The sequence below is a fragment of the Fukomys damarensis genome, unplaced genomic scaffold (genome assembly GCF_012274545.1).
Source record: "Fukomys damarensis isolate Sample0158 unplaced genomic scaffold, DMR_v1.0_HiC HiC_scaffold_39, whole genome shotgun sequence".
Lineage (NCBI taxonomy): Eukaryota > Metazoa > Chordata > Mammalia > Rodentia > Bathyergidae > Fukomys > Fukomys damarensis.
This window is the reverse complement of record NW_022900951.1, coordinates 123,937,283-124,006,368: the sequence shown is the minus strand read 5'-3', so window position 1 is coordinate 124,006,368 and position 69,086 is coordinate 123,937,283. Positions and strand designations below refer to the sequence as shown.

The 69,086-nt window shown below is 42.7% G+C and overlaps 2 protein-coding genes across 2 annotated transcripts; both read right to left on the bottom strand.

Annotated features, from left to right (window-relative positions):
• Positions 1 to 13,435: 13,435 nt before the first annotated feature.
• Positions 13,436 to 14,352, bottom strand: LOC104848081 (melanoma-associated antigen 8). Its single transcript, XM_010603814.2, has one exon. The coding sequence runs from the start codon at positions 14,339 to 14,341 to the stop codon at positions 13,595 to 13,597; it is 747 nt and encodes a 248-aa protein (XP_010602116.1). The 5' UTR covers positions 14,342 to 14,352; the 3' UTR covers positions 13,436 to 13,594.
• A 122-nt stretch (positions 14,353 to 14,474) lies between these two features.
• On the bottom strand, positions 14,475 to 25,489 carry LOC104848160. Its single transcript, XM_019204517.1, has 7 exons — positions 25,327 to 25,489; positions 23,950 to 24,021; positions 23,235 to 23,267; positions 21,659 to 21,819; positions 17,493 to 17,591; positions 14,911 to 14,984; positions 14,475 to 14,624 (listed from the first exon to the last, which is right to left on the bottom strand). Exons 1-7 carry the CDS (start codon positions 25,487 to 25,489, stop codon positions 14,486 to 14,488), a joined length of 741 nt encoding a protein of 246 aa, XP_019060062.1. The 3' UTR covers positions 14,475 to 14,485.
• Positions 25,490 to 69,086: the final 43,597 nt, after the last annotated feature.

Sequence of the window (69,086 nt, the reverse complement as noted above, 5' to 3'; positions counted from 1 at the left end):
AGTAATACTAAACAATGTGATGTAGGTGGGCAAACTGTCTGACACATAGATGATTAGAAAAAAAAAGGAAAGACCTAGAAATAGACTTAAGCAAATATGACCAACTGATTTTTGACTCAATTTCAATGGCAGTTAAAGGAGAAATAATAGCCTTTCCAAGAAATGATACATAACATTTTGACAATCACATACAAACTTATTTAAAAAAAACAGAAACCAAGAAATAAAAAAGAAAAACTCTTGTTTATGTTTATATCTTTTATTTTTCTTTTATGGTGCTAAAGATTGAACCTAGGGCATTATAAATGTTGAACATAGTCTCTACCACTGAGCTACACTTTCACCTCCAGGAGATCTCAAATTGTATATGTAAATGAGCTTAAAGTAGATCAAAGATCTAATAGAAAATCATAAAACAATGAAATTCTGGATAATAATTCTGGAAAATAATCTGTGTCACTTCAGGTAGGTGATTTTTTTTAGATATATACCAAAATCATGGTTTGTAACACAAAATTATAATTAATTGGGTGTTGCATAATTTTAAAACATTCCCTATAAAAGGCACTGTTTTCTTTTCTTTTTCTTTTTTTTTTAACCAGGGATCAAACTGCTTGCAAGGCAGGTGCAGTGCTACTGAGCTAAAGCTCTGGCCCAAAAGACACTGTTCTAATAATGAAAATGCAAGCCACAGACTTGCAGAAAGGATTTATAAATTATATATCTCTCTTCTATCCAGAGTATATCAAGAACTCTCAAACTGAAGTATAGGTTAAAACAATCTGTTCAGAATAATGGAAAGTTTGAACAGACACTTCACTAAAGATACATGAGGGCCAAAAATGATATAGAAGATGTACCGATCTGACCCAATTCAGTTAATGGGACCACAAATCTAGCATCCATGCCTGGGGTTGGAACCCTGGGCAGAGTTTCTCAAGGGGACTCATTTAGAGATGTGGGATGGGCTCTATTATTCTCCCTCTTTATCCCAATCTTTCTCATGGCAGAAGCAAGCTTACCTGTGTGCTCCTGTCACACTAATGCCCTGACATCCAGGTTGTCTTGAGCCCAGGTTGGTAGGTCTCCTTCCTGAACACCTGTCGCTTGTTGACCTGAGTCTGTTCCCCTCAGACCAAGGCTCTGACTCCAAAGTTCCCCTAAGTAAAAAGAGGTCTCACTTGTAAACTCTTCCTGAGGGTTCAGGGAGGCAGGGAGATTTGGATATTTGGGGAAACTCTCCTTGGGTTGGGGCTTCTTTACAACACCCACAGCCCATCATCTTGACCCCGTGATGAGCTCGGGTCTCTCTGTTACCCTTACCTGAAGAAAGGAATGAGAACAAGGTCCTCAGGTACATCTGAAAGCACAGGTCATGGAGTTAGTGGGTGTCACATCCAGCCACGTGCTCAGGGTCTGACTGCAGGAGCAGAATGGGATTCCTCAGTTCCCCTCAGTCCTGCCTGGAGTTTGGCACCTTGATTCCCAGCAGAGCCTGGACTCCAAACTTGCACACCTAATTCAGCTTCCCTCAATCTCCAGGAGTCCACTGTGGTGGTAGTCATGGGAAGGTAAGGGAATGACAGGCTGCCTAGGGTCTCCAGGGTTGACTTCAGGGGCCAGGCTGGGGGCCCAAGTTTATGGCTACCTTGTCAAGACAACTGCACCACACTATGGGTTCTCTTCACCAGCCAGAGGCACGTTTTTCTTCTAAAGGACTGTTTTTTACTAGGAAGAGGGTAAACATCAGTGTAGGATTAGGGTAAACCTTGTTTCTATGGGAAGATCTAACTTTTCAGAGTCCAGAGCATGATTTTCATATTTCAGCATCATTTAGAGCCCAAAAACTTTTTATTTCTCCATCAAATGTCTGTGTGGACTTTAAATAGAAAACAAAAGTGTAGAGGGTCCATGTAGTCTATACTATTGTACAGTATAAGTGCATGTGTATAATATATATGTGTGTGTGTGTGTGTGTTTGCATATATGTTAATTATTTTATGTACATATTTGTGCAAGTGCATTTGCACCTGTATGTGGGTATACTGTATGTGCACATTTGATTAAAGCATACCTATGGTTACTCTGTGTGATTCAATTTTCACTTGCTATTCTATTTCTGGTCCATGGCTTACAGTCTATTAAATAGTGACAGTTGTGAAGGCAAGTCCTGGCCCACTAGGGTGGGTTCAGGTAGTTATTAGCTCAGTCTCCGCAGCCGTGCTGTCTCCTTTCTCCTGCTGTCTGAGGTTACCCGGAGCTCACTGGCATCTCTGGTATGAGGCACTGCCTCAGCCCATGAAGAGATAGAGGCAGGAGTTTCAAAACTTTTCTGACTGATGCTGTCATGTGCTACCTATGCAGGTCTCAGCTTCCCTGCCCCTACCCACACCCAGGAATCAGTTCTACAATCTTCAGTGTCCTTCAGGGCTTCCTCATAGTTTGCTGTTTACATTGAGTTGCTTTTGTGTGTTTGCTATATCTTCTGTCTCTTTTCTGTTACTTCCTAGGGTTGATTCCAGAAGCACAAGACAGGAACCCACACTTGCTTGTCACATTGCCTCTACACAACCACAACTGCAGGGTGCAATGGGCTAATGAGCCCCCGCTTTCAGTTTGCAATAGCCTGGCTCCAAGGCAGGAACAGCATGGGAGAAGGTCTTGGAGACACAGAGCAGCTCAGTTCGTGGTGATTAGGAGGCAGAACTGGGGAACAGTACCAGAGTGGAAGGGGCCAGAGACCACAGAGATTACTGAAGGCCACGGTTCCATGACCTCTCCACACACACATCCAGGAGCATCCTATCCTAAACTGCTAGGTTAACCTGCTTCTTAATGCTGTCCAGATTAAAGATCACAATTCACCCTCTGAATTTCACATCCAACCACTTCTCTTTAAAACATATTAAATCTCCAAATGAAGACAATAATACCTAGTTCCTAATTCAACCCAACATAATGCAACTATCTCCCATATGACCAGAAACAATATAATCCCTTACTCAAAGTCTGAAAAATTCCAGAAGTTATCAGAAACCAAACTCGATATCTTTTCTGAGCCTCAAGGCAAGCTCTGAGCTTTGAACAATTCATTTGAATTTGTATCCAGTTTCACCTGTATGTCAAATGCCTACCACAAAGGAACTAGGTAGTCAGAAGCTCTTTTTATTATGTGTTCAATGTACCCTTTCCCTGATGGCTTTAGTATTCCTGAATATGAATATGTCTTGTGATTCAAGTGTGCATTCATTGATGTGGTTTTCCTTTATCCCATAAAACTCTCTTATCTTGCATAGTTTATATCATATCTTGGAGCCTTGCAACCGTGGTATAGCTTGTTCTTTCCCTGGGTGTGGTAATAGTCAAATAGTACAAGGATCCCTCCATTGAGATGGGGAGGTGGGTCCTGGAGGAGACCAACAATACATGTTCCAGGGCAGCCTCACTGCAAACAATCTCTCTCCCAAACACTGTAAAGGCCAGTCCTTGTGAAGGACCCACTCAAGTCCCAAGAATCATTTTGCAGTGTGCCTGCCCCCAGCCTCCCTGGTTCATGTTTGGTGGCAGTGAATATTATCTTAGCCACACCTTGGAATCGCATGGCAACCCTAAACACAGTGATTTTAATACCACTGTTATTGACACATTCATTTTCATAGGTGTAAATAACCTACACTAACCTTGCTGTCAATTTCAGTGGGGTTTGACAAATGTGTAATTGTGATGGAATCACAAAATCAAAATAGATTTTCTGCTCTAAAAATTCCTCTACCTTAACCTAGTCAACCTTTCTTTCCTTCTTCCTCCATGTACCACTGTCAGTCATGTATCTTTTCTCATCACGCTTATTTTGCCTTATCCAGAATGCCACACAACCATCCACTATAGAGCTCTTTAGGATGATTTTGGTAAATTTGGGCTCCTATTATCACGCTTAGTCTAACTAGAGTTCTGTCAATTTTATTAATCTTTTCAAAATTCAAACTGTCTTCCCATCAATTTCTCCACTTCATTTCATCATCTATTTCATTCTTTCTACATTAGCTTTCATTTTCCCTCCTTTCCTTATACTTCTGTTGGGTGGATTTCCTCATTTTCTCTGTTTGTGTTGCAGACCAGGCTATTGTTTGAATTCATTTCTTTTTTTAAAAGAGGCGGTATAGCTCACACTTCTGAGTTCTGCCTTCTCTGCATTTAGAACTTTTATGGTAATCTTCAGCTTTTTTTTCCCTCATTCATTGCTTTTTTGCAGTGTTTCAGATCAATCCCAGTTCCTCACATGTGCTAGGCAAGAGCTCCACTAACTGAGCTACAAGCAAGCCCCTGTGATATACATTTTGCTTCTGGTAATTCCAAGGTAACTTCTAGTATTTCCTGTGATATGTCCTGTGCTCCACTGAATGTTGCTATGGACTGAATTTTGTTCTCTTGCACCACATTCGTGTGTTGGTCCCCTTGTAGTATCTCAGACTGCAATTGCCTTTCACCACAGGTTCTTTAAAGATTCAACCATGTAAAACAAGGTTGTCAGGCTGAGCTCAAATTCCATCCAACTGGTGGAGAAAGATAAATAAAATCTCTATGTTCACGTGCTTTTAGTTACTTCCTTCGTGTTGACTGAAAGAGCACTAACTTTGGAGTTTGTGTTGCTGAGCAAACTGATTACCACTCTGCTGCTCATGTGCCTGTAAATGTTACCTTTGTCAGCTGGGTCATGATGGGAAAGTTCCCCAGATTACTTCTCTGGGACTGCGAGGCTGCTCTTGTGGACAGCATCCATGCTTTACTTGAGGTCAGGCCGGTGTCCGATGGTCCACAATTTCCACAGTCAGCTCATAATAATGTTTCTATTTTCACAACATACAACCACCAAAGAGCTATGCAGATTGTGTGCATGCAGACCACCAATTCCTTTGTGTCCAGTTACCTTTTCCAAGGCCTTAATTATCCTTCCTCTCTGTCCCATCAGCATCCCTGTGGTGGCAAATTTCACACTTGGTCTCTGTCTCCATGCTTGATCACCTTGCAGAAATAAAAAAAGATTTTCCTGTGTTACCAATTTGCTGTTACAATAATCAGCACATTTTCTGGTAGGCAGGGAAACCCTGGTTCTCTCATATCCTTAGAACAGAGGAGATTGGGACACATACACGGGAAGTATCAGGGCTGTGCATGTGCAGAGGATGGTTATGAGAAGATACAGCACGTCCGTGTCCACCTGCAAACCAGTAGATGGGCTCAGGAGAATGCATCCCTGTGAGCAACTCCATCCCAGCCTTCCAGCCTCGGGACTATGAGAAAATAAATGTCTGTGATTTCAGTCACTCAGCCAGTTACTGTGATTTTATGGAAGCCTAGAAATCACACGGACCTATATGAATGCATTGCTTCCTTCCCTTTGTTTTGCGTACTTCCCCAATGTCCTTGCGATTGACTTCTAATTTCATGGTCTTCGTTCAGGGAACATACTCCGTATGAGTTCGCGCCCTCTTTAACCTCTTCAGGTTGTCAAGCTTGTTTCGTGGTCTGCCGTGAGGTCTGTCCTGGAGGAAGTTCTGTGTGCTCATCAGACACACATTGGTCCTGCTGTTGTTGAGCACTGCTTATCTCATACCACACCTCTAGTCTTCTGTTCCCACAGTGCTCTTCTGTCCAGTTGTTCTGCCTGTTACTTAAAGTGTTGTGAATTTATCTGTTGCTGCCCGCATAACTAATGACAACAGACTGAGTGGCATGAAAAACAAATACATGTACTCACATTGCTGGCACTTACCTCCACCAGATAAAGTTCCCATAAAAAAACATTGGTTTCTGGCCAGGACTCTATTTCTGGTTTCCTGATGATCAATTTATTCCCTACCCCTCTGTAACACTGTGCATTGTCCTGAAGGTTCCCTGCATGCTAGGCCAGCATTCTACAACAGAGGTACATCTCTAAGCTTTTTAAAAAATTGCAGATAAGGTATCACTAAATTGCCAAGGTTGCCTTGTAAGGTGTGGTACTCCTACTTCAGTATCCTCTCTGAGATAAGAGAGGTGAGACTGTGTGCCTGGCTGATGGCCACCTTTGTGCCCAGTCTGAACATGTCCTCTTGTCTGTGTGCATAGACGGGGGGAGGGAGGGAGGAGGGATGGGCAAGAGAGAGAAAAAAGATTGACATCTGTCATCTCCACCACCTATTCGGTCACAAGAATTGGGGGTGCATGGGAATTGGGATCCACACATATGACCCTGTTTCACCTTATGAATCTTCCTAAGACCCACAAATCCAAAGGCAGTCACATTGGAGGTTGGATATTTGCTTCTTAATTTTTAAAATTTTTTAAGTACATGGTAGTCAAACATAATGGTGACATTCACCATGGGGAATTGGTAATGTGTAAAACATACCTTAATTTTTAATGGCCTTTCCCATCATATCCATCAACTCTAGGTCTCTTTTCCATTTGCAAAATATCTGTCTCCCTGTATTTTATTATTAGCATTTTCTTTCAGACTTTCAATTATTTATTCTTTGGGCTTCTGTATAATAGAGACCAAGAGAAAATTAAAGCATTTGGGTCTGATTTACTTCACTTAACTTCTCAAGGTGCATACATTTTCCTAGAAATGACTCAAATATATCATTCTATGTCTCAGAGTAGTACTCCATTGAGTGTAAATACCACATTTTCTTTATCCTCCCATGCACTGATGGACATATAGGCCCTAGGCTTCCTCCAAGATTTCACTGTTATGAGCTCTGATACCATAAAAATGGGTATGAATGTATCGTTGCAATATGATGTCTCTTAACTCTTCATGGAAGATATGTACAAGAGGAATAGCTGGGCCCAATGGAAATTTTATTTTTCATTTTTTTCAAGTTCTATTGACTTTATTATTTGTAAAGACTGTCCATTTTGTGCATTTTAAGAGATACCAACTAACCCCTTTCATCTGCTCTTCTGCAACTTTCTCTTAATATTTTTCATTTTTGAGAGATCTCCATGCTGATTTCCATACTGATTTTACTAGTTTACATTCCCAACAACCATGTAGAAAATTTCCTTTTTTCCCATATCATTGCCAGCATTTCTTACTATTTGTTGATTTTAGCTATTCTTTCTGGAACAAGAGCGAATCTCAAGGTTTTTTAAATTTACATTTTTCCAATAGCTAGAGATGTTGATCTTTTTCTTCATTATATTTCTAAATTGTATTTCTTTATTACATTATATGTATATTTATTTCTACATTAGTTCTAAATTTTATTTCCATGTAATTGTTATAAACTTTGGAAATTAAATTTATTTAAATAGCATTTCCATAACTTCACTCAAAAAAATACACACACATAAAAATACACAAAAACAGAAAACCTGAGAGGTTTGCTATGTTTCCCCTCTTCAGTAATATTATTTTTCATGAGAATAAACAAATGATTTTTGAAAATTCCTTTGATCACCTGCTTATCTCCACCATACGCAACATCACTACCAGAAAACTGGAAAAAGAAGGGCATAGACAGCTCTAAATTGTCCAGAATCAGAAAGCATGTTTGAAGACAATAGTGGGGAGACGATTTAAACAGTAACTGGTGATTGTTAGAGACTCACTGTGGGAAGCTTGAGAGTTAAAAACTTTTTTTATCTGCATTTGCTCATTTGTTTATTTTAGATTTGGTTAGCTGTGCTTTTGAGGCTTGGTCCAAGAAAACCTTGGTTGATTCCAATGCCCCAAAGGATTTCCTATCTATTTTCTTGTACTAGTTCCATAATGTCTTGTATGATTTCAGGGTTTAATCTATTTTGAGTTGATATTTATTCTACCAAGAAAGAGTCTAGGTTCCTTTACCTGAAGGTGGATATCCAGTTTCTCCAGCACCATATAATAAAAATCCTGTCCTATTTTCCCTGTTTACGCTTACTGTAACAAAATGATCCTATCAAATGATGAACACATACTAAAGAAGGATTCAGCTTGGTTGAGCGTTTCCGAGGATACAGTCCACGGTCTGTGGGCACAGCTCTGGCGCCTGTGCTGAGGCAGCACATTAGGGTGGGACACGTGCTGGATGGAGCTCTTCACCTCATGGCAGCTGGGAAGCAGGGAGAGGGAGGCGGAGACCAGCATTCCACAATCCCCCTCTAGGGCGCTCCTCCAAGACCTAAGACTTCCCAGTAGGTCCCATCCCTGAAGTTTCCTCACCTCTCAGTGACCCGACAGCCTGGGCCCCAGGCCTTGAACCCATGAGCCCTTGGGGGACGCTTATGCAAACCACAGCGGATGAGTTGGCTGCAGTCAGGGGGCAGCCGAATACAGATTCTCCTAATGACACCACCTCAGTCAAGTGAGGATAAGAAAGACTTTAGTGGGCAGAAACTCTCCCTGGAGGAAGAGCTAGGGACTGAGCAAAAGTGTTATCTTTTCCGTGTAAGAAGAAAGGGGCTCAAAGACTAATACATGTGAAATTATAGATGGTGCAAACGTGGGAAGTTGTTCGGGGATCCAGTGAAAAATAATGGAATATTGAGAGAAGCAGAATTGGGGGAACAGGTACAGCGACGATCCTACAGGAAAAGACAGAGAATGTGAAGAAATCGGCACTGCATTTCAATGCTCAGGAGAGCACCTGTGACCAAGAGGCACTGAAGAATGGAGGCAGAATGAGCAGCCCGGGTGACGTCTGCCAGCCTCTGTCACCCACAGCATCAGTGCTGCACGGCGGAGTAGCCCTGGTGGGAGGAATGCGCGCTCTGTCCCAGTTCCCTAGAGTGGGATCCCAGTCACCAAGGCTTCTCCAGCTGTTGCCGCGGCCTCCTGTTTAACCTGCCAGGGACCAGGACCTGTGCTGAGTCCCCAACAGGACACCCTCCCTCAGGGAGGCACCCCAGCCCTGTGAGGACGGTTACATCCCGGAGGGGCGGAGATTCTCCTTTACAGGAAGTTGTGCATCTGTCAAGTGTGGGTTTGACTACCTTGCCTGTAGTGCTGTGTGTGGCACCACTAGCAGAATCCTTCAAGGGAGCTGGATCGATGAACTCAGGGCATTTCCTACAATCACCCGAGCCCCAGTACCACACAGAGCAAAGCCGATCCGCAGTGGGCACATGACAGGGGATCCGAAGTTGCTGTCTCACACCGGAGCACCATGGAGCTGCTGGTCCTCTGGAGCAGTGGAAGAACTGCTTCAAAGTGCAAATGGGTTGCAAATTAAAATGTGATGAGGTTAAAGATGGCTCTCACTATCCTCAGTAAAATACCTTGTATAGGGCTGGGGATTTAGCTCAGTGGTTCAGCTCCTGCCTGGCAAACACAAGGATTGGAGCTCTATCCCTGATACCAAAAACAAACAAACAAACAAAAAAAAACAATACATTGTATATCTGTTCTCCTCATCTGCCAGGAATAAGTAGAACACAGGGTCCATTAACCAAGAAGTGGAGTGACCCCACTTCCTATCACTCCCTGTGTCTTCCATGGGAATTTGTACTTCCTGCCCCATGAGTTTAGATTCTGAATTTCTCCCCCTGTGCTCTGCAATAAATTTTACCATTTGAAGTTTGAACTGCTTACAACTTAAAATTGTAGCTCCCAATAAAACTAGTCACATATGAGTATTTAATGACCACGTGTGGTGGCTGGACTCAATATTGGATAGGGCTGGCAAAATATTTATTTTTCAAGCCACAATACTTCCACCAAGAGAAACCATGAGAATCCTATTGACCTTTTATGCTTTAGCTCCCACCTGGGTACTTATTTTTCAGGCACAGCAACAGGAGGAGGTTGCCACCAGTTAGCACGGGGATTTGGGTGATTTGGGCCAACACCTGCCATCACACTGGGGAGGACATTCCAGCTAGCATGGGACTGACAGGTGTGCCTAGGAGCCTGAAGGGTGTGGGCAGCATGATGGAAATGCTGCAGTTGGCATCTGTGGTGGGCTCCTGCCCAGGGCCTTCAAGGTACAGAATCAGCTTGCTGCTGTCACAGAGAATGAACACACATGGCTGAAACTCCCTAGGTGTGTAAACAGAGAGGGCTGGGTGCTGTGTAGCTATGGTGTAAGTATCATCCCAGGGCTCATGCAACACCTCCTAAAGATATATGTGTAACAAATAATGTATCGGCTAGCATTTCAGAGGCATAGGATAATCTAGTGACCATTCTTAAAGACAATTGGACAGTAATGCTCCCATACCTTATAAGAGGAAAGACAAGTTGTGTGTTGGTGAGGATTTGTAGTGTCACCATAAGTGGTTAACTGTAGATGCTCAATCAAAAGCAATAGATGCGACTTGCTAAGTCATACTTCTCTTCCTTTCTGGGAGGAGTTTTTGAGAGGGTTAGATGAGACTGGAAGTTCTCCAACCTTTTCAAGTGCCATCTACCACATGAGGGATGCTTCAGATACAGAATTAAGCTCATTTTCATATCTTTCTAAAAACATTAGCAGGAAGGGTTCTTGTTCTTCCATCACTAGCACCTGTCTGTTTTTTCACCTCATGGTATTCTCCAGTCTTAGCAGGCTGAAATTTTCCTTCTGTATTTGGATTCCTGGTCAGTCTGTTAACCTGGGAGCTGTTCCTACAGCACACATGACTGTCCTTGTCTCAAAATCAGGACGAGTGCCATTCCGCATACTGAAAATCAGGACTTACCTGTGGGGAGGGACACACAGGATAGATTGCAGAAGGAAGGTGTTTTTACTTTTATTTTGAGATCAACAAAGAAGCACTTATCTCCCACTCAGAGGACATCAGTGTTTGGAGGAACTCAGCTGCAGCAGATGTTTTCCTTTCCTCTACTGTGGTGAGCTTGGCCCTGACTCAGCTACAGCTTCTCAGAGAGCTTTGGGTTTGGCCACCTACATAAGTTACACACCTATATAAATGTTACATGAGCCTTTCCTGACAACTCATTTTATTAAAATCTTACAGAATTGTCCAGATGGTCTCAAAAAACTATCCTAAATTACTCTGCAAGACAAGGAGATTATGCTCCATGGCAACCTTCTTATCATCCATTTGAGAAAATTTTATAGTGTGTTATTTTGCTTCATAACCACCACCCCAGGGTCTAAGCATCATAGTCCAAAGACAACTTTTATGTGAAAAAGGCTGTTGCTATTGGCGGGTTTCCATGGTGAGCAAAATGACAGGCAGGGCCTTCCACATGCCATGGACGAGGGCAGGTGATTCTGGGAGGTTCCCTGGTAGCAGGGTACACCCATTGCCTGCTCATTTTACATTCTTAAGTCAGGCCAGGTCAGTGCCTTAGATACAGGATCATTCTCCATGCTCAGAGGTATTCTTTATATCTCTGAGTATAGAAATACATTGAGCTAGGGCTGGCTTCTGGCTGTGAGGAATGGGGACATGGTGGACACTAGGTGCCCTCACACTAAGAATCTAGGGCTTGCCCTGTCATTTACCACACAGGCATCCTGAGAAGTCCCTGAGCCCAGTAGGCCTCAAGGCACTCACCTATAAAACGGGCCTGACACACAGTTTTGGTTGTGGGACCGATGGACTGTAAGAAGTGTATGAAAGCATTTAGTAGAATTTCAGACATACTGTATATTTAATACTTGTTCGTAAGCATCTGGCTCTAATATTTCTTAACCTTGGATGCTATCACACTTTTTCTATAAAGTCTATGTGTGTGTTTCCCAGAGAAGCTGTGGGTTAATCGGAATATGAAAAGAAAATCAGGCACAATGCTACTCAGTAAACATCCCCCACAATGTGTCTTTTGCAGTAGGATGTGTTACTTGACTTAACACCAGGAAGAATTTCCTTTCTGGTAACAGCTAACTCACAGCTTTAGGAATCTTAGTGAAGAACCATGTTCTCCTCCCTTCCAGCTTCTCTTTTACTGACAAAACTAATTTCAATTATATCCCCTTCACCAAAAGTCTAACCTTGGGCTCACAAGGCCTCTGTTTCAAAGAGGCCTAGGATCTGGTCATTCTGGTGACCCGGCCCGCTCAGCATAGATGCAGGTCCATGGATCTTAAAGCAAAATGACATACTATAACAACACCAGCATACATTTCCTTCACAGAGAAGTGTGTGAAAACTGATCTAGACTATTCCTGCTATAAGAGAGGGGGAAGACTCTCACAAACTCTGAGAAGGTTCCTGGAAGGAGAACCCCTTGGTCAGGCAGTGATTGGATCACTCAAGTGAGTCCCAAGGCATTTACCAGATAACAACAGCCATCGTGGAAGAGTTCTCAGGGGAAATGGACTCACTTGAAGATGTTGTCCGCTGGAAAATCAGTCAACTGGGCACTGCAAGACACTGGAAAGTGAACAGTCCCAAAAGAGAGGAGAGCACCTGGCCAGGAACTTTAGGGCCTTATTTCAGCTGAGAGTCTCCCTTATCTCTCAGGAAATCCTTGCAGAGGCAGGGCATAAGCCCACTGGTTTTTGCCCTATATAGGACCGCAGTTCTCATAGTTGTCCCAGGTAAAGATTTCTCTCAGCTTCAACCAGGATCTAAAAGCACTGCTCAGAGCAGTCTTCCATCCTCTGAGAATTTTACCTCAGGCTTACGACATCCCATCTGAGGTTGTGGCCCTGGCCACCTTTCAGATGCATGAAAATCAACTCCTACAGAAGGAACTGTAGTTATAGCAACCCAAATTGCCCTGGTTCAGCACTCACCAATGGCTGCTCTCTGCTACACTCCACCCTGTCAGCGTTCGTTTTCATGGTCCTTAATTCCTTCAAGACATCTATCTTCCAGGCACTGGTAGTACTCATGGTCACCCCTATCCCATGGGGTAGCTTAGATCCTGCTCAGTCTGGTGTACTTATGTCTCCACCACAGACACAGGGCCTCCCAAAGTGCACACGCGCAAAGAAATTTGGGGTCAGTCTGTGAGCAGATGAGCTTATTTATTGACAGAAATTTCTAATACAATGGAAGAAATGAAGTATATGCAGGTATTGTGTGTGTGTATACACACACACACACACACACGCACAATTTTAATTGTATAGGAAATTAGGTAAAAAGAAATAAGAGAACAAAGATTTTTTTATCCTTATATCTATTTCTGTACTATAACCAACTTGAAGGAAACTTCTTATACATTTATAAGAAATTTATATTCTAATGCTACAATATCTTCTTCAAAATAAAATGAAAGGTTTCCAAGTAGCTCTTAAAAAATAGCAAAGGCTCTTACATTTGGAAAGGGAGAAGAAAATTTCTTTATGATCAATATCACACAAATCATATTCACATCAGAAATCACAATCAAGCCTCAATCTCACAAAACCAAAAATACACATGAGATCAATATCGTTATTCAAATAAAATGTGCAAGCTATGCGAAACTTGCAAAGAAGGAACAAGACTTCAACTAGTCATGGAGAAAACACATGTGCATTTCCAGGGGACCCAAATAGGACAGACATCACGATGCCTGTGTGGGGTTTTACCCTGACCTGGCTCTTCAATACTTAGAAAACTGTGTGCGATCCAGAAACAGTGAAGGATGGGACTCATTTCACGTGGGGTGGGAACTAAGATAGTGATGAGGTTAGGGACACTCCCTGTCACTGGCACTAACCTTGCCCCTTCACTGTCCCCTATCTCAGGAATGGGCAGCCTCTGACTCCTCTCTCAAAGCCTCCTCATAGAGATGTGTGTAGGACCTGGGATCTCTCTTATTAACCTTGGCTAAATGCTCCAGGACTTTCATCTTGCTGGTTTCAATATGGGTCCTTCGACCCCACAGAAACTCATAGCGAGGGGGATCACTATTGGGCACCTGGCGATACTCCAGATATTGTACCTGTACCAAATCCTTTGTGATGAATTCCCAGGGATCCCCAATAACAAAGCGCTCCCTCTGAGGTAACATCTCCCTTGTTCTCAGGAATTCCTTTACATCCTCCTCACTGATACGGTTACCCTTCAAGAAGATGACAATGAGGATGACTACCAGGAGATTGATTTTGGACATGCTCTGGTAATCCTCGCCCAGTATGCCATTATAAGTGAGGCCCAAGACAGGCAAAAGGACATATATTTTGCTACCGGGGTCCAATTCCCTCACATCAATGCCAAAGGCCAGACTCATGCACTCACAGACATCCTTAAATATCTGAGGGAAGGACTGTCGGTGACGGTGTTCCACACTGCGTGTCATTTCTGCTTTGGTGATTGCCTCCTTCATTTGATACTTCATGAGCAGGACTGGCAACAGTTTAGACATCTTCTTATCTTGGTACAGAGGGCACAGCAACTGAAGGACTACCATGTCTGGAGAGCTGCATAGATCCTCCTCTTCTCGCCTGCTGCATCCCTCACCAGATTGGCTACTGTGACTGGAGGCCATGGCAGCGGGGGAGAATGAAGACACCCTGTGGATCCCGGGGGAAACTTGATGTCCTAGCCCTACCCGCTTTTCTTGATGTAGCAGGGGTTTAAGTACTGGAGGATGAGGAGTCAGAGGAAGTTACTACTTCTTCTCTCACGGGCTTCAAAACCTGCAGTCCTGCCAGGCCCCGTGCGCCTCTTTGCACAAGATGGCCTCCTCCAAGCTTGCTGCGCTGTGTCCTCTGAAGAAGTTCTGAGATTCTTTGGGGAGAGCGAGAGCTTGGTGATGAAGAGTCAGATGCCTGAGGGAGAGAAGGACACTGAATGTTCTCACCTGACAAGAGTACTCTGTCAGCTCACAGAAAGGCCCATTATAGGTCTTCTCTTTGGGTGGTGTTCACAGGGTTCTTTCCTAGAGGCACTGTCCTCAGAACCAAGACAGGAAGTCTGACTGTTCCTCGGGCTGCAGTTTAACCGCAGAGAAAGCTCTGGGGCAGACAGTAGGGCTTGTGGGACCTGGGAAAGAGGATTCCCTCTGTCCTTGGGCAGGTAGACTCCTAGGTACACATTTCCGTTCACATCCCTTACCTTGACTCCTGGGCCTGGTGTCCCGTGTGATCTGTGGCTGCTGCCTCAGACCAAGACCTTCCCCTCCTGAGCTCCTGTAAAAGACATGGAGGGCTCGTCAGGCTGCAGACATCATGCAGAGTCCCTGTGTCCCAGCCCTCATGGTAGGGGCTGGCTTGCCTTGTGAGGTCTTCACTCCTCTGGGTGAATGGTCCCCTTTCTGCTCACTCAGGGCCCCCAACTGTCTTGGGCAGGGCCTGGACCCCAGCCCTTTACAGCCTGAGGAAAGCTTAGAAAAACTGTGTCTTGCTGCCTGATGGGGAACAAAAGGCAGTAAAGGAGAAATATACAGGGCCATCGCTGCCTGGGGTTGCAGCTGGAGGTAGAGCAATTAATTGGGGTCAATGTGGCCTAGGAACAGGAACTTGATCCATCCTTATCTTGATGAATTGTGAGATCTGAGATTCTCCCTGGGATTACCTGGGGCTACTTTCATTAAACCTCAGCCCTATCAATGTGAGACACTTGACAGTGAGGGGAAGTCAGTACACCTGTGTTCTCTGGGTCTGACTGAGGGTATAAGGCAGCAGATTGAGGGTGTGGAACAGGTGGATTCTGTCTACCTCATCTAGACCCTTGGTAGATGCTGGCATCCTACTGCTGCTGCCTCAAGCCCAGTACTCTATACTAAGGTCTTCAGCTCTCTGAGATCAATGTTGCAGAACTAGCAGTATTCTCAGCCTGACAGCCCTTCCCCGGTTTCCCCACATGACCCAGGGCTCAGGAACGATGCCTGCAGAGGACTGAACATCTGTGTTCTGAGCAGTGTTATTGTCATTCTTCTTTTCAGTTCCTCAACTTGCCTCTTGTCAGATCCTGGCACCCTTGACTCTTTCGACCAGGTAGAGTTCCCTGTGTCAACCTACAGGTACCATCTGAGATTGAGTCCCGCACCTCCCTGAAATCTCCAGGATTTTCAAAAGAAGTGAGCCAGATTCCCATCATGTCACCCTTTCATGGGGGCTTCAGTTCTGACAGAAGCACTTGTGCCCATTTCTCTTGTGATTCAGTATCCCTGTTATGGTTTAATTTAGATTTTGTCCTAAAGTCCCATGGGATCATGGGCAGAACCTTTAGAAGATGAATGGATTATGGGCCTTACAGCTGAGATACTGCTACGTCATGGGGCCTTTTAGGAAGAGGAGGGTCTCTGGGTGAGACAGAGCAGGTTAAGTTTTTGTTCCTTGCTCCCCTCTCCCCGCTCTGCTTTCTGTAGGACTTGGGATACATATCTTTCCTCCTACAAGGCCCTTCTACTCTACTGTTATGCCTTGGAGATGGAGGACTATGGACTGAAACCTCTATAAATTATGAGCCAAAATCAATTTTTCCTCCATTGATTTGCAGTTATCATATATTGTGTCTGAGCAATGAGATGATAAGTAAGGTAACCCCTATGTGATTCTGTAGTTTCTCCATCTTCCTTCTGTCCATACCTGCTCTTATCACCCTGATGGCTCCCCAACTTCCTGCCTAAGTTCGAAGCGCGCATGCCTCTTAGGGCCTCTGAAGGCAGACCCAGGGGGCAAGTAGACTCTTTGAGTCTGTTATTTCTGGAAAGCAGGCTCCCTCAATCTTAAGAAAGAGGCCATAGCTTGGGTCTGTCAGTTCTTAGGGTCCCACATTTCCTAACCATATGTTGCTCCCTCTGCTGACTTGTGGTTACCCCTTGGACCAAGGTCCTCACCTCCCTCAGTGCTCCCAACTATAACCACTTAGCAGAACTGAAAGGAATTCCTGTGCAGCTCCCCTCATGGAGAACTCCTGGCTGATAACAGGAGAAGCCAGGCTCTGTGAGATCACTTCTTTGTGTAGGTGTGGCTTACCTCATAAATCTTCAGTGCTGGGAAATAGCAGAGTAGTGAGCAATAACAATTTACCCTATCCAAGATTGAGAAAGAACTCAGAGTATGGAGGATATTATCTTGGGGAAAAAGTAAAGAAAAACAAAGTAACAAAAAGTCAAGCAGGTCCCCAGGAATCCAGAAGGAAATGATGTGAAAAGTAAAAAGTACAGAGAAGTAAAAAGACAGACTACAATGCAGAAAAGAATACAATTCATTTCTGTCTGGCCCCTGTCTTGTGGGAAAGGGATTACATCTGTAGGACCAAAGTGAAATCTAGGGACTCCAGGAAGTCCAATAGAGTAAAGGCAGGGAGGGGTTCCGTGGAGCTCTGCTCCCACCAAGTCCTTACACAGCAAGCAGTGGGTAAGGGACTCTTGTGGAGGTGCCTGCCATATCTTTGGAGAGTGCATGGGTTTGGGTTCCATTTCAGGAAAGGGTTGGATGTTTGAACTGGGGACTCAGAACAGCCACGGGACAGCTGTACTTCAGGGTTCCCAGAATTACCCTCCCACAATGACTGGATGAGAGACAGTCTCATGAAACATCCCTGGGTGGGGGAGGATCGAGAGAGACACACCATGACAGGCTTGAGCTCAGCTAGGAAGGGCACATGGCATGCCCTCCTTGGTCAGAGGCCATGCCCAGACTAAGTTGCTCTGGATTGGAAAGTCTTGGCTTAGTTATTGGAATCCTTACCTTTTCCAGCACTGTATCCAACACTGATGTGGGTTCTGGCTGCCTTCCTTCTGTACCAGTGTGAGCAGGGAAACCTCTTGACTGGGACACAGCTACAACCTGAGAAAAGCAGAGGAGCATCTGACAAAATCGAGAATTGCCAGACTCCAAAATTCTGGATTCTGGAATGAAATTGTTCATTTAAATTCAGAATGTTTTTGTTATCCTTTTTTCATATCTTTTTTCACTATCCTTTACTTTTAATCTTCCTTTATTTTATTACCCATATAATTTCTTTTTCTGTTATCTTCTATTTCTCATCAGTTTTTTTCTGTTACCTTTGCCTAATTCTATAAAGATCCTTCTAGTCCGTAATAGTATACTTCACCCCACTTCTTTATCCTCACATCATATAGTTTGACCTTTCATATTTTTTGTCTTGAATTCTCCCTTTCCCAGATCCCTATATTTTTAATCGTATAAATATGAAGCTTTATTAAACTTTATAAAGAAAGTTAACACTATGAAATGACTGTTGAATGCTTTTCTAAAAATAGTGGCGCTCTAGCTCTTATAGTTAGTACATATGAGCTGTATGTCAAAACCAGGGCTGTATTCATGTTTACACTTTTACAGTAGATTTCTAGTCTCTGTAGTTAATCATGGTACATTGTTGCTTCTATTTGTATTTTAATGTCCAATTTGTGCCCCATAATACTTCTGCAGCTGATTTGGATGACATTGCTGGGGTCATATAAATGTTACAATTAATAGGTTTTCTCTGCATTATAATTCCCAAATTACCACTCAAATAACAGTTTCAGGATACATTCCTAGAGCTCTTGGTGTTGAGCCAATTGAACTGCATCCTCCTAATCCCAAATTAACAGAGGTGGTCAGATTTTAGGGTAGAGGAAAAGGAGTAGTTAGCTATGCCCAAACTATATCACTTAAAAAGCTAACTAACTAAGCAGATCTCTAGTAGTAACCGTCTTTCCACGGTCAATGCCACAAACTTCAACACACACACACACACACACACACACACACACACACACACTCACGAAACATGAGAAGATAAGGTCAGAGTGCCTCTCAAAATTTCCAATTCCCCCAAATCCAATCCAAGTGGAAGAAAAGCATAAGCCACATGTTTAATTGCTCAGAATCTTAATAGTGAAGGTGAGAAAAAACAGAAAAGAGAACCTTGGTGGAATCACAGAAGATATAATTAAACAGAAAATACAAGTAATTAACCAAACTGATCAAGGAGATTTCTGAAAACATTAATAAAAAGCTAGCTGAGCTAAGCCAAATGATACAAAACACAAATGAACAATTTATCACAGAATTTCAGTCCATGAAAAAGTTTTAATCAGAAATCTTGGAAATTAAATATTATATTGAAAATGTCTGTATCGGAAGCAAACTGCAACACATAAAAATTCTAAATAATTAAAAAACAACCAATGAAGTTGAAGCATTTATACATTTAAAAAACCTAGCAACTAAGAATAGTCAAGGTACAGAAGAATTCAGTGCCGAATTCTACAAGAACTTTAGATAAGATCTAATGGCATTACTCCTCAAAGTCTTCAACAAAATTGAAAGAGAAGCAGTATTCCTAAAAATATTCCTGGAAGCAAGCATTACCCTGATAGCAAAAGCAGAAAAAGATCCAATCAATAAAGATAACAATGGGCCATTCTCTTTAATGAACATACATGCTAAAATTCTCAATAAGATATCAGCAAATACAATGCACTAAGTCATCAAGACCAATTAGAATCCTTTCCAAGGATGCAGGGATAGTTTAACATGCTCAAATTAAAATGTAATATACTGCTTAGACAGAACTAAGGAGAAAAATGCAAAAATATTCAATAGAAAAAGAAAGATTTGAAAAAACCCACCATCCAATCATTAAAAAGAAGTCCTGAACAAATTAGATATAGAAGTACCAAATTTCAATCTGTTAAAAACATCTATGACAAACCAATGGCCAAATTCATATTAAATGGTAGCAAGGCTGAAAGCTTTTCCTCTAAAATCAGAAAGAAGACTAGGATGTCTGCTATCATCACTCCTGTTAAACACAATTCTAAACACATTAACCAGAGAAATCAGACAAGAGAAAGAAATGAAAGGCACGTGTATAGGAAAGGAGAATTAAACTATCCTTATTCACAGTTGACATGATCCTCTACATTGAAGACCCCCAAAACACCACAAAAGCACTCTTAGGATTAATAACCAAATTCAGTAGCGAGGCAGATTACAAAGTCAACATGCAAGAATCAATACTGCTCCTGCACACCAGTAATAAACATTCCAAGCAAAAAACAAGAGAAATAATACCTGTCACATTAGCAACATGAAAAATGAAATACATAGGAATCAACATAACAAAGGAGGTGAAGGCCTCTATCTACAGTGAAAATTAAGAGTACTGTAAGAAAGGAGATAAAAGAGGGTGTCAAAAAATGGAAAGAAGTTTCCTGTTCCTGAAAATGCAGAACCAACATAGTTAAAGTGGTCATACTTCCAAACTTCTATACAGATTTAGCACAATCCCAATGAAAATATCGATAGCATTCCTCACAGCACTAGAGAAAACAATTCTAAAATTCATACGGAATCAGAAGGGACCTAGAATAGCAAAAGCAAACCTGGACAACTGTAGCAAACCTGGAGGTATCACAGTACCAGACCTCAAGTTAAATTACGAATCTACAGTGATGAAAACAGCATGGTACTGACAAAAAGCAGTCTTGCAGATCAATGGAACAGAGTAGAAGGTACACAAACAACACCAAGCAAACTCAGCTACATTATCTTTGATAAACAGGTGAAATACTTTCCCTGGAGGAAAGAGAGCCTCCTTAACAAATAATGCTGTGAAAACTGAATACCCACATGCCAAAGATTGAACCTGGACCGATATCTCTCACCATGCACTAAACTAGAATCAAAATGCATCAAACATAAAAATATTAAAACAGAAGCTGTCTGCTGAAAACCAAAATAGGTAACACTCTGAAAGACACAGGCATAGGAAAAGTCTTAATGAACAGAAACCCAAGTACACACTAAATAATATCAAGAATCAACACATGAGATTATATCAATTTTTAAAACATCAGCACAGCAAAGGAAACAATCAATAGAGTGAAGAGACAACCTTCAGAATGGAAAAAATTTGGCAGGTACTTCTCAGACAATGGATGAGTATCTCTAATAAATATCCCAAAAAAATTAGGGCTCCAAAATTGAAATATCCAATCAAGACCTTGTCTTCTGAAATGAGTGACACTCGATGAAGTACAAATGGCCAATAAATACATGAAAAAATGTTAAACACTGCTGGCCATTCAAAAAATGCAAATTAAAAGAACAATAAGATTTCATCTCACCACAGAAAGAATGGCTATCTTCAAGAATTCAAACAATAGCAAATGCTGGTGAGCCTGAGGGGGGAGTGGAGAGGAAACCTTATTCATTGCTTGTGGGGGTATTAACTGGGACAAATACTATGGAAATCAGTTGCAGATTATTGAGTAAAGTAACACTAGAACTTACATTCAACTCAGATATTCTGCTTTCTTGTATCTTCTTGAGAGGATTAAAGATATCATAATGCAGAAATATATTCATATCCATGTTCATAGTAGCACAATTAATAGCTAAATATTTAAAGAAGCCTATATGTCCATCAAACAGGTGAATGAATAAAGAAAATGTGATATTTATGTACAATGGATTACTACTCTGCCATGATAAGCTAGTCATTTGTAGAAAAATGGATGTACCCCAAAGTATAATACTGAGAGAACAAAATCAGGCACCAAGCTTAAATGTCACATGGTTTTTCTTAAGTGAGAAACCAAAACTACAAACAAAGAGCAAAATGAGATGTAGATAATAGCAAATAGTGGATTGATCCTTATCATACAAGAGGAAATCAAGAGATGGAGAGATTGGGGAAGTGGGGGGGTGACATACAAATGGGAAATTGTGAAGTTTTCACATGGACCAAGTCCCTATGAGGAATGTGATCATTATGTACTCTAAACACATTATAGGAAGCAACTGAGGAGAGGGGAATGGGATGAAAAGGAATGAACATGGGTCATGTACTTGTACCTGTTCCCCACGATGAATGTATCATTATACATACAAACACTTACCAATAAAAACACCTTCAGTCCTCCCCCAAGTTCCTCTCCTCGATTCCCTGCAGATCCTGAGCTGCTCCCTTTGCTGACAGGACGTGTCTGCTCCTGTGACCTGCTGAAGATCCTCACAGCGAGGCCCTCCTCCCTGAGACCAGGGAGACAAAGGGCCAATCCTTTTAATGAACACAGATGCAAAAATCCTCAATAAAGTACCAGCAAACAGAATGCACCAAATCATCCAGACGATCACATATAATGACCAAGTAGAATTTGTTCCAGCAATATAGGGAAGGTTCACCAGGCCCAAATCAAACATATAGTACAGTGCCCAACAGAAACAAGGACAAGAAGTACATGACCATCTCAATAGAGGCAGAACAAATATTTGACAAAATCCAATATCCATTCATTATGAGAATCCTGAAGATAACAGTTATAGAAGAACCTCATCTCAGTCTCATAAAAATCATCTATGACAAACCAATGACCAAATTCATATTAAAAGGGGAGAAGCAGAAGCCTTTCCTTCTAAAATCAGGAACAAGACAAGGATGTCCATTGTTACCACTCTTGTTCAATATAATTCTCAACATATTAGAACAATCATGTGAGAGAAATTAAATACATATGTAAAGGAAAGGAAGAATTAAATTATCATTTGGAGATGATGTGATTCTCTATATAGAACACCCTAAAAACTCCACCAAAAACTCCTAGAATTCATATCCAAATTCAGTAGCATAGCAGATTACAAAGTCAATATACACAAATCAAAAGCCTCCCTGTACACCAGTAATAAACTCACAGAGAAAGAAATGAGAGAAACAGTACCTTTCACAATAGCAGCACCAAAAAAAAATAATGATAATAATAAGTAGTAATTACCCTAACCAAGGAAGTTAAAGACCTCTACAATGAAAACTACACTACTCTGAAAAAGGAGACCAAAGAGATTATGAGCAAATGGAATCATTCTTACAAGCCTACCCCACGGAGTCCATGATGAGCAACAAAAATGAATCTGCATCATTCAGAGGCAGTCTTTCTGGCCTGGGGTTTCCTCACCCCCTGCAGGACCTCACCTGGAGCGGGAACAGGTTCTTTCTGTTCCTTTCCCATGAAGGACAGACATCAGAACCAGGCCCTCCCCTCACTCTATGACAACAGAGGCAGAAGTCAGTGGTTGTCCCACCTATACCTTCACAGGGCTGACAGGAATTTTAAAAAGGAACTGTCCCCTCAGGTCTCCCTCAGACCTCACCTTGGTCTCTTCCAACACCAGGACCCCCTGTCAGCCCACTGTGCTCCCCCTTGGACAAAGTGTCTGACACTCAGGGATTTCTAAGGCAGAAAGCATGGGCATGAGGAGTGAGAGTAAAGTGTCCCAGGAACAGGACTGACAGCACAGGCAGCTACGGATTACTTGGGGGGGGGGTCTGCTATCTCGCTTAGGGCTCCCACACTTACCCCACAGACCCTCAACTTGACCTAGATGAGCCCAGATTATACCTCCTGCTCTTACCTTAAACAGCCCTTCAGAACCAGGCTCTGAGTTCCAGGGGTACCAGAAATAAAATGAGGCGCTCACCTGAGAATTCTCCACTGCACAGTGGGTGCAAGGCTGTCAAGAGAAACAGATATGGGTTATTTTCACACTCTCAACCTCAGATGGGGTCTTCCTCTCAATTAAAGGCCCTGAATTTAAACTAAGCAATCTGGGGTCCTATCTTCTCAGTCCACCTGAAGGGCAGAGCTCAGAACAAGGCCCTGATGCCCAGGGTCTCCTGTGACGGCCATGGGCCCGGGGCTCATCCTATCATATCTGCCCCATGTGGAGCGGGTCATGTCTACTCTGTGTGTGCACAGCAGAGGTGGTTCTAGATTTCTGGGGAAGCTGTGAGCTGAGGCTTCTGCAGTGGCCCATATCCTCTTGCTGTGACCCAGCTAAACCCCGTCCTCTCTGCTCCCCAGACCTGGAAGCAGAGGTTTCAGAGCAAGGTTATGTCCTCTTCTGCTGCCCTGATACAAAGGGGGAGATGTACTGAAAATTTTTGCCCCCCAGGTTCTGGGCTGTAACAAAGGCAGATCTGGATTGTTTGGGGAGCCTCTCCCTGGCTTGGGGCTTTGTTACTCTGCCCTCAGGGCCTCATCTTGACCTAACTTAGCCCAGGTCCTCTCAGCTCCTCCCACCTGAATCACAGTCCTCAGAGCTAGGTTCTCATCCTCCTCCCCCAGCTCCCTGAGGTGAAAGGGTTACTCCCCTCAGATATTTTCTCCCCTAATGCGGGGCTCCTTTGACCTACCTGACCCCAGGCCTTCTGTTCCTGCCACCTGAAGCACAGTCCTTAGAAAAAGGCTCTGACTTTCAGTTCCTACTAAGGAGAAAGGAGGCAATCTGATGAGAATTCTGTGCTGTGAGCAGGTCAAGTGAGTTTTTTCTAGAACATTCTGAGATCATCTTCAGAGGTAGGCACTCCTCAGTACCACTAAAAGCCTCTCACTTGGACCTAACTGATCCCAGGGTCTCGCTGCTCCTATCACTTTAAGTTCAGTCCTCGGAGCAAGGCTCTGATATCCTCTCAGGGCCCAGGGAGAACAAAGAGAGCCTCCTTGCCAGAGATTTCTGTACTTCTTGCTGAAGGACAGGGAAGAGGATTTTCTAGAATGTTCTGAGACCACTCTCTGGTGTCAGTCTTCCAGTTTTCATCTTGACTGAATAAACCTAGGTCCTCTGCACTCTTTCCTTCTGGAGCCAGGACCAGAGAACAAGGGTCTGATGCTATACTGTGGATCCCCTGAAGCAAAAAAGAACCCTCACCAGGGAATTCTTCCCAGAATGTAGGGCTAACAATTGGGTACATCTGGATTCTTTCAGATTGCACTCCATGGAGTGGGGCTTTCTCACTTTCCCCCAACCCCTCAACCTGACCCCTTAGTGAGCCCAGCCCTTTATGCTGTCCTCACCTGAAGTGTGCAGCTCAGAACAGGACCTCTCATAGCTCTGACACAAAGTGGAAACAGTGAATGGATGTCATATATAGCAACATGCACATTTTCTCATGGCTGACAGGAGGAGCAGAAAGAAATTCTCCAGGCCCCTCACTCCTCTCTAGGGATCAACACCTTGGGTTTTGGCAGAGCCTGTACCCAATTCTGAATGGACCTAACCCTGTTCCCCATTGTCTTAAGTGCTATTTCCTGGATCCCCTGAGGCTGCAGCTCATTCTAACAAATCAGCCCCTGCGTGGTCCAAGGCTGAGGAGAGGAAGATCTGAAAGTTTGGAGGCCCTCTCTCTGAGTTGGGAGGTCCTTACTTCCTCTATAGACAGTCACATTGATCCCTGCCCACACTACTCCTCTCACCTGAAGCCTGAACCTTATAACAGGCCCTCCTGTTGCTGTAACTGAATGAGGCAGCCAGTGGACCCTAGATCCAGCAACACGGCTAGGGTCTCACAGCAGGGGTGTCAGAGGAGTCTCTAAACTCCCCACCCCGCTAGGGGTCAGCACCTTGGCTCCTGGCAAATCTTGAACCCTATTTTCTATGGACCTGAATATGTTCCCCTCGGATCAATAATCTGACTCTCAAGGTACCCTGAGTGAGAATGTGATCTCACTTGGAAATCATTCCTTTTGCTGTAGGAATAACAAAACAATATTTCCAGATTGTTTGGTGGCACTTTCTCTAAAATGGTGCTTCCATATTCTCCCATCAGGTTTCACTTGCACCACTAAAAGAGCTGGGTTCCTCTTCATTCCCCTCATCTGAAGTGGGCACCTCAGAACAAGGCCATCACAGCTCTCTGACCCCAAGAGGCGGCACTCAACGGGCATCACATGCATCGTTGTGCCTGCCCTCTGTCAGGAGTGGAATAACTGAATTCTGTGGGTCACATTTGTCCTCCCTAGAAGTGTTCACTTTTGACTTTGAGACAGCTTAGACCCTTGTCCTCCACAGACCCGAGAATATTCACCTCTCATGAAGAATCTGACTCCCAGGGTTCCCTGGGGCAGAAGGGAGGAGACTCATCTGATCATAGAATAACTATGGCTACTATGCATGATTCACGGCTATACCTTTTTTCTATTTTTCTTGCATTCTTTAAGTTCTGTTAAATAGTAGTTATTTTGAAAGCCAGTCCTCACCCACCAGGATGGACTCAGGTGCTTTTTGGTATAGTCTCTGCAGCCTGGCTATCTTCAATTCCTTGCTGTCCTGCTATTACATGTAGGTCACTGGAATCTGATATGAGGCGCTGCCTAAGACTGTGCACTATTATAGAGGGAGGAGTTTAAAACTCTCTTCCAACTCATGCTGTCATGAGCCAGATATACAGGCCTTGGTGCAGACCCTCAACTTCCCTGCCCCATCCAATCTCCAGTCCCAGGTCAGCAGTCTTCATCCTCCCCCAGGGCTTCCTCATGTTGTGAGGTTTACACTTAGTTGCTCATGTGTGTTTGATGCGATTTACTCCTTCTGTCTTCTGTTGTTTTAAGGAGTTAAAGTAGCCTAACCTGTTTCTCATTTTGGTCTTTATAGGCAAGGCACTGTTTCATAAGGAATTTAAAGGAAATTAAGGTTTTTACCTTATTCTGTTACTTTTCAAGGAATATGACATACTGTTCTATCAGAATCCTTTTGCCTGAATCTTTCTACAGAGTTTTACAGTTGTCTTAAAATGCATGATTTTTATTAGACTTCTTTTTACTTAATTTTTTAGATACGTCTATGATTTATCTGCTGTAAAACAAAACTTTAATCTTTGTACAAAGTATAGTTGCTGAGATTAGTGGTCATTATTTTAAGTGAAATATGCCAGGCACATTAAGACAAGTGCTGCTTGTTCTTTCTCCTATGTGGAAGCTTAAGAATTATCATTCAGTTGTAAAACAGTGATTCCCAGAGAATGGGAAGGGTGTGGGGAAAGAGTGGATACAGCAAGGCTGGGTTTGATGAGTGTGCGCTGTATCTATATGATGAAATATTATACTGAACCCCCGTTAATGCATATAATTTATACATGTTAATCAATAGTGAAGTACTATATTTTGAGAAAAATAAAGAAATACTCTGTCAGTTTCCAACCTGCTATCTTCCAAGGTTCAAATGATAGATGACACAATCACATGACCTAATTTTTCAAAATATCTGTGTTACCATTTCTGTTTCTCTCTGTAGAGATAAAATTTTTATGCTGCACATCTAAGATGTCCCCCAAAAGTATCCCATTTAGAGGAGGGGCCTGGTGAATGAAGCAGGGGTCACTTGGAGCAACACTGGAAGGGTGTGTTTTCTCCCCTTCTCTTTTTGCTTCTTGACTGATAACTGTGAGCCAGAATAAACCTCTCCTCCTTTCACTTGTGGTTGTCAGGTGTTTTGTCCCAGGGATGAGAAATCCAATAAAGAATTACCTATGTCTGCATTAATAGATACCGACATATTATAGATCAAGCTTTACTCTTTGGGTGTGGATATGCAATGGTTTCAGAACTAGTTTTTTTTTTTTTTTTTTTTTTTTTTGGTACCAGGGATCGAACTCGGGTCCTTGGGCTTGCGAGGCAGGCGGCAGAACCACTGAGCTACATCCCCGGCCCAATAGAAGACATTTTAATTGAGAGAAGAAGCATAAATGACACGGATAATAATGAGTAACTATCGACATGTTTTTACACATGACTGGATACACCCTGGTTCATTCATCAGCATCTACAGAAACTCTGGGATAGTATTTTGTATTCAGCATTAAAGGAACTTACACAATATTATAGCTACAAGAATCACTAAACCTCATGTAGTAAAAATTTTCTCTACCATTCAGGTGAGAAAACAGAAGTCTATAGATGATAAATGCAAGATCGCAAAACAAGGTGTGGATTCAATTGTTTCAGAACTTTTTTTTTTTTTTTTTTTTTTTTTTTTGTAACAGGGATCGAACTCAGGAGGTTGCATTTGCTAGGCAGGAGGCAGAACCACTGAGCTAAATCCCCAGCCCCAGAACTAGTTGTTTTAGAGACTATCCTTTCTCTCTTCTAATCTTCATTTTCATCTTTCCATAATTAGTTGTTTATATATGTATATACAGGTGGATTTATTCCTGGACTTCATTCTGTTACACTGATATATTTCTAGAGTTATTTCATTGTCTTGTTTGTTGTTGGTGCATAATTCTAGAAATGAAGTAGGGCATATCCTGTATTTTTGTTCTACAGATTTTCTTTGGCTGTTCTAGGTGCTTTACATTTTTTATGAATGAATGTTAGAATTTCTATTTTTAGCCCTTTGAATGTATCAAGTTATTTGGGAAGAATTGGTTATTATAATAGCGTTAATCATCTGAGTATTGATCAAGGCTTATCTCTATATTTTGATATTTGTTATCTCTTCTTTCCAATATATTATATTTCTCAATATACAGATAGTCATCTTTTGTCAGATTTATCACTTTTCGTTCACATTTTCTAATCTTATTTTAAATCATCATGCTCAATTTTAATTACCAGTTCCCCATTTTTAGTGTGAAATACATGTATAATTATTATAACCAAGGACATATTTAAACTCAACTATTAGTTCTAGAAATATTTTCTTAATTAATAGAAATTTATGCATGGGCTTTCTTATTTTCTGTAATAAATTTACTTCTCCCTTTCCAATGTGGAGGTCATTGTAAAATTGTAGCTCTATTCAACAAATGTTGGAGAGTTCCAAGGAACTCCATCCTCTTCTGTGAATTCAGTATTCTTCACTTCTTATTCTGACAGCCAGTACAGATAACGGTGTGGAGGTTCACTGAAATGTTTTCCTACTTGGAAATATTCCACATACTTCTGGCACATTATTACTTGCCTCATCTCTCCTATTCTGTTACAGCCCAAGACTGAATACTATGCCTGCTGAAGCAAGCAGGTCCATTTAATTGCAAATTTAAATTTAAAGTCTGTAAAATGAAGACCTCACTAGAGAATTCTTCACACAAGGACAGGGCTAAAAGCAGGGTACAACAGGATTGCTCCTGGTCTTGCTTTTTGCAGTGGGACTTGCTCACTCAACTCACACCCTCTCAGCGTGACCCCTAACTGAGCCCAACCTTCTCTCCTACCTCACCAAAAGCACACAGCTCAGAACAGGACCTCCCCTTGCTCTGACCCAAAGCAGAAGCAGCAAGTGGATGTCAAATCTGGCAGCGCACGTGGGGTCTCCAGGGCTGACAGCATGAGGGGAAAGGAATTCTCTAAGCACCCCTCCTCCATAGGAATAAATACCTTGGCTCCTGGTAGTCTGTTCCCCAGTCCTCTATGGACCCGATTCTGTTCCCCACTGCCCAAGGCTCTACCTCCCAGGGGCCCTGAGGCTGCAGCTCATTCTAATAAATCGGGCCCTGTGTGGTCCAGGACTGCCAAGAGGGTGTAGGGACAGAGGGTCATAGGCAGAAAGAAGGATAAAATAGGATCTCACTAAGCTTGACTAAAGAAATAAAAAACCTTACTAAAGGCAGCTTTTGCCTCTGCAGTTAGACTCCAGCAATTCAAAAGACAAAGATAAAGAGAGAGAGAAACCAGACCCAGGGAGGTGCCAGGTAACACAACGTAAGAATTTATTGAGAAAAGAAGACAGGCAAAAGAGGGGTGTAGCCAGGAACACGAAATGCCAGGGTAACCAGGGCCCCCACCACACCTAATAAAATGCAGTGGAGATGAGGAGCAGCCAACTAAGGACTCATTTAATGTATAAAACACGTGTGTCCCCTTAATCAGTAACTCTAAGTTACCTTTCTATAAGGCGCTTCCCCCTCACAAAGGGACAGGAAGAAATGAAAGGGCCAGAAAGAATATACATAGAGGTGCTCAGGTGAAGACCAAAGACAGCCAGAGAATCAATCAGATGGCAACAAATTCTAAGATGCCCCCTCCAGGTGGGGAAATCACTAGGCCCAAATGAAAAGGAAGTGAGGACAAAAATCCACAGGTATTTCACTTCTGATACTCCCTAGTCCTTTACTCTGCTCTCCCAGGGTAGCTATCTCCCATCTTTCCTTTCCATCTTCTTCTAAATAGACGATTTTCATTTTAAGCTGCACCTCTGATTCATTACTAAGCCTGAGAGTGACCCTTCCTGGGTTATGTGGTGTTCTAGATGCATCCCACTTTGTCAGCAAGAGGAAGATCTTGAGAGATTGGGGACCCTCTCTCTGAGTTGGGACATCCTTATTCCCCCCACGGCCCATAACCTTGACCCCTAACTGAGCCCTGCCTTCTATACTCCTCTCACCTGCAGCCTGAACCTCACAATGGGCCCTACTGTCCCTGTAACCTTATGAGGCAGAGTCTGTGGACCCCATAGCCAGCATTGTGTCTGGAGTTCGACAGCAGGATGGAAGGCAAGCCTCCTTGTCCCACCAACCTCCCTAGGCATCCTCACCTTCCCTATGGATCCAGAAGTTTTTCTAATGTTTTATTCAACTCTTTTCACTGTTTTTTTTGCTTTTCATATTTCCTTGTTTTTATTCTTTATATAATTTCTTTTCTTTGATCTTGTTTTTGTTATCAATTTTTTTATCATTTTTATCATTACCTTTACTTCATTCTATAAACATCCTTCTAGCCCTTAAGAGGATCATTTCACCTACTTCTTTCTCTTCCTCATATCCTGCAGTTTAAGCCTTCATATTTTTCTTTTTGCAATCCCCCTCCTTAGCACACTATATTTTGGTAGTATAATCATTAAGCTTTATTAAACTTCATATAGTTAACTCTATAAAATTACTGCTGAATTTTTTTCTAACAGGGCAGCTACAGTTGTCACATTTAGTCTGTATTAGCTGTATGTCAACACCTGGTTTGTAGCAATGTTTACAGTAGAATTGTGGGATTCTACTGTATTGCTAAGAGTGATATCTATTTGACTGTGTTTGTACGTTAATACTCAACGTTCCCTGATGATATACCACTATAACTGATTTGTTTGACACTGGCAGGTCACATAATTGTTGCCATTAATAGGCAATCTCTGTATGTCACTACTCAGAATACATTTGTCCTATTAACAATACCAGGAGACATTCCCAGACAACTTGGACTTGGCCCAATTATGCTGCATCCTCCTCTCCCAAAGTAACAAAGGTGGTCAGATTTTAGGACAGAGTAAAGGACTATACTTAGCTGTGCCCAAAGGACATCCCTGCAAAGTAGACTAAATAAACACATCTACATACAAGCACCAAAGTCTTTGCCCTATAAATACCATAAAATTCAGTACAAAACAAAACAAAGAGAAAAATGAAAACAGAAGGCCAGAAAATTCTTCCCCAAACTTTCAACTCCCCATAAGCTAATCCACTGGGCATCAAGGAAGAGAGCAGCATAAGCTACACAGCCAAATCATTTGAAAGGATTATGGAGGAGGTTAGGAAATACATTAAAGGAGTGCTTGGCTCAGTCACAGAATATGGAACTAAACAGAAAATGGAAGTATAATTAAAATGATCAAGGAGCTTTCAGAAGACCACAATAACAATCCAGCTGAGCTAAAAATACAAAATTCTACAAAGCATGAATGAACATTTTAGCCAAGAATTATGGTCCATGAAAAGATTTCAATCAGAAATCCAAGAGATTAAAAAAGTGTATTGGAAGCATGGCCAGTAGACATGACCAAGAAGACAAAAATTCTGAATAATCTAGTATCAGTCAATGAAGTGGAAGAATTCATGTATGTAAAAGCTCAGTCCCCATGGATAATGGATTCAGAGCCAAATTCTTCAGGAACTTTAGAAATGTAAGGGTAACGCTCCTTCAACTCTGAATGAAACTGAAAGAGAAACAGTACAAACAAGCATTACCCAGATCCCCAAACCAGAAAATGATACAACCATAAAAGAAAACTGCAGCCCAATCACTTTAAAGAACATAGATAGATACAAATATCATCACTAAAAGACCGGCAAACAGAATGCAACAAATCCTCCAGAATATCATACATGATTACCCAGTATAATTTATTTCAGGGATGTAGGGATGGTTTGACATGGAAAAATAAAAAATGTAATACACAGCACAAACAGGAGAACATACAAAAGAACGCACTGTTGTCTTGACAAATAATTGACAAAATCAACTGTCCATCCATGATGAGAATCCTGAAAAAAATAATAGAAGAACCACACTTCAGTCTCATAAATGCCATCTATGAAACACCAATGGCCAAATTCATATAAATTGATTGAAACTGGAAAGCTTTCCCCCTACAAAAAAGAAAAAGACAAGGATGTCCACTGTTGCTGTTCCTGTTTGATATAAATATAAATATCTCATTCAGAACAGTCAGGAAAGTGAAAGAAATTAAAGACAAATTCATAACAAAGGAAAATAAAATTACCATTTTTTGTAGATGACGTGATCCTTTATCTAGAAGACCCCAAAAACTCCACTAAAAAACTCCAAAATTAATAACCAAACTCAGTAGCCTAGCACTTCACAAAATCAACCCACAAATATCAAAAGCATTCCTTTACACCACTAATAAACTCATCAAGGAGAAAATGACAGAAACAATATCCTTCACAAGAGTATCAAGAAAAATGCAAAACTTAGGAATTAACCTAACTGGGGAAATGAAAGGCCTCTATGATGAAAAGTACAGTACTCCGAAAAACGTAGACAGCAGAAAATTGCAAGATATCCCATTCCTGGAGAGACAGACTGGCCAAAATGGTCATATGTTCAAAATTATGAGTATACAAATTTAATGCAATCCCAATCAAAATACCAATAGCATACCTCCAGAAATATAGAAAACAATCCTAAAATTCACATGGAACCAGAAGACACCTAGAATAGCAAAAATAATCCTAGGAAATAAGGGAGGCATCACAATCTGGAACCTCAAGTTGAAGTACAAATCTGTAGCAATTAAAAGAGCATGGGGGTCCGGGATTTAGCTCAGTGGTGCCACCGCCTGCCACACAAGCTCAAGGTCCTGAGTTCAATCCTCAATTAAAAAAAAAAAAAAAAAAAAAAGACAACAAACAGACTGCTGGATGGATGCAACAGAAAAGAGGGCACAAAAACAACGCCAAGCAACCTCAGCTACCTGATCTTTGACAAGGGGCCAAGTACTTTCCCTGGAGGAAAGACAGCCTCTGACAACTGGTGGTGGGAAAATTGGCTATCTACATAGGGAAGACTGAACCTAGACCCGTATCACTCAGCACACACTAAACTGAAGTCAAAATGCAACAGCGGCCCACATCCTCTCTCCGTCACCTTGCTAAGCCCAGTCCTCTCTGCTCCCTAGACCTGAAGCAGAGGTTGCAAAGCTACCCTCTGTCTTTCCTCTCATGGTGCACTGATCCAAAGAGGGTGATGTCCTGAAAATCGCCCCGTATCAGGTGCTGGGCTGTACCCGAGGCAGACCTGGGTTGTTCAGGGAGCCTCTCCCTGGCTTGGGGCTTCCTCACTGTGCTCTCAGGGCTGTTTCTTGATCTGACTTAGCCCGGGTCCCTTCTTGCTCCTCCTACCTGAATCACAGTCCTCACAACTAGGTTCTGACCCTCCTCTCCTGGTGCCCTGAGGAGAAGCGGGGGCTTCCCTGAGGCATTTTTTCCCCTGATACAGGGCTTCCTTGACCTACCTGACCCCAGGATCTTCGCTCCTCCTACTTGTAGCGGCGGTCTTTAGAAAAAGGCTCTGATTCTCAGTTCCTACTGAATAGGAAGAGGGTGCTCTCCGGAGAATTCCGCACTGTGATATGCGGTCTGGCAAGTGAGGTTTTTCTAGAACATTCTCAGATCGTCTCTGGGGGCTGGGAATTTCTCAGAACCACCAAAAGCCCCTCACCTGGACCTAACTGATCCCAGGCTCTCCCTAACCCCTCTTACGTGAAGCTAGTCCACAGATCAAGCCTCTGTTATCCTTTCTAGGCTCAGGGAGGAAGAAAGGCGCACTTACTTACGAGTTCCGCACTGCTCCTGCCGGCCAGTCAACAAAGACTTTTCAAGAATGTGTTGAGACCCTCGCTCTAAGGAGAGACTACTTTACCTTTCCCAAGGCATTTAACTTGATTTAAATGAGCCCAAGTTCTCTCTACTCCTCCTTCCTGAGGCCGGCCCCTCACAAGCCTCCGTGTCCCCTTAGGCAAAATGGAGACCTCACCCGGAGAAGCTACACTGTTCAAAGAAGCTCTCCCCAGGATGGAGCTTCTTCTCCCCGCCCCACAGCCCCTCACTGTGACCTCTAAATGAGCCTGACCCTCTCCGTACCCCTCACCTGAAGCACGCAGCTCAGAACAGAAATTCCGCTTTGCTCTGACCCAAAGCGCTCTCAGCCAGTGGATATGGTATTCCCCTCTGGAACTTATATGGGGTCTCCCAGAACTGACAGCATGAGCGGAAAGGAATTCTTCCGGTTCCTCCGTACCTGTAGGAATCAACATATCCTTTTCTGGTGGAATCTGTACCCCAGTCTCCTATTGACCTGATTCTGTTCCTCAATGTCCAAGGCTCTATCTCACTGGGGCCTCTGAGGCTGAAGCTCGCTCTAACAAATCGGCTTCTGCGAGGTCCCGGGCTGACGAGAGGACAAGCAGATCTGGACTGCTTGGGGAATTTTTCTGAGTCAAGACACCGCTACTCCATCAATAGCTCATCGCCATGCCCTCTAAATGAACGCTGCCCACTCTAACTCTCACCTGAAGCCTGAACCTGAGAACAGGCTCTCCTGTAGTTCTAACCCATTGAAGTACCCTCAGTAGAGCCTTATTCTAGTAACATGCCTGGGGTCTATAGCACAGGTGGAAGGGGAGTCTTCCTGTCCTCCCATCCTCTCTAATGATCATTTTCTTGGTTCCTAGCAAAGCCTGGATCCCCATCTTCTATGGACCTGAATCTGTTCACCTTAGACAAAGAACCTGACTCTCAAACTCCCCTGAATGCAATGTGGTCCCACTTGAAAATCCTCCTAGGCAGTGCAGGAATGACAAAATGGCATATTTGAGTTGTTTGATTACACTCTGAGGTGGGGCGCTTGCACTTGCAGTTCAGCTTTGACCTGGACCCCTACCAGAGCTGGGGCCCTCTCCACTCCCCTCACCTGAAGTGCGTACCTCAGGACACGACCATCTCTCTGGTCCCAAGAGGTGACAGTCGGCAGCTGTGACATCTGTCACTGTGCCTGGGTGTGACAGGAGGGTAATAACTGTATCCTGTAGGTCACCACTGTCCTTCCTAGAGCTCTTCACTTTGGTTCTTGGCACAGCCTACAGCCCCGTCCTCCGTGGACCTGAGAATGTTCCCCTCACAGGGAGAATCTGACTCCCAGGGTTCCCTGGGGCAGAAGGGAGGAGACTCTTATTTGATCATAGAATAACTATGGCTACTATGCATGATTCAGGGCTGTATCTGCTTTTCCATTTCTCTTGCGTTCTTTACGTCCTGGTAAATAGCAGTTGTTTTGACAGTCATCCACCAGGGTGGGCACAGGGTGTTACTAGCAGAATCTCTGCAGCCGTGCTCTCTCCACTCTCCTGCTGTCCTCGTGTTTCCCCTGGCCATGGAGACCTCTGGAGTGAGGCGCTGCCCCCCACTGTGCATTGTAGTAGAGGCGGGAGTTTGCAGCTTTCTTCTGCCTCAGGCTGTCATGCTCCTCCTCTGCAGGCCTGGGTGCAGACCCCCACGTGCTCTCCTCTATGTAAACTCCAGGGACCTCTCATGTCATGAGGTTTACACTTAGTTGCTCATGCTTGTTTGCTAGACTTTACTCTTCTGTTGTTTTCCAAGGTTAATTCAGGGAGCACAAGGCCATGCCCTAAATTGTTTTTCATTATGGCCATTAAGTGTAAGGCACTGACTTATAAAGTATTTAAGGAAAATTGAGAATTTTTTCACATTCTGTTTATTTTCAATGACTACCACGTATTGCTCTATTCATATTAGAATCCTCTTGCCTGAATCTTTCTACAGAGTTTTGTAGCTGTCTCTAAAAATGTGTAATATTTGTTAATCTACTTTTTATATATTTTAATGTTTTGTCTGCTGTGCATTAAAACTTTTGACTTTAATGGCATGTAGTCTTTTGTACTTGTGTTGAGTTTCCAGGAGTTTGATTATTATATGTCTAAGTGTAGATTTTATTTTATTGTAACTAGTTGGAATCCTATATGCCTAACTTATCTGTATGTCAAGTTCTCTTGCTCTTTTTGGGAAGTTTTCTATCATTAGTTATGTGAAGAGTTTTTTTTTTAATGTCATTTGTGCTTTCTCCTGATTTTTTATGGACTCATATTAATGTTATATTCAATATGGAGATACCTTAATAACTAGGATTTGAAGTCCCATTTGACCCAGCTATACCTCTGCTGGGTATCTTCTCAAAAGAATTAAAAGAATAATACCACATTGATCTATGGTCAGCCATGTTTATAGCAGCACAGTTTGTAATAGCTAAAACTTGGAAACAGCCCAATTGCCCATCAACTGGAGACTGGATAAAGACAATGTGGTTTTTTAAAATAAAATGGAATACTACTCAGCCATAAAAAATGAGAAACTAGAGATTTATAGCTAAGTGGATGTACAGTGAGGCTATACTCTTAAGTGTAGTTAATAAGTTACACATGTGTAAATACTGAATAGTTTCTCTGGTGTGAAAAAGTAAAAGTGTAAATAAGGATTAAAATGTATAATTGACATTGTGTAATAGGAAGAAAAGTCTGAAAGAGTGGAGGAGGTGGGAGGAGTAGGGGAAAGGAAAAATGGGAAAAGAAAAAACTTGTGCAAAGAAAAACATGTCAACAATGTCTTTGTAAACAGGGAAGGGTGAAGGGATGGAGGGGAGGGCTGAAGAATGGGGAAAAATTAGAACCTGATAAGTCATGTATAGATAGATACAATATCCCAATGATGAATGTAACTGTGTTGTATACCTAATATGTACCAATAAATTTTGTTTTGTTTTGGTTTTTTGAGACAGGGTCTCACTATGTAGTTGAGACTGACCTGGAACTCACTATGTAGCCCATACTGGTCTCAAACTTACAGTGATCCTCCTGCCTCAGCCTCCTGAGTGCGAGGATTACAGGCATGCGACACCACTCCTCACCCAATAAATTTAATAAAGATAAAAAGGAAGAGTAGGTGCCAAAGATTTTATTCCATTCTGCAGGCTTTCATTTCTTTATTCTGTTAGTTGTTTCTCTTGCTGTGCAGACATTTTTAATTTAATTTGGTATTTGATTTTTGCTATTAGCTCATGTGCTATTGGAGTTCTATTCAGGAAATCTTTGCTTGTAAAAAAAATAAATCTTTTGACTTTGTGTAAATTGTAGTTGCTGGCTATAGGAGTCATTATTTTAAATGAAATAAGCCAGGCGCAAAAGGACAAGAACAGCATGTTCTGTCTCACATGTGGAAGCGTCAGAGCAGCCAACCTGGATGTACACCAGTGATTCCCAGAGGATGGGAAGGGTGTGGGGGAGAGTGGATACAGCAAGGCTGCGTTTGAGGAGTGCACACTGAATCTGTGCAATGAAATATCACACCGAACTCCCCTACTAGTATGCATAATTTAGACACATTAATTAAAATAAGGTAACGCATTTTTTTAAAACAGGATCTTGCTGTGTAGTTTAGGCCTGTCTTGAACTCGCTATGTATGCCAGGTTGGCCTTGAACTTGCAGCACTCCTCCTGCCTCAGCTTTCCAAGTGCTGGGATTATAGGCATCCACCATTATGCCTGGCATATTTTAAGAAAAAATAAAGAAATTCTGTGCAAGTTTCCAACCTACCTGCTCACAGAGTTCAAATGTGACAGATGACACAATCATGTGACCTAATTCTTCAAAATATCCCTGTTTCTATTTCTGTTTCTCTCTGGAGAGATAAATTTTTATGCCTCACATCTAAAATGGCCCCCAAAGTTCCCCAATGAGGGAGGGGCCTGGTGATCAAAGACAGGTCACATGGCCAACACTGAAAGGGTGTGCTCTCTCTGGTTATCTTTGCTTCTCAGCTGAAAACTCCACAGTTTTCAGAATAAACCTCTCCTCCTTTCACTTGTTGTTGCTAGGTGTTTTGTCCCAGTGATGAGAAATCTAAGAAATATCTATGTCTATATTAATAGATACATATATAATATAGATTGAGGTTGACTTTATGGGTATGTATATTCAGTGGCTTCAGAACTAGTTGTTTTAGAGACTCTCCTTTCCCTTGTGTAATCTTCATTTACATCTTTCCCATCATTAGTTGTTTGTATATGCAAATATGTGTGAATCTATTCCTGGACTTCATCTGTTACATTGAAATATTATTGGGCTGATTTCACTGTCTTGTTTGTTGTTACTTTGCAATTCCAAAAATGAGGTTGAATAACTCTTACAAATATGTTTTATGTTAAATTTTTCTTTGGCTGCAGTTGGTATTTTGAATTTTTGAATGAACGTTTGACTTAAGACTTTTTATTTGGAAGCCAATGAATATATCAAGATATTTGGAAGAATTTATTATTGTAATAGTTTTAAAACATCTGGATGTTGATCAAAGCTAATATCTCTATCTCTTCTGTCCAATATATTGTATTTCTCAATGCAGTGATGTTATTCATACGCTGTCAGATTTATCCCTTTTAATTCACACTCTACTCTTATTTTATATCATATTATTAAATTTAAATTGTCAACTGCAAGTGTAATGATCTTGCTTCCAATGACATATCTAAACTCTATTAGTAAACTGGGTGTGGTGGTGCATGCCTGTAATACCAGCACTAGGGAGGCTGAGGCAGGAGGATCCCTGTGAGTTCGAGACCAGCCTGGGCTACTTAGTTCCAGGTCAGTCTCAACTACTGAGTGAGACCCTGTCTCAAAAAAATAAACTCTATTAGTAATAGAACATCTTCTTAAATGATAGAATTTTATGCATGCAATTTCTTATTTTCTGTAAATAATTTTACTTTTCTATCCAATGTGGAGTCATTTTTAAACTTCTTTTTTCATTGAACACATGTTGAACAATCCCACCAATCCCCATCCTGCTGTGTGAATTCAGCATTTTTCTTTTCTCAGTAGTACAACCACTGTGGAATTTCATAGAAATATTTCCCTAATGCAAAAATGCTACATCCTCCTGGCAGGTGACTACCTGTCACATTTCTCCTACACTCTTAAAATCCACCCTTGGATACTATGCCTTTTGTATAAAGCCAGCCCCTCAGATTGTAAACAAGACTAGGATGCCCATTCGAACATGTTTATTCACTAAAATCATAAGAGAGAAAAGCCAGTGATTGCAGCACACAAGAACTAGTAAATGCTAAGGGAACAGTGGAAGAGGAGGTGAGACAGAAGTATTCCTCAGTAGTAGCCAAAAAGAGAATGGATTTCAAGGTGCACAGATGTATTTGGAGGAGGAGAGGGCTGATCCACTTCTGCATATACACTTAGTTGAGGTCAAGTTAGCATGGATGGATTTCAGGTACCAACACACAAAGTAGGTGATGGTGGGAGGGAGAGCAGAATGTGCCAGTGAATGAGTTGTCTGTCTGAAAAGTATGGAGGAAACACCCTCTCCCTTTCATGTCATCCACCATAAAGGAGATGAGAAGGGGTGGCAGGTCAATGTGCAAGGCTCTTTGGGGGTCCTTAGAAAATCCCTCCTTTCTCCAACCAGACCGTCTTGACCACCTCATCAGATCCCCTTTCCCCAGGTGGTGCTCTGGGATGTCTAAGTCCCTGCACACCAGGGCTGGATGGCCTTACTGACACAACAAAAGTACAAGCTGTGGCTCCTCAGTGTTCTGGGGATTGGTTTGGAGAGATTGTCGCGGAAGGAATTGGCAAGTGACACACACATAGAGACGGGATGAATGGAAATAAAATAAAAAGTTTATTTTGTCAGAAAAGGGTCGATCACATTCAAAAAGGCAGTGCCTGTGATTGACCCCCTATTGTCTTCTAGTTCCCTCTTTTATAGGGTTTTACAGTTAAGATCTCATTCAGGTGGCTACATTTCATTTCCTCAGTTTACATCATGGACACAAGATAGTTAACCTTAACCCAGAAGTAACAATTCCTTGAGTTGGGGAGTTTACCTTAAGATTCCTTTAGCTATCTATTCTACAACATAGGAAGGGGGTGTTCAAGGTCAGGGATGAGTTCAAATGTCCTATTTCATGGTCAATGCCTCCAGTGTCTGTTAATTTTGAACTAAACAAAGCAGATTGCTGTTAGAGACAAGTCATTTTACATTTTCCTAACATTGTATAAGTTTTTAGATTATTTACAAAAGTTCTCTGTATCAAGATCAGGGTGCCTGGCATAGGCCCCTGAGAGGTGCGGACACTACAAAGATGGAGAGAAAAACACCAGGGCCTAGTTGGGATACTGAGGAAGTAGTGGGCCTCTTCTCTCTCTCTACCAAGGTCCAAGAACAAGGTGAGTAGACCCACCTAAGCTCCTTCTCGAACCCTCCCATCAAGAGTCCTCCCGTATCTGCAGACAAATTTCTCTTTAACTGTACGGTAAGGTTTAATGTTTGGTTTTCTTTATTCATAAGATTCTACTAAATCAAATAAATTTGAGATAAAATTCAAAGAAAATTTTGGAAAAAAAGAACAAAATTGGTGGAAAATTAAATAGTGTGATATTACTGAACAGATAGATGAAAAGAAAAAAAGCAAAGACCTAGAAATAGACATAAACCAATATGATCAATTGATTTTTGAAAAAGCTCAATGGAAATTACTGAAGAAATAATAGCCTTTTCAGCAAATCATACTGAAACAGCTGAACATCATATACAAAATTTTTTAAAAATCCAATAATTAAAAATCAAAAAAACATTATTTATGCTCACAGCCTTTATTTTTCTTTTGTGGGGGTACTGAGGAAGTGAAAGTCTCCATTTCCACTTAGGTTGAAAACAAGGTGAGTAGCTCCTTCCACCTAAGCTCCTTCTTGAAGCCTCCCATCAAGACTCCTCCCCTTTACTCAGACAAATTAGTCTTCAGCTGTATGGTGAGGCTTCATGTTTGGTTTCTTCACTCATAGGCGCTTAATATGACTTCACCAAGTAGCGATAACAGGATTCTACCAGGCCTATGAGGTCATTACAGTACCTTATTACCCAATTAATCCAAAGGAAGAGTGCTTCTATCATCTGTTTTTCAAGGCTCTTTGGAAATAAATATGAGTAAAGAACAAAGAAACATAAGACTAAAACCTATCTCCTTGACCACAGAGGATAAACACTGGCTATGTGCTGAGACTAGAAGACGAATTTCCTCCTTAACGCTGTCTCTCAGTAGCAATGAAAAGAAGTTGTGTTTTTGCACGTGTTTGTACAACTTGGGCCAACCACATTCGCAATGAAAGTGGGGAACTTCATTGGCTGTAGGGCATCTTCATCACAGTGATGATTCCCGTACCCTGCCTTATGAATAATCAACACAAGGCCCTCAAGAAAGACTAACAGTATCACCTTACTAAAAGCTGACAAAGCCACCATGGACTGAAATAATGATTTATGGAGGCCAACACAACATCGATTAGATAACTTTCTCTGTAAAATGGTTCGGGGTGAAACAGTAGGAATGGTTTGCAGTCATTTTACATTTTCCTAACATTGTATAAGTTTTTAGATTATTTACAAAAGTTCTCTGTATCAAGATCAGGGTGCCTGGCATAGGCCCCTGAGAGGTGCGGACACTACAAAGATGGAGAGAAAAACACCAGGGCCTAGTTGGGATACTGAGGAAGTAGTGGGCCTCTTCTCTCTCTCTACCAAGGTCCAAGAACAAGGTGAGTAGACCCACCTAAGCTCCTTCTCGAACCCTCCCATCAAGAGTCCTCCCGTATCTGCAGACAAATTTCTCTTTAACTGTACGGTAAGGTTTAATGTTTGGTTTTCTTTATTCATAAGATTCTACTAAATCAAATAAATTTGAGATAAAATTCAAAGAAAATTTTGGAAAAAAAGAACAAAATTGGTGGAAAATTAAATAGTGTGATATTACTGAACAGATAGATGAAAAGAAAAAAAGCAAAGACCTAGAAATAGACATAAACCAATATGATCAATTGATTTTTGAAAAAGCTCAATGGAAATTACTGAAGAAATAATAGCCTTTTCAGCAAATCATACTGAAACAGCTGAACATCATATACAAAATTTTTTAAAAATCCAATAATTAAAAATCAAAAAAACATTATTTATGCTCACAGCCTTTATTTTTCTTTTGTGGGGGTACTGAGGAAGTGAAAGTCTCCATTTCCACTTAGGTTGAAAACAAGGTGAGTAGCTCCTTCCACCTAAGCTCCTTCTTGAAGCCTCCCATCAAGACTCCTCCCCTTTACTCAGACAAATTAGTCTTCAGCTGTATGGTGAGGCTTCATGTTTGGTTTCTTCACTCATAGGCGCTTAATATATCTTCACCAAGTAGCGATAACAGGATTCTACCAGGCCTATGAGGTCATTACAGTACCTTATTACCCAATTAATCCAAAGGAAGAGTGCTTCTATCATCTGTTTTTCAAGGCTCTTTGGAAATAAATATGAGTAAAGAACAAAGAAACATAAGACTAAAACCTATCTCCTTGACCACAGAGGATAAACACTGGCTATGTGCTGAGACTAGAAGACGAATTTCCTCCTTAACGCTGTCTCTCAGTAGCAATGAAAAGAAGTTGTGTTTTTGCACGTGTTTGTACAACTTGGGCCAACCACATTCGCAATGAAAGTGGGGAACTTCATTGGCTGTAGGGCATCTTCATCACAGTGATGATTCCCGTACCCTGCCTTATGAATAATCAACACAAGGCCCTCAAGAAAGACTAACAGTATCACCTTACTAAAAGCTGACAAAGCCACCATGGACTGAAATAATGATTTATGGAGGCCAACACAACATCGATTAGATAACTTTCTCTGTAAAATGGTTCGGGGTGAAACAGTAGGAATGGTTTGCCCCTAGTGCTTTGGAGGACACTTTCTAATACGTAATATTTACTTTAAGCAAATTTCATCTTAATAATGCCTTTTTCTACCTTATGTAAATAGAATCATCAAAGTAAGTACAAAGCAAGCAGAATGCCAAAGCAAGGAAATACTGATGATAATAGCAGAAATCAATGAACCGGAATACTAAAAGTTAGGGAATATCAATGAAAGAAGAAATCACTTCCTGCATAATAATTCCTAAGACGTGCAGGCCCCACACCACATTGAACAGGTAAAGAGCGAAAACTCAAATTCCAGTAAGTGGAATGAACAGTGAGTTACCAGGACAGACACTGTATACAGCATAGAGGGTACCAGGGACTGACGTGGACAACTTTGTCCCCGTAAGGTTGACAGCCTTGATAAAATGGACAACTTCCAAGGAAGATACAAACTGAAAGTGTCACCTAGGGAGAAAGGAGATATATAGATATAGATATAGATATAGATATAGATAGATCTATCTATATTTTTTTTATTAAAGAAATTAAATTGAAAATTAGAAACTTCCTATAACTAAGTGCTTTGGAGGACACTTTCTAATATGTAATATTTACTTTAAGCAAATTTCATCTTAATAATGCCTTTTTCTACCTTATGTAAATAGAATCATCAAAGTAAGTACAAAGCAAGCAGAATGCCAAAGCAAGGAAATACCGATGATAACAGCAGAAATCAATGAACCGGAATACTAAAAGTTAGGGAATATCAATGAAAGAAGAAATCACTTCCTGCATAATAATTCCTAAGACGTGCAGGCCCCACACCACATTGAACAGGTAAAGAGCGAAAACTCAAATTCCAGTAAGTGGAATGAACAGTGAGTTACCAGGACAGACACTGTATACAGCATAGAGGGTACCAGGGACTGACGTGGACAACTTTGTCCCCGTAAGGTTGACAGCCTTGATAAAATGGACAACTTCCAAGGAAGATACAAACCGAAAGTGTCACCTAGGGAGAAAGGAGATATATAGATATAGATATAGATATAGATATAGATAGATCTATCTATATTTTTTTTATTAAAGAAATTAAATTGAAAATTAGAAACTTCCTATAACTGAAACCTCCAATGCCCGTGGTCTCGTTGGTGAAGACTTTAAAACATTTTGAGGAGAAACCATACAATTCTGTCACATAAACTGTTTAGAAAATTGAAGATTGGAAAATAATTCTGAATTCATTTTATGAAGTGAGCATTAATTTGATTACCAAGACTGGGAAAAGGCTCAATAATAAGTTACAGACCACTATTACCTGTAAGTATAAATGGTAAAGTGCTCACCCAAATATCATCAAATTCAATCCAGGAAGATTAAAAAGGACAGTGCATCGTGACCAAGTGGATTGATCGTAAAATAGCAGGGCTGGTTCAACATCAAAAATCAGCCAGTATGTCAGAGTAAATAAGAAAACCACAGAATCATATCAACTGGTGTAGGAAAAGCATTGGATGAAAGTCGATACCATTTATGATTTTCAGAAATCTCTGCACACCAGGAATAAAGGTGATTCTCACCACCTAATAAAGAGCATCCGTGAAAATCCTAAAGCTAGCACCTTACTTAAAAGTGAAAAAGGGAATGTTTTGCTTCCCAAAATTATTTGCATTGCTATACCTGAGGCATTAATATTTGGAAATGGACGTTTTAGCACCTTTATGATGCAATCATGTTCAAAATCTCCAAATGCTTAATGTATCCCATTAGGTGACTTTGGTTATAGCCACACACGCTCACATCCCTCATGGTAATCAAGATGATACACACACATATCACCTTAAAAAGTGTTCACATATTCCACTGTGTATTGGACTTTAACTTGGCAGGAATGCATAGCATGAGAACTAGCCTCTTGATGCATTTTGAAGTTCACAGCATCGTGTCACTAACTGTAGTTGTATGTTGTGCAGCAGATCTCTAGATCTTAGTCTTCTTGCATAATTGTGAAGTTATAGTAATTGAGCAAACGTGCCCCATTTTGTTGTCCTCCAAGGTCTTGACAGCCATCATTTTATTCTCTGCTTCTATGAGTCTATTTCTGACACCACACATATAAGTGACTCACTCCTCGTGTTCTTCTGTGACTGCTTTATTTTGCTCGGGGCAATATGAAAACCAACATTGTTTACAGTTCCTCCTCAACAATTAGGTACAATCTAACAAATTATTTGCAACTTAGCTAGGCTGAAAACCAAAAACCGATGGTGATGGAAATAAAAGAATGCCTAATTTGTGGCAAGTCATGGTGTGGCCGTGAATTTAGTACTCAGTATCAGTGAGATGTCAGTTCTCCTCATACTGATCTATGGATATAGCCCTACCCGAATCACTGCAGGATTTAATTGTTTATTTATTCATTTTACCATAGTGAGAATTAAACCTAGGGACTTCCCACTGAGCTACATCCACACCTTGTTTTTTCCCCCCCTTTAGGGACAGCCTGTGTTTAATGCACTACATTGCCCCGCCTGGGTGGAAACTTGCAATCTGCCTGCCTCAACCTCCCAGAGAGCTGGGAATGTACTCATGGCCCACTACACCCAGGTACACAGCAGGGTTTTGGTAGGTACCAATAAATTGATTCTGAGTTCTATGTGAAATTAACTTTAGATAAAATAGAAAGAAATTTTTGGAAAAGAAGAACAAAATTTGACGATTAACACCGCTCCTAAAACTTTTTGGAAAGTTAATAATCCAAATTAAGAAAATATGGTATTAGTGGAAAAATAGGCAAACAGATAGATGAAAAGAAGAAAGACCTAAAGACCTAGAAATAGACCTAAACAAATAAAACCACTTGATTATAAGGGCTAAAGGTGTAGGGGAAATGGGAAGGGTAGGAGAAAGTTAATAAGGGAAAAGAAAAAAAAACATGAGAAAATGAAAAAAATGGAAATAAAGTATTTGTAAATAGGAAAAGGAGGAGGGGTGAAGGGAGGGCAGGGACAAGGGGAAAAAATGAGAACCAAGACCAGTCATGTAAAGGTACAAGAGCCCAATGATGAATGTAACTGTACTGTATACTAAAATGTACCAATAAACTCAATGAGAGAAAAGAAAAAAAAAACATTTGATTTTTTTAAAGACAAGGTCTCACTCTGCAGTTTGGGCTGGCCTCAAATTCACAGTAATCCTCCTGTCTCAGCCTGTTGAGTGCTGGATTACACACATATACCACCATGCCCGGGCAACCAATTGATTTTTGATAAAATTACAATGACAATTAGTGGAGGAATGATAGCCTTTTCAAAAAATGATATTTAAACATTTAGACATCCATACACAAAATTAAAAAAAATCATAAACCAAGAATTCCAAAACAAAACCCTTACTTATGCTCATACCCTTTATATTTTCTTTGTGGCGTGGGGGATTGAACCAGGGACTTAACACATGGCGAACTGCTCCTGAGCACAAAGCTACAGAGTCAGCTCCAGGAGCTCTCAAATCATCCACGTAAATTAGCTCAAAGTGGAGCAAAGGTCTCAGTGAAAAACATAAAACCATAAAATTCTAGATAAAAGCATTGGAAAAATTATGTCAAACTTCAGGATAGGCAAAATGTTTTAGATATAAGAACAAAAACAGTGTGTGAGATTTTAAATCAATTGAGTTTTATATAATTTTAAAAACATTCCCTGGCCGGGGATTTAGCTCAGCGGTTCAGTGGCCTGCCTCGCAAGTGCAAGGACCCGAGTTCAATCCCCGATACCAAAAAAACAAACAAATAAAATCCCATTCCCTATAAAAGATCTGGTTAAAATAATGAAAATGCAAGCCATAGTCTAAGAAAAAGGATTTACTAATTACAAAAGAAATCTGTAGGAGAACGCTCCTGGCTGCTTCGTTCATAAGAGGCAAACAACAGCTGGAAACAGCCCACACACCTCTCAGGTGAGAAACGGGTGAAGGATCTATGGCCCAGCCTTCCAAAGCACTGGTACTGGGCGCTATAAAGGACAGACGCTGAAATACACAACCGTGTGGCCGCATCACAGAGGCATCGTGTCGGGGAAAACAGCCCCTCTGGGAGGGCCGCAGACTCTATGCTCTCGTCCCTATGGCCGACTGGAAATGGGGGAAGTGTGTGGGTAGGGAGATGACCAGTGGTGGCCAGGGGCTCTGGAGAGGGTGGGGATGAGACTTTAGGCTACACGAGGTAGCACGAACACACTGTATTTGGGGGTAGTGATGTGTCTTGAATGTAGTAGTGGTGACTGTTCATTATAAAAATTCACCAAACTGAACACCAGAGAGCAAACTTTTTGGAATGTAAATAAAGTTTGACACAGAAAATCATTCCTCAAAGAATTACTCTTGAGTTTCTAGTGTGTTAGCATGAGTCTGCATTGCCATTTCTTAAGAGTGAGATCAGAATAAGAGGGCCAAGTTGTGGAAGGAAGATATGTGTGTGTTTAGCTTGGGATTCTGGAACAAATCCTGTGCCTGGGATGTCCACGGTAAGATGGAGGTAGGGATCCCTGTAGCTAATTTTCTGCTCAGAGGGAAGAAGTCAGACCTAGTGGTCAAAATTTGGGCATACGTAGGTTGTGTGGCATTGAGGTGCCACCAAACCAGAGTGGCCCAGGCACGGTCTTTGCAGGGTACAGTGTAATTCCTTTTCCTCAGGCTCTTCTCTAAGTCTCCCTCTGACTTGGTTTTACACTCAGATTCATTAAACTTCACTAATGAGCGATATCTCATGGTCTGGAGCACACGTACAACTACAGGATTCTTTCCTAGGTCCTGGACCTCTGGCTGAATATCTAGTCTGGTCCTCTCTTGGACAAACTCAGTGCATTCCTGAAGGGAGATGCTGGAGCACCTAACTTCCTACCACATCCCCGAGCATACCTTGACCACCCGATGCCAGTCAACTTGATGCATGTGTGGCGCTTCCTTCCCGCCTCCTGGTGACCCCTCGCTGTTCCAGGGGGACCGTTCACCGTGGGATGGTAGCTCATGTATCACCGAGGTGGACATATCTGTTTTTCTGGACCCCAGTCTGTGTCAGCCACAGTCGTCCCTACCAAGGTGCAGCTTTGAGCCACACATATCATGCTCACTGCTGCTCTGACCATCCAGCATTTAGCTTTGGTAATCTCAAGTTTTACTTTCCACAAACCATGTCTACCTTTTCAGGCTATGCAGGATCCCACAGTATTTTCTGACCAGGATATAAGATGTGTGTTTTGTGAACATCCAGCTGCCTTGGTCCAGGTTGGGGAGCTGCCACTTCTAACAAGCTCTGTCATCATTTCCTAGGGAGTAGAAGAAGGTGATTATTTCCTTATAGAGGGATGAAAGACGTTGGACTCTTCTGTTCATCAAGGGGCTTGGATTTCCCACTTTGTACCACATTATTATCAGCATATCTGTGTGGCGGTCTGGAGGACAAGGTCTCTTCTACTGTCCTCCATGTAAGTCCTCCCTTGAGTCTTCAAGGAGCCACAACCCTCTGAGGATGTGACTCCTCATTACCCAGGTTCCAGAGTCAGAATACAGGGCACAGTTCAGCTTGAAACCATAGGCAGACTTGGTCTCATCTGCCATGAGTCTATCAGTTCTACCTCATTAATTAATTAATTAATTAATTAATTTTGGTTTTTTGAGACAGGGTCTCACTACGTAGTTGAGACTGACCTGGAACTCACTATGTAGCCCAGGCTGGTCTTGAACTCACAGTGATCCTCCTGCCTCAGCCTCCCGAATGCTGCGATTACAGGCATGAGCCACCATGCTGGGTCCTGCCTCATTTATTCCTTTGATATTGGACACTGCCTGAGACACTCCATCTGACAATGCGGAGTTCCTTCTCTGAACTCCCTCAGACCAGGCTGCTGTGGTCAGAAATCTCCTGCAGGGGCAGGTTCTGTGGGTATTTCCCTGTTCTAGGGACCAAGGCACGTTCCTCTGTGACTAAGCCTCTCACCATTCTCATACCCATCATGGAAGTTACAGGACTGCCCACTCAGCATCCATGCCTGGGATGGTACCCTGGGCACAGATGTCTTCCAAGAGCTTCCTCTAGAGGTGTGGGCTGAGTTCTGTCCCTTCTCCTTCTCAGTCCTCACTTTAGTTCCTGGCAGAACCAAGCTGACCTGAGTGTTCCCTGCCACACCAAGGCTCTGTCCTGCAGGCATCCTGGGCCTCAGGTGGGGATGGTCTCCTTCCGGGACATCCAAATCTTTCCAAATTCAGTCCGCTTCTCTCAGACGAAGGATCTGACACTCAGACCTCTAAGCAGACAAGGGCTGCACAAAGGTACGGACACACTGACAAGGCAGCTCTAGGGTGCAGAGCTGAGAACAGCAGAAAGGCGGGATGAGCCTAGGACCCTCTACCTGGGGAGGGGCTTCCTCACTCTGCCCTCAGCACCTCTCCTTGACCTGACAGAACCCGGGCCCTCTCAGCTCCAAGGACCTGAGGAACAGCACTCAGAATAAGGGTCAGATCCCCAGAGCTTGGGAGGTGAATGTGAGTACTCACCTGAGAGTTCTGTGCCAAAATGGACAGGGCAAGCCACAGCCTTGGTCACATAGGACGGTGTTTTATTCCCCAGAACAGGGAAGTCTACACAGAACCTGCCCCTGCTGTGAGTGTAGGGAAAACTTATGCACAGTGACCAGGTAGGAGATCTCTGGATGTTTCTGAGTTGTTTTGGAGCCCCTCTCTCTAGCCAGTGGCTACAGAATGTTCCCACAGCATCTTCCCATTCACCCCCAAAAAGTGAAGACCCTGTCTGCTTCCTGGACTTTGAATGAGGACATCAGAACTAAGAGTCTGACACTTAGGATAACCAAGGTTAGATGTGGGGAAGGGATTTTTGAAAAGAGGGCCATATAAAGAGGCAGATCTGGATCCTCTGTGGTTCCTCTACCTGGGGAGGGGTTCTTGGTTCCCCACAGCCCCTCATCCTTGACTTAACTGAGTCTGGGCCTATATGTTGCTTCCATCTGAAGCAGTAAACTCGGAACAAAGGTCTGCTGTGTTCTCAGGACCCAGAGAGTTGAAAAAGGTTGCTACCCTGAAAATTCTGCACCTTGAGGTGCAGGGCAGGCAGCAGAGGCTTTTCTAGAATGTTCTGGGATCCTTTCTCTGGGGCAGGGCTTCCTCAGTCCTCACCTTCATCCATCTGACCCCAAGTCCTCTCCATGCTGCCTGCCTGTAGTCAGGGGTTCGGAACAAGTCTCAGATTCTGCAATCTTCATCTCCTGAAGACAAATGGGTACCAACACGAGAATTTCTCGTGAGATTACAGGGCTGACAGCATGAGTAAATCTGAATTGTTTCGGGATCCTCTCCCTGGCTTGGGATTCCTTCACTACCCACAGCCCCTCAACATGACCCCAGCAATCTGCTTCCATCACTTGAAGCAAGGAACTCACAAAAGACTTTGCACGTCTCTGACCCTACAATGACACATCAGTGGGGGTCGCAACCAGCAACATCCCAGGGCTGACTGAAGGGACAGTTGGGGATTCTTGGGGCCGCAGCATAGGTTCCTGGCAGAGCCATGATCCCATCCTTTGTGGAGCTGAGTCTCGTCCCCTCAGACCAAGGCTCTAACTCCCAAGGTCTCCTAGTTGGAAAGAAATCTCACTTGAAAATTCTTCCTGAGGGTGTGGGGTTCACAAGGGAAGGAGATCCGGCTCATTTGGGGGAACTCTCATCATCTGGACCCCCTAACTGAGCTCGTGTCTCCCAGTTACCTTCACCTGAAGAAAGAAATCAGAACAAGGCCCGCAGGTACATCTGACGCCATGGGTCAGGTGTCACATTCTGTAATGTGCCTGAGATCTGACTGCAGGAGCAGAATGTGATTCTGCAGGTCTCCTTTGTCCTCGCTGTGGGTACTCAGCTTGCTTCCCAGCAGCACCTGGACCTGGGCCTGCCCACCTCAGTCGGCTTCCCTCCATCTCCAGGCTGAAAAAGCTGCCTGGAGCCCAAGATTGTGACAACTTTGTCAAGGACGACTGTGCCCTCCTATGAAGCCTCTTCACCAGCCAGAGGCAGACCTCCCCACCCTTTCCTTGCTGAAAAAAGAAGATGAGCAGGGGATTAGGGCATGCCCTGCTTCTGTGACGTGATCTACCTATCCAGAGCATAATTATAACCTTTCAAAATGATTTAGAGTCAGGAAGTTATTTTACATCTCTGCCAACTGTATGTGCGTCTTTTGCATCAGTAGAAAGACAAGGAGTATGAAGCGTATAGCTGGACTACACTTACATATAAGTAGATGCACATATGTGTGAATGTGTTATTTTATGTATTATATATGTAGAACGAATGTGTTTGATGCATATATTTGTACAAATACATTTGCAATGGATGCAGGAACACTACATATGCTTACATGATTAAAGAACAACAATCATTACTATGCATGATTCATTTTTTATTGCTATTCTATGTGTAGTACATTCCATTATAATAGAGGACCTTGGGTCACCTGGTTACCCTCACCTGAAGAAAGGAATCAGAACAAAGCCCTCAGGTAGATCTGATCTCACGCATCAGGGAATCAGTGAACATCACATCCAGTGATGCAAGAGCAGAATGTGATTCTGCTGGTCCCCTCTTCTCCCTGTTGTAGTCACCTTGTTCCCAGGAGCACCTGGACCCTGTCCTACCCACCTCAGTCATCTTCCCTCAATCTCCAGGAGCCCCCTGTGGTGGCAGCTGTGGGAAGGGAGGGGAGCATTCAGGGCTGATTTTGGTGCTGAGGTCACAAGCACTGACCTTCGGGATTAGGCTGAGGATCTCAGAGTTTCATGACCTTCTCAAGGTCAACCATGCCCTCCTATGAGGTCTCTTTACCAGCCACAGGCAGTTTTCCCATATTTTCCATTTAAAGCTTGATGTTGAGTGGGAAGAGGGTTAGTAGTGGCAGGTTTGGGGGAGAACCCTGTTTATGTGAGGTGATCTAATTTCAATAGCCAAATGAAGATTTCTCCTTTGAAAGTTCACTTAGAGTCAGGAAGCTCTTTTACATCTCTACCTAGTGTCTGTGTGGATTTAAATCAATAGAGACAAAGTATACAAAGTTTCTATGTAGAGTACGTATATGTATAGTATATGTGTACTTAGTGTACATATTATATATGTTGAGGATAAGCACTTATGTGCACATTTGTACAAATACATTGCATATGGATGTGGGTACACTACATGTGCATATTCTATTAAAGCACATCTATGGTTACTCTTCATGATTCAATTTTTACTTGCTATCCTATTTCTAGTGCATACTTTACATTCCATTAAAATAGCGACAGTTGTGAAGGCCAGTGCTGGCCCACTAGGGTGGGTTCAGGCGGTTATTAGCTCAGTCTCTGCAGCTGTGCCATCTCCTTTCTCCTGCTGTCTGAGGTTACCCGGAGCTCACTGGCATCTCTGGTATGAGGCGCTGCCTCAGCCCATGAAGAGATAGAGGCAGGAGTTTCAAAACTTTCCTGACTGATGCTGTCATGTGCTACCTATGCAGGCCTCAGCTTCCCTGCCCCTACCCACACCCAGGAATCAGTTCCACAATCTTCAGTCCTTTAGGGCTTCCCCATAGTTTGCTGTTTACTTTGAGTTGCTTTTGTGTGTTTGCTAGATCTTCCCTCTCTCTCTCTTTTCTGTTGTTTCTCGGGGTTAATTCCAGAACACAAGACAGGAACCCACACTTGCTTGTCACATTGCTATGACAACATCCACAACTGCAAAGAGCACAGCGTTAGTTGGATCATGACTTCAGTCTGTACTAGGCTGGCTCCAAGGCAGGAACAGCATGGGAGAAGGTCTTGGAGGAGCACACGTGCTCAATTCACAGTGGCCAGGAACCACAATTGGAAAATGATACCAGAGTGGAAAGGGCCACGGACCATATATATCACTGAAGATCATGCTTCCATGACCCATCACCATACATCCAGGTGCACATTTTCTTAAACTACTAGGTTAACTTGCTTGTTGACTTGTCAAGATTAACAATCAGAATTCACCTCCTGTGAATTTCACAAACACATCTTCTTAAACCATATTTAATATCATAATTTTTCTATAAAATGGAATACTACTCAGCCATAAAGAATGAGAAATTAGAGTCATTCATAGGAAAATGGATACATATTGAGGATATACTCTTAAGTGAAATAAATAAGTCACACATGTGTAAATACTGAATAGTCTCTCTGGTGTGAAAAACTATAATAGTACACAAGAGCCTAATGGGATAATTAATAGCGTCAAATAGGAAGAAAAGGGCTAAAGGTGTAGGGAAAGTGGGAAGGGTAGAGGAAAGGGAACAAGGGAAAAGAAAAAAAATGAGAAAATGAAAAAATGGAAATAAAGTGTTTGTAAATGGGGAGGGGCAGGGGGGGTGAAGGGAGGGCAGGGACAAGGGGAGAAAATGAGAACCAAGACTCGTCATGTGAAGGTACAGGATCCCAGTAATGAATGTAACTGTATTGTATACCTAGATTGTACCAAAACTAAAAAAAAAAAAAATCCACTGTCCAAAGTCTGAATAATTCCCTTATTTTCAAAAAGCAAAGTCCACTTCTCTTCTGAGACACAAGGCAAACTCTCAACTTTGAACAGTTTATTAGAGTTTGTATCCAATATCACCTACATCAAATGCCTACCACAAATGAATGAGACATTCAGAAATTTCTTTTCACTGTATTCCAACAAATACTTTTTTCTGATTGTTTAGTATTCCTGAATACGAATACATCTTGTGATTCAGGTGCATATATTTTGATGTGGTTTTCATTTATCCTGTAAAATTCTCTACTCTTGCAGGGTTCACATCATGTCCTGGAGCCCTGCAGACATGGTATAACATATTCTACTTATGGGTGGGGCAATGCTCTGTGCTTTTCAAATCAGACTGGGATCCTTCCATTGAGCAGCGCAGTTTGGTTATGGAGGAGACCAACAATATATGCCTCAGGCCCACCTGCCTAAAACCAGTCTCTCCTCTAAAGTCTGTGATGGGCAGTTCTGAACATTCCAGTCAATTCCCCAAAATGTCTTGCAGTATGCCTGCTCCTGTCTCCCAGGTTCATGAGCCTTGGCAGTGCTACAAGCAGCATCCTACAATGTCTTTGCCACAACCTGAAATTTCAGGGCAGCCTTAGACAGAGTGATTTTTAACACCATTCCTGTTGACACATTTTTTTCAGGGGTTGAAAAATTCTACACTAACTTGAATGTCAATTTCAATAAGATTTCCCAAATGTGTACTTGTGGTGGAACCATAATTGAAATATTGGTCAGAACAGATTTTCCTGCCCTAAAAATTCTCTCCCTTCACCTCATCAACCTTTCTTCCTTGACTCCTCCATGAACCATTGACAGACAGGGATCTTTTATCATATCTCTTATATTGCCTTCTCCAAAATGTCTTTTAATCATCCAGTATAGAGCTTCATGAGAATTATTTTGGAAATTTAGGGGTCCTCTTCATTATCTTGCTTATTCTAGTTGAGTTATGTCAATTTCATTAATGTTTTGAAAATTCAACCTTTCCTTACATAAATATCTCCACTTATTTTTATTCTCTATTTCATTCTTTCTACACTAACCTACATTTTCTCTCCCTTACGTGTGTTTACTTTGAGTGGGTTTGCTCTTTTCCATTGTTCATGTGTTGTAGGCAAGGTTCTTGTTTGAGACCATTTTTCTTTTTAAAGTAGGCCATATAACTCACATTTGTGACTCCTGCTTTTTCTGCATTCATAATTTGTATGATATACTAGTCTTTTTTCTATTTATTTTCGGTTTTGCAGTGTTGGATCAAATTCAGTACCTCACACCTCCTAGGAAAAAGCCAACTGAGTTATAGAGCAAGCGCAAGTGATGTATATTTTTGTATTCGCTCTTTTCAAGGTACCTTCTAGGTTCTCTTTTGATATGTTCTGTGCTTCACTGGCTATTATTGACTGAATTTTATCATCAAGCACCAAATTCATTTGTCAATCCCCTTCTAGGACCTCAGAATGTCATTCTGTTTGGCCATAGGTTCTTTGAAGAGGCAATGTAGCTGAAATGAATTAGGCTGAACTTGCTTTAAATCAGAAGAACATCCTTTAAATCAAGAGAAAGATTGAAATAAAGCCTCTGCATTCACTTGTTTATAGTTATTTGTTTACACTGATTTGAAAGATAACTAATTCTGGATTTCTGCAGCTGAGCAATCTTATTGTCTATAGACCACTAGCAATCCAATAGATGTTGCCTTTGTCATGCGCCACATGATGGTAAAGTTTGCCTGGGTTACTTTTCAGGGACTGGGAGGTTGCTCTTGTGGCCAGCATCCACACATCACTGCAGCTCAGGGAGGTGTTCACTGTGTAACATTTTGGAGTCAAAGTTCCAAAAATTCTGCACTCAGATCTTGCTAATGCTTCCCTGTTCAGAACATATGACCACCGGAGAGCTATGAAAATTGATTGTACACATGCAGACCACTGCTTTCTTCACCTCCAGTCATCCTTTCCCAGGCCTTAAGGCATCCTCCCTCTCTGTCCCATCAGTGTCCCTGGGAGGGCAGATTTCACACTTGGTCTCCATTGCCATGCTCAACCACTTGCAAAATTTCTTTCCATGTTAACACATGTGTTGTTACAGTAATCAGCACATTGTGTAGTAGGCAGAAAGACCCCAATTCTCTAACATCCTTAGAACAGAGGAGACTGGGACACATACACAGGAAGTATCAGAGCTGTGCATGTGCAGACGATGACTATGAGAAGATACAGCATGTCCGTGTCCACCTGCAAACCAGTAGATGGACTCAGGAGAATGCATCCCTGTGAGCAACTCCATCCCAGCCTTCCAGCCTCGGGACTATGAGAAAATAAATGTCTGTGATTTCAGTCACTCAGCCAGTTACTGTGATTTTATGGAAGCCTAGAAATCACATGGACCTATACGAATGCATTGCTTCCTTCCCTTTGTTTTGCGTACTTCCCCAGTGTCCTTGCGATTGACTTCTAATTTCATGGTCTTCGTTCAGGGAACATACTGCGTATGAGTTCGCGCCCTCTTTAACCTCTTCAGGTTGTCAAGCTTGTTTCGTGGTCTGCCGTGAGGTCTGTCCTGGAGGAAGTTCTGTGTGCTCATCAGACACACATTGGTCCTGCTGTTGTTGAGCACTGCTTATCTCATACCACACCTCTAGTCTTCTGTTCCCACAGTGCTCTTCTGTCCAGTTGTTCTGCCTGTTACTTAAAGTGTTGTGAATGTATCTGTTTGCAATGCCCATAACTAATTACAATGGTCTGGGTGGCTTGGAAAATAAATATATCTATTCACAATCCTAGATGTTACTTCCATCAGATGAAGGTGCTAGATATTATATTGGTTTCTGGTGAGGCCTCTATCCCTGGTTTGCTGTTGATCACATTCTTTCCCACCCCCCACCCCCGCAGTACTTAGGATTATCTGCAGGGTCTACTGCATGCTAGGCCACCACTGTACCACAAAGCTGCATACATCCACAGTGCTTTGTAAAAATTTTGTGATAGGATATCACTAGATTGCTCTGGCTGCCTTGTAACTTGTGACCATCCTGCTGGAACATCCTCTCTGGGATAAGAGAAGTGGGTTTCTCTGCCTGATTGATGGCCACTGTCTTGCTGTGTCTGTGTAATGTCCTTTTTTCCTCCCTTTTTTGTGTATGCAGAGAGCGAAAGAGAGAGAGAGAGAGAGAGAGAGAGAGAGAGAGAGAGAGAGAGAGACAGTATTAGAGTCTTACAGTGCTAAAATTGGCAGGACTAGGGCTGGAGGCAGAGCTCCGTGGTAGAGGTCTTGCCCAGCATATGTGAAACCCTGGGATCCACAGCCCACACCAATAAAAGAAAAGAAAGAAAAGAAAAAGAAAGAAAACAAAGGAAAGCATATCTGCAGTGCTCTGGTTCCATCCAACTTCTAAAGCTATGGGCATATGGCCTCATCACTCCGATTTTTGTTTTTCTGGTCACAATGTCTTTTTAGTCTCTATGCATTTCAAATCTTTCTCTATTTCCCTCTTTTAAGGACTCCTATGATTATATCCAGCAACACTCACAGAGTTCATAAAAGTCTCCCTATTTCCCTGTCACTGATCATATCTGCAAAGTCTCTGCTCTCCTATGAGGTCACATTCACAGGTCACAGAGAATACACTGTGGATACATTGAGGGGGGACCAAAGGTTTTACACGCTGATTCAAAATGTGAAGCCTGCACAAACCTGGGTCTACACGAGGAAACCCACAGTTTCTTAACTGTGTTCCCTTGCAGAATTCCCATAGGACTGCGAATGTCCTTGTGAAAGTCTCCTCCCCAGGACCCCTAAATCATTTTGGAGGTGTGAGTTCTTAACAGGGCTATGTGATGCTTCATTCATTGGGCCCTGATCATCTATACCAGGGTCTTAGTTCCTTTTCTCATTTTCTGAGACAGAATATCTGACACCCACAGTTAAAAGGGGAAATATTTATTTATTTTAAAGTTTGTAGAGCTTTCAGTTCATAGTTGGCTGGCTTCAAGGCAGCTTGACCACATGGAACAGCGGGGCGATGCTGTTCCTAATAGGATTCGATCCCATCCTAAGCACTTGTCACTGCTCCCCAGGACGTATTAGAGACTATGCAGCTCTGCAGGACATGGAGGAGTAAATCAGCCACAAAAACAAAACAAAACAAAATTTTAAAAAAGCACACATCTTCTTCATCCAGTCTCCAGCTGATGGGTATTTGGGCTGTTTTCAAGATTTAGCTATTACAAATTGTTCCACTATAAACATGGATACACATATATCACTGCGGTATGATGCTTTTAATTCTCTTGGGAAGATACTCAGAAGAGGAATAGCTGGGTCAAATGGAACCTCTAATCCTAGTACTTCAAGGTATCTCCACACTGATTTCCACAGTGGTTGCACCAGTCTGCACTCCCACCAACAATGGAAAAAGGTTTCTCCCCCCGCCCTGCACCAAAACCCCACCAGCATTTGCTATTGGCTGATTTCTTGATAGCAGCCATTCTTTCTGGAGTGAGGTGAATCTCAGCATGGTTTTCATTTGCATCTCTGGGATGGCCAGTGATATTGAATATTTTTCCTATGTTTATTTGCTGTTTCTCCTTCTTCATCTGAGAAATGTCTGTTCATTTCAGATGCCTATTTTTGGATTGGGTCTTTAAGTTTAGGTGGTCTGCTTCTTTAAAAGTTCTTTAGTAGCTCTCCTATTTGCAGACAAAATGGATTTCAAACCAAGACTAATTAAGAGAGACAATGAAGGTCACTACATCCTTGTAAAGGGAATAATCCAAGAGGAAGACTCCTTCTTCATCTGAGAAATGTCTGTTCATTTCAGATGCCTATTTTTGGATTGGGTCTTTAAGTTTAGGTGGTCTGCTTCTTTAAAAGTTCTTTAGTAGCTCTCCTATTTGCAGACAAAATGGATTTCAAACCAAGACTAATTAAGAGAGACAATGAAGGTCACTACATCCTTGTAAAGGGAATAATCCAAGAGGAAGACACAAAACTACTATAATAGTAGTGGGTGTCCTCACTATCCCACTGTCACCAATAGACAGATCAACTAGACAAAAAATTAACAATGAAATACTAGAATTCTACCAACCTCTTGAACAAATGGACTTAACAGATGTTTACAGTGTTCTACCCCACAAAATCAGAATACACATTCCCTTTAGCTGCACATGGGTCATTCTTCAAAATAGACCACACACTTGCTCATAAAGATGTTTAAGTAAATGCAAAGGAATTGAAGTTATCCTCTGTATATTATCAGATCTCAGTGCAATGAAATTGAAGATCAATAGCAAAAGAAACCACAAGAATTTCATAAACACATGGAAATTGAGCCACACCTTCTTGAACAACTGATGGGTCACGGAGGATTTTAAAGAAGAGATTAGACAGTTTCTAAAATTAAACAACAATGCTAATACAGCATATCAGAATCTATTGGATACAGTGAAAGCAGTCTCATGAGGGAGATTCATAGCAGTGAATAACCATATCAGGAAAACACTTTTTCTATTTTCAACCCCAAAATACCTCAGGTGAGCCTCTTTCCCTGGCTACCATGTAGAAAAGTCAACTCCAAAAGAAGGAACCGCAGCTCCCTGGAGCCCGAACTACTCTGGCTCCACATTCTCTGGGCTGCTCTCTGCTGTTCACCGCTCTGTCACTCGTGCTCCAGGCCCGGGAGGACATCGCTCCTCTCCCTGGCGCGGCTGCTGCCCCAGAGCCCGGCATCCTACACGTAGGGGCGGATCCTGCTCAGCCTCCTTCGCTCCCCCAGGGAAACCGCTGACACTGGGCCTTCTGAAGAGCATTTGCCTGGCGAACCTTTGGGATTCAAGGCGTCTTTAAAGAAATGGAATTCTTTATTGGAAAAAAACACTTTCTAATAGTTTTGAATGACCAAAGTATATACAAAGATATTTATTTTTTGAATTTTAAAAGGTAACATGTTGAAAGCATAAAAGAAGGTAAGAATTAAGTGTATTTAATGTTTTATTTGTATTGACCTCATCCGTTTCACTGGGGACTTTCACATTTCCAGCAGCTTGTATGCTAATACCACATTATCTTGCTCCAGGTCCCAAAATAGGGTGAAAGATCTTCCAATTTTTTTAAAAACAGCAACATTCTTAAAATGCATAAAGAGTGATATTCATGTGAGCAATTCTATTAAAAATTAAGAACTTGACATAAATCAATCCATTAAAAGGAGCTTTTAAATATATTAGAAAATAATCTCCAAGTTATACATACAGAAGAGAAATGCAAAAATGTTATATACTTCATTTTTCAATCCTCTTTCTGCCTCTGAACTACTTAATAAAGTGCTCTTTTCAAAGACAGAATGAAGAATCCGTCTCAGAATTCACTTGGAACTGGCAAAGCTACTGCATGTGGCAGTAGTATGGGACCTGGATCTTGTTCTGTTTTAAGCCATCACTACTAAAGCAGCCCTGGAAGTTGGGCTCTCACTTCTTTATCTCTCAGTAATTCCTTACAACTGATATTTTTTCTCTTACAACTGATATTGAAGGCATTGATGTTGGCCAAAAATTTCAGGACTTTCATCTTGCTGTTTTTGTTTGTTGTTGTTGGTTTGTTTTTGTACCAGGGATTGAACTCAGGACCTTGTGCTTTCGAGGCAAACAGGGGACAGCATCACTGAGCTAATCTCAGGCTCATCTTGCTGGTTTGACAGGGATTGCTGAACTCCACAGGAATGTGCAGAGAGCAGGATCTCTCGGGCACTGGCTTATCAACAGTTGTTGTTCCTGCACCAAATTGTTAGGGATGAACATGAGCTGCCAGCAGATGAAGTCTTCCCTCCCAGGATACAGCCCACTCAGTATCTTCCAGGTAGCCTCCTCACTGATACAGTTGAACTGAATAAAGATGAAACCCAGAACAATTATCAGAGTAGTGGTCTCGGGCATGCTCTGGGACCCACCCCCCATCATAGGTGAGGCATACAGCATGCATAAAGGCATAGGAGTGGCTGGTAGGGTCCACTCCTTCAGATCAATGCCAGAGTCCAGCTACATGTGCTCAAAGACTTCCCTGAGGATCACAGAAAAGTGCTCCGGGTAATATTTAGTGACAGTCACCAGCAATTCTGCCTTTGTATTTGGCTCTTTCATTAGATAATTAAAGATCAGGAACTCCCCCAATTCAGGTACCTTGGCATCTAAGACATTACTAATCAAGGACATTGTATCTGGTAGGCCCTGAGAGTGGAATGAATTATTTCCTTGTTCTCTGCTGGAGCCCCATGGGTTGTTTTGGTGGGGTGGGAGAATGGGAGAGGAGCCTCAGAACACTGAAAAGGACTCAGTACTCCAGCAGCAGAAACCTCCTCTATGGTCCCTATGATCAGACAACAGAAGGAAGAAAATGAGAACTGAACCTTTGACAGCTCTCACAAAAGCTGATTATAGGCATTCTCTTTGTATGGTGCTCTAGGGCCTGGCAGGCTTCTGTCCTCCTGGAGGGCCTGTCCCCAGAGAACCTGGGACAGGAAGTCAGACTGCTTCTCAGGCTGCAGCTGCCCAGAGCATGAGGATCCAGGGTAGTCTGTAGGGTGAATAGTGTCAGACAGCACAAAGTTCCTGCTGTTCTGGGGTGAGTAGGGCCCTTGGTACACATTGGGGGCAGCATTACCTTGAGTACTGACACTGCCTGCCTATGCTGTGTGACCTGAAAACACTTCCTCAAACCAAGACCTTCAACACCTGGGCCCTGGAGTTCTTGTTAGTGGCATGGAGTGGCCGCCAGGCCACAAGCATAGTCCTGGTCCCCCCACCCACACAGGAGGGATGGGCTGGACTCTGTGAGTTTCCCACTGTTGTGTGGTGAATAGTCTTTTCTCTGCTTACTCAGGGAACACAACTTTCCTTTGGCAGGGCCTGGATCCCAGCCCTCTGCTTGCTGAAAGCAAACACTCAGACCAAGTGACCTCTTGCCTGAGAGGGACAAAATCAGTGAGGAGCCTCACATCTGGCCACATCTGCCAGGGGCAACAGGAACAGTTGGCCACATTCAGTGGATCCACGTGCTCCGGGATGAGGGAACTGCTAGGTTGTCACCTTGATGGGTGGTAACATGTGAGACTTTCCCTGTGGTGATGTGAAGCCACCTTCTTTAAACATGAGCCATATCTCTGTGAGACACTCAAAGAGGAGGCGAAGAGAACTAGTCCCTCCATGGACCCTGGGTCTTCCCACAAGTGACAGAAGACACAGGTTGAGGCCAGTGTCCTGTGTTTTCAGGTGAGCTGTTCCCTCTGCCCAAACTTAGCCTCTTGGCCGGACCTGGAATCGGTGCAGCCCATGGAAAATAACAATGCAAGCCTGGCTCTGTGCAGTCTTGGCTTTTGGGAGTGCGGGATCCCTTTTTACCCTCAGTACTCACCAAAGTCCCTCACCTTAGTTCCTGGCAGATCATGACCTCCATGTCTTGAGTGAGTATGGCTCCTCTGTGAGCTCATCATGAGTCCATGGATTTGAAAGTGAAGTTGCAGCATTTCTGCACACCCCTGAATGAAGTTTCTCCAGTCTGATAGAGGGAACAGATTCCAGAGACCCTTCTTGTCTAGAACAGGCCCACATACTCTACTGACATGCAGATGAATGTAGCCAATAAAGGCCATCACTCTCTTTCCTGAGGCAACAACAGCCTGACATCAGGTGCAGGGTTCCCATGTGTTTGATGTGTGACCTGAGGCCACACTTCTTAAACTGAAGCCCACTCTTCCTTGACACAGATGGGCAGGAGGCAAAGTTGCAGTCTTCTTAACAGGCAAGTCAAGATCACCCTCTGATCTTCGAGTACAAGGTTGCCTCAACAATCCTCCCTGTAAGTCCTACCTTTCAGGCCTGGAGGGAACCCACCCCTCTGTGGACTTGATTACTCCTCCCTCAGATTCCAGGTTGAATGCAGGATACAATTTCAAGCAAATTTCCTGTGGGTTGCAGCCAGAAAGTCATAGGGCCAGGGCTGTCCAAGCAGTTTGTAGTTCACATCTCACCACACCCTTCTCTGGCTGTTGGACATGGATCGATGGGATCTAGAGTTTGCCATGCTGAGACTCAGTCTTGTGCTGTTCTAATTCTACTCTCTCCCCCATTCCTCCCTTTTTGAAATAAGAATGATCACCATGTGCTCATGCATATTGGAAGGATACTACTTCCTTTTTTATTTTCCTGGAGTCTTACAGGGAGACTTTGTATTTGGAATTTTGTACATTAATGGAAATATTAAAGCTTTGGCCACTCTTAGAGATGGACTGCACTTTGAGTAAAGAGATGTGCATGAGTTCCTTAAGGGTCAAGAGAGAAATTTATTGTAAAACAAAGTAAAAGTGTTTCTGATTCCTGATATTTAGTGTTTGTGCCCCTAAAATCTGATTGCTGTCTGTCTGTCCGTCTCTCTATCTCTCTGTGCCTCTCTCTCTCTCTCTCTCTCTCTCTCTCTCTCTCTCTGTATGTGGGTGTCTGTCTCTGCTACTATGGTATTAGCAGCATTTCTCCTTCATGCTCTTCTATCATGCTATCTTCCTAAAGAGCCCAGAAACCATATATTGAATGTTCTGAAAAATGTGAATCAAAATATCCATCTTTTGCTTTGACTTATAATTGACTGGTATTTACTCCCAGCCACAACAAGTTTAATAAGGAAATAGAAACATCTAAAACATTAGATATAGATATTGATAGATATAGTATAGATTGTAATTTACTTCTTCATATGCACATTCGGTTGTTTCAGCACCAGTCTTTCTGAGACAGTCCTTTCTCTCCTATAATCTTCATCATCCATATGTGACCATTAATTTTCCCAGGTTGGGTGTAGAAAAGGAGGTCAGGCGGCTTCTATTTCATAAAAACAAGGCTCACACACTTGAGATGGAAAGAAAACTACCAGTGAATGTAATGGACATTCAACCACACAGGATAACAGCTCAAGGAGAATGAGTGCAAATTCTCTTTCTCAAACCTGCTCCAAACACAAGGTGAGTAGACCCACACAAGCACTTCCTCTTCTCCCCTTGGGTCCTTCCTCTAATGTTTCTCACCGCTCAGTCCCCACCCTTTCAACTTAAGCCCCTGTTGCCACCCCTCCATCTTCTTCCCCCAAGCCAGTGCCCTTTTATGGTCTCCCTTTGTTTTATTCAGATGCCCAACAGAATAAAGAACATCCAAAGAGTCCTACAAGCATGTCTGGGAAACAAAACAAAAGAAAACAAAAACCTTCCCCAGACCAACCACATCTTCCAGCAAATCTAGGAAAGGAAGAGAGTCAGCTTAGCTCTGCCATTTACAACAGCATGAATGAGAAGCATGAGCCAGAGCAAGACAGCAAAGGAACCTATGACCTGAAGTGAAGACATGGGTAGACAGTGACATGGGTGAGACCAGAGAACTCAGGACTGTCCCAGGAATCTTCAGAGGTCAGGCCCTTGTGAAATGGGCAACAGTGTCAATGTGAGTTTTATCCCAATGGTGCACAAGTGTGATGAGACTAAAACCAACCCCTTATGAGGAGGTGCGTGTGCATCTTCTCTGATCATGCAGGGAGGACAAAGTCTAGAGGTGGGTATGTGAGAAGGGACTGTGGTGGGTCCTGTAGAATTGGTTTCCAGCACTTGCCTGTTCTTCCCTTTACAATATCCTCCAACCGTATCTGACTCAGAATATTCTCCTGACTTCAGGTTCATGGCCAGTCTGCTAACTTGTGAGCTGTTCCCACAGAGCACAGAACTGTCCTCGTCTGAACATCAGGACTAGGGCCATTCCACATATTAACAACCAAGTGCTGCCTGTGGGAAGGGACACATGGCATAGAGGGACACACAGAGGAAGGAAGGTGTTTTTTATTTTGACACAGATCAATAAAGAAGCACTTGCCATCTACTCAGAAGACTTCAGAATTTACAGGAATTTGGCTGCAGCAGATGTTTTTCTTTCCTGTACTATGGTGAGCATGGTCCCACCTTACCTACAGCTTGTGAATGAGATGTGGGTTTTCACCACCTACGTGAGCACATGCACCTGGACATGTGTTACATACAACTTTTGTAGTAACTCATTCTATTAAAATCCTACAAAAATGTCAAGATGAACTAAAAAATGGCCCTAATTTATCTAGACAAGGAGTAAATTATGCTTCATGACAAACCACTTACCACCCATTTGGGAAAGCTTGGGAGTGTATTATTTTGCTTCTCAGGCACACAACTAGGGTCCAGACATCATAGTCCAAAGTTGACTCTTATGTCAAAATACTGTTGCTATTGGAGGGTTTCCATGGTGAGCAAAGTGACAGGCAGGGCCTTCCACATGCCATGAGTGAGGACAGGTGATTCTGAGCAGTTCCCTGGGAGTGGAGTGCAGCCACTGCCTGCTCATTTATCATTCTTAATTCAGGCCAGGGTTCAGTGCTTTGGACACAGGAACTTCCTATACCCTGAGAGATATTTTTATTTCTCTCAGCGTAGAAATACATGCAGAATCAGGGCTGCATCCAGGATGGGAAAACTGGGAAGAGGGTGAGCACTAGATGACTTCACACTGCGAGTTTAGTGCTGGTTTTATCTTTTACCACACAAGCATCCTGAGAATATCCAGAGCCCAGTAGACCTCAGATTCTTCATCTGTAAATGGTCTTGACACACATTTTTGGTTTTAAGACCAGTGGAATGTAAAAAGTGTATTAAAGCACTTAGCAGAAATTCTGACATACTGTGTATTGAACACTTGTTGATAAGCAGCAGGTTATAATATTACTTCAGCTTGGATGATATCACACTTTTCCTATAAAGTGTGTGTGTGTGTGTGTGTGTGTGTGTGTGTGTGTGTGCATGCGCATGCTCGGTGCATGCCAGGAAGCTATATGTTAATAGCAAAATGAAAACAAAATCAAGCAAAATGCTACTCACTAAACATTCCCCAATGTGTCCTCTCCAGTAGGATGTGTTCCTTGATCAGATGTTAAGGAGAATTGCTTTCCTGGGAACAACTAATTCACAGTTTTAGGAATTTGGGTGAAGAACCATATTTTCCTTCCTGCCAGCTTCTTTTCTACTGACAAAACTATTTTCAATCATATCCCCTTTACCAAAAGTCTAGCCTTGGGGCTCAACAAGGCCTTTATCACAAACAGGTGCAAAACCCAGGCCATTCTAATGACAAGGCCAGCTCAGCACAGGGGCAGGTCCATGGGTCCTCAAGCAAAATTTCATACCCTAACACCAGAATAAACTTCCTCCACACACACACACACAAAAAAAATGTGAAAACTGATCCAGACTCAGCCCTGCTGTAAGAGAGGGGGAAGACTCTCACAAACTTGTGGCTTCTGGAAGGAGAAGCTTTTGTTCAGGAAGTAATTGGATTACTCATGTAAGAAGCCCACACCCTTGACAAGATGACGACAGCCATCTTGGAAGAGTTCTCAGAGGAAATGAACTCACTTGGAGAGTTGTCCGCAGGAGAATCAGTCAACTGGGTACTGCAAGACTCTGGTAATTGGACACTCCTGGCCAGGGGCTTTAGGGCCTTATTTCAGCTGAATCACCCTTATCTCTCAGGAAATCCTTGCAGAGGCGGGGCATAAACCCACTGGTTTTTGCCCTATATAGGACCGCAGTTCTCATAGTTGCTCCAGGTAAAGATTTCTCTCAGCTTCAACTAGCATCTAAAAGCACTGCTCAGAGCAGTCTTCCATCCTCTGAGAATTTTGCCTCAGGCTTACAACATCTCATCTGAGGTTGTGGCCCTGGCCACCTTTCCGATGCATGAAAATCAACTCCTACAGAAGGAACTGCAGTTATAGCAACCCAAACTGCCTTGGTTCAGCACTCACCAATGGCTGCTCTCTGCTACACTTTACCCTGTCAGTGTTTATTTTCATGGTCCTTAATTCCTTCAAGACATCTATCTTGCAGGCACTGGTAGTACTCATGGTCACCCCTATTCAATGGGGTAGCATGGATCCTGCTCAGTCTGGTGTACTTATGTCTCCACCACAGACACAGGGCCTCCCAAAGTGCACATGCGCAAAGAAAGTTTAGGATAAATGTATGTGCCCACAAGGAGATGGGCTTCTTTATTGACAGTAAATTTCACGAATACAATTGAAGAAACCAACTATATTTAGGTAAAAACAGGTAAAAATATAGAAAGCAAGAATTTTTATCATTATATCTATTACTGTACTCCATCCAAATGGAAGTCAACTTATTATATATCCTACCCTAATACTATGGTATCATGTTCAAAATAAAATGAGAGGTTTCCAAGTTGCTTTGAAAAAATCGCAAAAGCTCTTACATTTGGAAAGGGAGAAGAAAATTCCTTTATGATCAATATCACTCAAATCACATTCACGTCAGAAATCACAATCAATCCTCAATCTCACAAAACCAAAACTACACATGAGATCAATATCGTTATTCAAATAAAATGTGCAAGCTATGCGAAACTTGCAAAGAAGGAACAAGACTTCAACTAGTCATGGATAAAACACTTGTGCATTTCCAAGGGACCCAAATAGGACAGACATCACGATGCCTGTGTGGGGTTTTACCCTGACCTGGCTCTTCAATACTTAGAAAACTGTGTGCGATCCAGAAACAGTGAAGAATGGGACTCATTTCACGTGGGGTGGGAACTAAGATAGTGATGAGGTTAGGGACACTCCCTGTCACTGGCACTAACCTTGCCCCTTCACTGTCCTCTATCTCAGGAATGGGCAGCCTCTGACTCCTCTCTCAAAGCCTCCTCATAGAGATGTGTGTAGGACCTGGGATCTCTCTTATTAACCTTGGCCAAATGCTCTAGGACTTTCATCTTGCTGGTTTCAGCCTTGGCCCTTGGACCCCACAGAAACTCATAGCGAGCAGGATTACTATTGGGCACCTGGCGATACTCCAGATATTGTACCTGTACCAAATCCTTTCTGATGAATTCCCAGGGATCCCCAATAACAAAGTGCTCCCTCTGAGGTAACATTCCCCTTGTTCTCAGGAGTTCCCTTGCATCCTCCTCACTGATACGGTTACCCTTCAAGAAGATGACAATGAGGATGACTACCAGGAGATTGATTTTGGAAATGCTCTGGTAATCCTCAACCAGTATGCCATTATAAGTGAGGCCCAAGACAGGCAAAAGGACATATATTTGGCCAGGGGGATCCACTTCCCTAATATCAATGCCAAAGGCCAGACTCATGCACTCACAGACAGCCTTAAATATCTGAGGGAAATGCTCCTGGTAATTGTACTGTACATGGTGCAGCATTTCTGCCTTGGTGATAGGCTCCTCTTCTTGATACTTGAAGAGCAGGATGGGCAACAGTTTAGCTATCTTGTTATCTTGGTACAGACGACACAGTAACTGAAGGAGTAGCACATCTGCAGAAGTGCATAGATCCTCCTCTTCTCGCCTGCTGCATCCCTCACCAGATTGGCTACTGTGACTGGAGGCCATGGCAGCGGGGGAGAATGAAGACACCCTGTGGATCCCGGGGGAAACTTGATGTCCTAGCCCTACCCGCTTTTCTTGATGTAGCAGGGGTTTAAGTACTGGAGGATGAGGAGTCAGAGGAAGTTACTACTTCTTCTCTCACGGGCTTCAAAACCTGCAGTCCTGCCAGGCCCCGTGCGCCTCTTTGCACAAGATGGCCTCCTCCAAGCTTGCTGCGCTGTGTCCTCTGAAGAAGTTCTGAGATTCTTTGGGGAGAGCGAGAGCTTGGTGATGAAGAGTCAGATGCCTGAGGGAGAGAAGGACACTGAATGTTCTCACCTGACAAGAGTACTCTGTCAGCTCACAGAAAGGCCCATTATAGGTCTTCTCTTTGGGTGGTGTTCACAGGGTTCTTTCCTAGAGGCACTGTCCTCAGAACCAAGACAGGAAGTCTGACTGTTCCTCGGGCTGCAGTTTAACCGCAGAGAAAGCTCTGGGGCAGACAGTAGGGCTTGTGGGACCTGGGAAAGAGGATTCCCTCTGTCCTTGGGCAGGTAGACTCCTAGGTACACATTTCCGTTCACATCCCTTACCTTGACTCCTGGGCCTGGTGTCCCGTGTGATCTGTGGCTGCTGCCTCAGACCAAGACCTTCCCCTCCTGAGCTCCTGTAAAAGACATGGAGGGCTCGTCAGGCTGCAGACATCATGCAGAGTCCCTGTGTCCCAGCCCTCATGGTAGGGGCTGGCTTGCCTTGTGAGGTCTTCACTCCTCTGGGTGAATGGTCCCCTTTCTGCTCACTCAGGGCCCCCAACTGTCTTGGGCAGGGCCTGGACCCCAGCCCTTTACAGCCTGAGGAAAGCTTAGAAAAACTGTGTCTTGCTGCCTGATGGGGAACAAAAGGCAGTAAAGGAGAAATATACAGGGCCATCGCTGCCTGGGGTTGCAGCTGGAGGTAGAGCAATTAATTGGGGTCAATGTGGCCTAGGAACAGGAACTTGATCCATCCTTATCTTGATGAATTGTGAGGTCTGGGATTCCCCCTGGGATGACCTTAATTAAATCTCACCCCTGTCTTTGTGAGACACTTGACAGTGAGGGGAAGTCAGTACAACTGTGTTCTCCGGTTCTGACTGCAGGGACAACAGGGACAGGTTGAGTGTAAGGTATAGGTGGGTTTCCTCTCCATCTCCTAGACTCTTGGCATCCTACTGCTGCTACCTGGATTCCATCCCCCTTTAACGAGGCCTTCAACTCTCTGAGATCAGAGCTACAGAACTAGCAGCCACTTTAACAAACTACATGAAGACAAGAAAAATATATTCAAATCAAGGGAAAATACCTTAGAGATGAGAACATAAATTAAAGAAATTAAAATTAGAAAGAAAAAACTCACATTTTCTTTATCCAGTTTCCCATTGATGGGCAACTGGGCTGCTTCCAAGGTTTAGCT

What these genes read in the sequence shown, in the direction of transcription:
- LOC104848160 (XM_019204517.1), bottom strand. Translation starts at nt 25,489, where the DNA reads ATGCATGTGATGCCCGTTGAGTGCCGCCTCTTGGGGTCAGAGAGCTGT. An exon ending in GAAGCACCATTTTAGAGAAA is followed by an intron (nt 24,022 to 25,326) that starts GTGCCACCAAAC and finishes CTTTCTCCTTAG; the next exon opens with TAGGAACTGAAAGTCAGAGC. An exon ending in TGGATACAGTGCTGGAAAAG is followed by an intron (nt 14,985 to 17,492) that starts GTAAGGATTCCA and finishes TGTCTTTTACAG; the next exon opens with GAGCTCAGGAGGGGAAGGTC.
- LOC104848081 (XM_010603814.2), bottom strand. Translation starts at nt 14,341, where the DNA reads ATGGCCTCCAGTCACAGTAGCCAATCTGGTGAGGGATGCAGCAGGCGA.